This window comes from Ambystoma mexicanum, chromosome 7q (assembly GCF_040938575.1).
Source record: "Ambystoma mexicanum isolate Mex_15411 chromosome 7q, UKY_AmexF1_1, whole genome shotgun sequence".
NCBI classification, from domain to species: Eukaryota; Metazoa; Chordata; class Amphibia; order Caudata; family Ambystomatidae; genus Ambystoma; species Ambystoma mexicanum.
The window spans coordinates 463,238,024-463,310,112 of NC_090941.1; positions in this window are offsets into that span (position 1 = coordinate 463,238,024).

Genomic DNA, 72,089 nt, shown 5'->3' on the forward strand with positions numbered 1-72,089 from the left:
ATACTACTGTACGTCAGTGGTGAAGCTTTTTCTGGCAAAACATTCCTAATCAAAATCATCAGTAAATTCCTTCAACAATTGACAAACAACAAACTGTCAGCTGTTGTCACTGCCCCCACAGGTTTAGCTGCCTACAACATAGGTGGTGTCAATTTACACCGATTACTACTATTGCCAGTAGAACACCAGAACACATTAGACTATTACAAACTTTCTGCAGAAGCTGCAATGGAACTACACAGAGTATTGAAACAAATGAAAATGCTACTAATAGATGAAGTGAGCATGGTCTCCAACCTAATGTTGGCTTTCATTCACCTCAGATTACAAGAAGTACTCAAAACAAACTACGAAGAGCTCTTTGCAGGAAAACACATTATTGTTTTCGGAGATCTTCTTCAATTGACACCAGTAAAAGGTGAGCCTATTTTAAAAAAATTATGACACAAACTCTGCCATAAAACTGTTGGCAGCATTGGAAATGTCAACCTTTGGCAACATTTCCAATACAGAGAATTAACAGAAAACATGCGGCAATCTGCAGATCTCACTTATGCCAATATCTTAAAAAGTATCAGAGTTGGTATACTCTCTAAAGAAGCAGAAACAATATTGAAAACCCAGCAAATTAATGCACTTTATGGCGATAATGCATGTGCTACAGATGTTATGGAACAATTAGCCCACAAAAATGTCAATTGTATGGCCTTAATGCCAACTCTTGCAAGCTGTTTCAAATTCAGTGAAATAATGTTAAGTAAAGAAATGCAACCAATAATGGAAATTAGCGCCACAGACAAACTAGATGTACATGGTATGACACTACCTATGTGTGACCAAGCCACAACAAGACTAAATAGTTTAGAAAAATCAATCTCAAACACAGCAGGCTTAGAAAAGATATTAAAATTAACCTTAAATTGCAGAGTAATGCTTAAACGTAACCTTGACGTGGACCAAGGACTAGTCATTGGAGCACTGGGTACAGTTGTTGGCTTTCAAACATACCCACGTGACAACAAAATTCAGTTTGTCAATATACTCTTTGACAAACTTTCAGAAGTTAAAAGGATAGGACAATCAACAGCTCGATTCCTTCTCTTCAAAGACATGTATGTACGCAGAGAACAATTTTCTCTAACTCTTGCATACGCAGTCACAATTCGTAAATCACAAGGTCTTACCCTAGACAAAGCAATGATAGATATTGGTAACACAGTCTTTAACCCTTTAAGTGCCATTGTTGTCCCCCCCCCAGTGCCACAGGTTTTTTTTTTAAATCGCGGTACCCACCGCAAAACCCGCCCAACATTTCCCCGTCATTAACCCCTTAAGTGCCACCGACGAGCCGGCTTGTCGGTGGCAACCTGGAGCGGTTTTTACCGACGAGCCGACTCGTCGGTGGCATTTAAGAGGTTAAAGAAGGCATGAGCTACGTAGCACTATCACGCTTACGTACACTTGACGGTCTATTTCTAATCAACTTTGATGCAAGTAAAATAAACGCTGATATTCCTTGCATTTTAGAATACAATAGACTTCGCTCACTATACACTCCCCATCATATTCTGTTCCACAAAAAGTAAAACATTATAAAAGAAAACTAAATCAAACAGAAAAGCAACAGGATGTCACTGCAAATCCTCCAAAGAGAGTAAAAGAAAGTAATACTTCACCAAGTACCACAAGCACAAAAGATTCAATTAGGGAAAGTAAACCAGGTACTTCTTCAAAGAAGGAACACAAACTCCAAAAAAGCAGTCAGATACAGAACTACCTGGTCCATTTAAACTCTCAAATATAGTTGGTGTAAATTGCTGCGCAAATGTAGCAATGAATATTCTATTTCAATTACCACCAATTGTTGACAACATTTACTTACACAGTAAAGAACCATTATGTTTGCAAATGTTAGTACTTCACAGAAATGCAGCAAACAATCCTGACAACACGTATAGTGTTTATGGAATAAGACAACAATTGGAGTACTGTGCTGGAAAGGTGAAATTCACTATAAACTCACAGGAAGATCCACAAGAATTTCTAATGTACTTACTACAAGTACTGGAAAACAAAAACATACCTATAAATGAAATCTTCCAGATTTCATACATGTGGAAACATACATGCACTCTCTGCAACAATGTGACACAAGAAGAAATCCCCAATGAACGCTTCCTATATATATATCAATGCCTAATTGTGAATCCATTTCATTTCAGCAACTTGTATAAAATGCAAACCATGGTAGATTATGTTCTACCTGCAATTCAGATAATCGCTCCATGTTAGTAATACAAACAAATAGTAAATATGTAATACTAATGCTTCTACGTTACAATGCAGATGGTACCAAAAATAACTGCAAGCTGACTGGATTCACACATGGTCAAATATCACTTGGTAAGAAAACCTTCACAACAATAGGTATAAACTACCACGCAGGAGCCACAACCAATTCAGGGCACTACACTGCATATATAAAAAAGAAATGGGGATGGTTTCAATGTAATGATAGTACCATTAATCTAAAGCAGAGATTACCAGCACATCTTACAAATGCTTATTTAATGTTCTTAGAACCAAAATTTGATACTAAACTGTACTTAAACCTCAAGTAAACTTGTAGTAAAAAATATAAACTGTTAGAATATTCCAAAAGCTATCTAACTGCCCAAAGATTCTACAACAATTAATCACATAAATGAATACCACTAAATTAGAGCAAAAAATAGACAATTAGAATATGACAATTGGTATTTAACTGTCCCAAAATTTAACAATATCCAAACAGATAAATCAATACCACTAAAATATATTAAAAAAATAGACAGTTAGAATACACCTACTGGTATCTAACTGCTCCAAAATTTCATAATATCCAAACAAATAAATAATATGTTACTGCTCCAAAAAAATGCAACAACCCAATGTATAAAGCATTAGCCAGAAACAACAAATGAACACTGAAAACAAAGAAAAAAATAAACTGTAGCATAACAGAAAAAGGTTTTTTTTTTAATCCAACATGGATTTTTTTTTCTCCCACAGACCCAATGATTTTAGCAACGAACACAGAAACTGAGCAAATTGCACAGTACTCTGGTTTGTAATCTACTAAATATGAGGGTCCAAAAAAAAACAAATGTTGATTATACAATGTAATACGTCATTACAAAATACTAATACTAACATGCTATTTTCTTTTATCACAGAAATTAACAAGAAATAAATGTACTCCAGTTACTAAAACAAACAGTAAGTATATTATACACTCTATGCCCTGGCCACAACCACCGCAGCATATCACACCCATAGAGTAAAACATTTCAACTATGGCCTATGGAAACTTTTAATGTCCGCGGACATTACCAGTGTTCTTAGAGCACTTTCAATTTGCCAGCGAACAATACGGACAGCGTCTTCAGAACACCCCCTACGAACATTTCAGAACAACGCAAAAGTTCCTAGAACACTTTCAACTTGCCATCGAACAATACGGACAGCGTCTTCAGGACACCCCCTACGAACATTTCAGGACACCGCGAGAGTTCTTAGAACACTTTCAACTTGACAACGAACAATACAGACAGCGTCCTCAGGACACCCCCTTTGAACATTTCAGGACAATGCGTGTGTTCTTAGAACACACCCCCATTTTATTTATGTGTGAACATTTCAGGACAACGCGAGAGTTCTTAGAATACTTTCAACTTGACAATGAACAATATGGACAGCGTCCTCAGAACACCCCCTGCGAGCATTTCAGGACACCACGAGAGTTCTTAGAACACTTTCAAATCGTCAACGAACAATACGGACAGCGTCCTCAGGACACCCCCTACGAACATTTCAGGACAACACGTATGTTCTTAGAACACACCCCCATTTTGTTTGTTTGCGAACATTTCAGGACACCGAGACAGTTCTTAGAACACTTTAAACTTGCCATCGAACAATACTGACAGCGTCTTCAGGACAACCCCTACGAACATTTCAGGACAACGTGTGAGTTCTTAGAACACACCCCCATTTTGTTTATTTATGAACATTTCAGTACACCGAGACAGTTCTTAGAACACTTTTAACTTACCATCGAACAATACGGACAGCGTCTTCAGGACACCCCCTACAAACATTTCAGGACCCTCAAGAGTTCTTAGAACACTTCAGGACAGCGTGTGTGTTCTTAGAACACACCCCCATTTTGTTTATGTGCGAACATTTTCAACTTGACAACGAACAATACGGACAGCGTCCTCAGAACACCGCCATTTTGTTTATTTGTGAACATTTCAGGACACCCCGAGTATTCTTAGAACACTTTCAACTTGCCATCGAACAATACGGACAGCGTCTTCAGGACACCCCCTGCGAACATTTCAGGACAACAAGACAGTTCTTAGAACACTTTCAACTTGCCATCAAACAATACAGACAGCATCTTCAGGACACCCCCTACGAATATTTCAGGACAACGCAAGAGTTCTTAGAACACTTTCAACTTGACAACGAACAATACGGACAGCGTCTTCAGAACACCCCATTTTGTTTATTTGTGAGCATTTCAGGACACCCCGAGTATTCTTAGAACACATTCAACTTGCCACATAACAATACGGACAGCGTCCCCAGAACACCCCCATTTTGTTTATTTGCGAACATTTCAGGACACCGCAAGTGTTCTTAGAACAGTTTCAGCTTGCTTGCGAACAAAATGGACACATATTGAGTCCTCAGAACACCCCCCATTCAGTTTATTTAGAACATTTCAGAACACCCGTGATGTCCGCAGACAAATCTGCACAAATCTGCACATCACACGGTGCCCTGCCTGACCGTGTCCCTTCTGTCTGCCTGACTCTCCTATGCCGGGCACGACGCGGCACCATAGCGAGGCTGAGCCTCGATCCGGGCAATATTAGCTTCCTGCTTCCGCCGGCAGGCGGATGCGCCGGCCTGCACGAAGGCCGTACAAAGGCCCTGTTTGCCCCTGTTCGCCGCTGGACGGCGCATGATGACCATGACCACTACTGGACTACACCTTTGGACAATATTCATATTGTAAGTACCAATAAAGTAAAGTTAGACGCTCCCTCACCTATCATCATCTACAGTGCCTGTACAAGCTACCTGTAGGGACCGCAGATTCTGCACACTGTAAACGCTACCATTTCAACGTGTTAATTGCAATTCACATGCTAGCCTATAAGTTCTACATTGTCACATGGAATTAGTCAACCGCCTGCCATAGATTTGCAAAGAAGTACGTACATTTGCATGTATGATCATAACCCATTTTACCTAACAGCTACAGCTGAGTACATCCGCCTCGATTTACACTAGCAAAACGTTATTTGTTATGTTATAACTGCAACCGCTAAACTTATGTAAACTCTGCCCTAGCAAGAATGTTCAATGCTCTGATGACCTTTTACTATTGCACGCCAACAGTATTGATTGCATGCTCATTGCGCCAAATGTTAGCCATAATAACACTAGTACTGTACTGCATTATAATGCCTCTGTGTAATTTCAACGCCTTCACTGGCTCTACCAAATGGTATTCTTAAGCTGTACTCAGCCTGCCCTACCAGCCTTATCTCACCTGCACTGCACTGAATCCTCAAGCTGCACTCAGCCTACCTGATAGCTGTATTCAACCGGCCTGTCAGCTCCATCCAGCCTGCCCCTGATAGCTGTATTTAGCGACTTATACGACACCTATACCCTTGCCTGCCTGACACTCAGCCGCAACCCGATACCAGCCCTCTGACCCTGTTACTATCTGGCACTACCCTACCCTTGCCACCGATGTCCCTCAGTCGCCAATCCTTTGCACAGTGCCTTAGCCCGAGCTTCCTTATGTTGCTACTTTGTCCCACCGCAATCATGTTCCCCTTTTGTATCGTGCAAAGTGATACACCTTGCACTGGTAGTAGCTACATAGCCCATAAAAATGGTCTAGCGAGACCTGCCTGCCCAAGACACTTCCCTAGTGTCTGCCCCACACCATTCTTGCCCACTACCCTAGCCTTCCTCCCGATCACACAATCTGCCTATCCCACCCTCAGCCACGCACACCTTTCTGATAACCTAGCCAACAAGAACGCATTTAGCTCCAAGTGGAACCCTACCGACATGAGAGCATCTCGCCATACCCCGGACCACAGGCCTTGCATAGTGACCGACCCAACTGTCTCTCAAACCACCACCCTCATCCCTACCGATCGTAATAAGAGACTCGGTACCAAAACCCACCACAGAACTAGCAAACGCCTAGCCAAACTACCCGAGGAGACTAACAATCATAATGTAAGATCCATCAATTCCACCTCTCCTACATTAAAAGGAGCTCTCCTAAATGTTAGATCATTAGTTGCCCACTCCATAGAAGTTGCCGACATTATTCTGACCAACAACCTGGACTTCCTCGCTGTGACCGAAACCTGGTTGCATGATGCTGCGGGACCATCTCTTACCCTAGCTATCCCTGATAACTACACTATCCTCAGAGCAGACAGACCTAACACTCGTGGAGGTGGTGTAGCTATCATCTTTAAGTCCCCGCTTGATATTAGACTAGTCTCCTCTCCCCCACTCAAATCATGCGAGCATCTTACAGTTAAAATACAAACCTCCCCTAAGAGCACTATCACGATGCATCTAATTTACAGACCCCCGGGCCCACCTGGCTCATTTGAGGAAGATATCACCTCACTAATAGTTGAAAGTTCCAAACCCTCAGCACAAATGATCATACTTGGGGACTTCAATCTTGGGTTCAACGACCCTCTTGACACCCCAGCCATTGCCCTGGCCACGGAACTAGAGGAACATGGCCTCCTACAACTCTCTTCCAAACCCACCCACACAAAGGGTAGAATCCTTGACTGGGTAACCACCCTTAATTGCAACATCACCCTGAAGGACCCCACACAGCTTATCTGGGCGGACCACTACTTCCTCCCATTCAACATTAATATCAGCAACCTAGTCCATAATAGGCCTGTTATTGCACCGGCCTGCCTAACTAGGAAGAAGAGCAATATCACAGCGGAAGCCCTAATACCCCTGGTGACCCCTATTCTGAACACTCTACCAGCTACATCTGACTTAAACTTGCTGGTCAACGCCTACAACGATTCCATGGCTAAAGCTATTGATATCATTGCCCCACTAAAAATGCACAAAGGGAAACCAATAGCGCACCTGAATACGTGGTACACCCCGGAACTCAAAACTCTCAGACAACAAAAAAGTAAACTTGAAGCACTATGGAAATCAGTGCCTTCAGTAGATAACAGAACTAATCTCACCAATATCTCCACCCTCTACAAAAATAAGATCACACGTGCTAAGAAAGAATCCCTTAACTCCAGGATCTCTCAGGCAGGCTCTAACACAAAAGAGCTCTTTAAGATCCTAAAGGAATTAGAAAACCCCATTCCTCCCACAGATACCTGCACTAAGGACAAACCATGGTGCACAGGGATCCAGAATGCCCTTCCTAACAAAATCTCAGGGCTTCAAACTAAAATTGAAAACAAACGACAACTACTCTCTCATGGACCCACTTCCAGATCCACCCTTCCCTCACCCACCAACACTAGCTCAGGCTTCACCTTCAAAAAGGTAACTATACCTGAAGTACAAAAAATTATAGCTTCATTGAAACCTTCGAACTGTAAGGGGGAAAGCTGCCCCGCACAGATCATAAAAGATGCAGCCAGGGATCTCTCCCCCTTCATTACCAAATTAATTAATCTGTCATTCTCTAGTAGCACTGTCCCAAGTAATCTAAAACAATCTTGGGTCCTCCCACTGTTAAAAAAACAAACTCTTGACCCAGATATACCTACGAATTATAGGCCCATTACCACCTCCCATTCTTACTAAAAAACCTTGACAGAGTGGCCTATCTACAAATTCAGGACTACCTTGAGACTAACCAATTACTAAGAACTCGCCAATCTGGCTTTCATCCTCAACATGGGACGGAAACGGCCCTTGTTGACCTCAAAAGCCAGATAGATGAACTCAAAGATAAAGGTAGGGCTGCCATCCTTCTTCTCCTTGACCTTTCCGCTGCCTTTGACCTGGTTGACCACAACATCTTGTGCAACCACCTGTCATCGGCAGCACACTTCTCCCACCCTGCGGTCACATGGATCCAATCCTTCCTTGACAACAGGTCCATGCGGGTCTTCTCACCCCTAGCAGCAGCCGACCCTATCCCCATCACCTGCGGTGTCCCACAAGGATCTTGTGTTTCACCCACTTTGTATAATATATTTACAAAGCCCCTATTCGATAAGCTGGACGATCTGGGTGTCACCTACACCAATTACGCAGATGACACCCAGATACTCCTCACCTTATCCGGCAACTACAACACGGACGCCAATCGGATCAATGAAGTCTTCTCCATCATTCAGGCATGGATGGCCATACATGGCCTCTGCCTGAATGATGACAAGACCGAAGTGCTCCTTGTCGGCTCACCTAATACCATCCGGAAGCTCAGCCCTAGTTACTCCAGCTTCACCATTGACGGTAACACCATTCCCATCGCTAAGAGTGTAAAAACTCTTGGTTCCTATCTAGACACAGGGCCTCATCACGACTTGGGCGGTAACGGTAACGCTATTAGCGCGGGCGGTGTTAGCCCTACCGCCGAACTCCCTGGCACTAATAGCGCCGGATCACGTGTTCGGCGGTAAAGTAAGTCCCCATTCCCCACCGAGCCCATTCGGGAATGCCCCATTCCCCATTGGGCTCAATGGGGAATCTTTGCGCTAATACCACCGGCGGATTTCCCGCCGGCGGTAATAGCGCGGATTTTCAGTGGATTTCCCCCCAGCTCAGAGCTGGGGCGAAATCTGCCGAAGCCCTGATTCGGCGGACCCTTAAATCCAGCGGTAAAAGAGCTACCGCCGGATTTAAGGGTTACCGCCGAAGTCGTAATTTGGCCCACTAACACCAACCTCGCCAAACAAATCAATATGACAGCCTCAGCCACTGCTTACACTGGCAAACTAATCAGGGCATCCAGACCTTTAATCTCCCCCAACAACTGCCTCATTTTAGCCAGAGCTCTTATTCAATCCAAATTGGATTACTGTAATAGCCTTTATGTAGGAGCCAACAAAATGGTAATCAATAAACTGAAACTTCTACAAAACAATGCACTCTGTGCTGCCCTCAACATTCCGAGAAGAGAACATATCTTGGCCACAAGAATTTCATGCAAATGGCTCTCCATCCAACAAAAAATAGACCTAAAAACCATCTGCCTCACCTACAAAGCTCTCAACTACCTAACCCCGTCCTACTTAACCAATAAATTCACTTTACGACACCAGAACCACCAGATCCTCCAATACATTACAACTGACGGTGGCCAAATACTCCCTTAAAAGAGCAGGTGGATCCAGCTTCCCAGTTCTAGCCTCACAACTGTGGAACACCATCCCACTGGACATCAAATCTAACCCTACATTCCAACCCTTCAGAATTAAGGACATCACCTGGTTACTCAATAAATAACCAACTATGTATATATGCCTAATGTATGCTTGTATCCTCTGCTATGTCTGCTTGTTACTATCTGCTTTCTTGTAACCATACTTATGCTGCACAAATGTACAAATGCTCCTCACCTTTGCCTGTAACTTGATGTTTAAGCGCCCATATACCCCTGGGTCAGGAGCGCTATATAAATAAATAAATAAACAAACAAACAAACAAACAAATCAAACACAAAAGGAATGTCTACCACATAAAGAAGCACAACATTTAGCCTATCTCATACCCTCCCACCCTCCCCAAACACTCCTACACACCAACACACTGTACTAAATACACATTTTGAACAAACTCACCGCGCTGTCTGCGGACGTCCGCAAATCCAAGATGGTGGGCGCTACCGAAAATCTGACGTGCTTCACGCTTAACACCGTCCAATCAGCAAACACGTCACATGTCCGCGGACATCACGCAAGCCGATTGGCCAATCAGGACACTGTCCGCGGAGCGAACACAGATATCACTAATTTTTTTTTACCTACTTTTTGGTCATTTTGAAAAAAACTACTGGATGTATTTTCACCAAATTTGTAAAAGCACGCTTTCGGGACCAAGCCACTAATCCTGGTCCAAATTTGGTGAAAATCCATCCAGCAGTTTGGGCTGTAGGCGAGCAAAAAATGTTTCCCATTCAGTCTATGGGAAAAAAAAAGTTTTGGGACCCCCCCTATAACTTTGCCCCCCCTGGACGAATCCTCACCAAACTTTTCAAAAAAAATTCAGAGTGGGCCTTATACTTTTTTTTGCAAAGTTTGGTGAGGATTCGTCCAGGGGGAGTGAAGTTATAAGCCACCCAAAAAGTGCTCTTCCTATGGAAACAGCAATTTAGCCATAACTACATGACCACTACTGTGGCCATGTAATATATATATAATATATATATATATGTGTGTATATATATATATATATATTCATATTTCATATTTCTTGTCATTCATTTTGATAGATGGTGCAGGACATGTGAGCAAGAGATAGAGAGAAAGAACAGGAGGAATATAGAGAGATGAGAGGGAGAGAGAGAGAGTCATGCAAGCACATTGATATGCATTGTCCCTGTTACATCCCTCATAATTACGTTCCATCTGTATACACCATTTCAGTGGTGCTTGTTTGCTCACACTGAGGGAGTGCTGTATCGCGTGACTTCCTCAAATCTGTCCATGAAACCATGGCGAGTTCCACCGCCGAACAAAACTTCTTACTTATACATTATCTCCTGGCATTAATGGGCCACTTGGGCTGTCTGGGGCTGGGGTTACAGTGTCTGTCGCAGCATTCTCAGTAAAGGGTGGTGCAATTTGTTGTGCTATACTACGTACTGCGCACGTCAACTGGGTAAGGTATTCTTTAAATTCTTCCCCCAATACTGTGGCAGCCTGGTGCACATCTGATGCTTTTCTTATTGGGGAGAGTGGCGTATGAATACGTCTGCCAGTTACAATTTCATGGGGGCTTAAATGGTGGTCCTTACTCGGTTGAGTTCTAAGTTGGAACAGTGCTAGGGACAGGCAATACATACATTTCTTTTTGAGTGTGTTGCACAGTTTGGACAATTTACTTTTGAGCAGGCCGCTGATCTTCTCTACCATCCCGTTAGCCATAGGATGTTAAATAGAACATAGTTTGTGCTTGACTCCTAGAAGCGATGTCACTTCCTTGAAGAGGTCATTCACAAAATTTGTGCCGTTATCTGATCTTATAACATCGCAAATTCCCCATCTGGAGAACACCTCGCGCACCAAAAACTTGGCAGCACACTTTACGTCTGGGTGAGGGCATGGTCCTGCCTCCACCCACCTTGAAAAGGGGCATACCACCACAATCAAGTACCTTTCTCCATAACACCTTTCCCCCATGTCCGCACAATCTATGTGGAGCTCTCTGAAGGGCCCCACAGGACGTGGTAAAGTCCCTCGCAATGTTCTCAGAGTCATTCCTGAACTGTATGTCTGACATGTGGTGCATTTGATGATGAATTTTGACAAGTGCTCCTGAAGGTTGGGAATAAAAGCAGTGCTCCTGTATATCTGCTGCGGTATGTTGTTTTGTCACATGGGGCGGGAAATGCAACTGCTGGAATGCTATCTCTAATAATTCCACTGGCATCACTACCTTCCCAGTCACCTCCTGTCTCCAGATCAGGTCTGTAGGGGATTGCTTACATCCTCGTTTAGCCCATATTTCTTGCTCTTCTATTGGTGCTCTCCTCTGCAATTCTATTATCTGTGTTACTGGTGTGTTGCTATACCCTTCTTCTAATGGTTGTGTAGTGGGTGTCTTAACAATGCATTCAAGTGTTGAGGGTACATTGAAATACGAGGCGTCTTTTGCTGCTGTGTCTGCCGCCGCGTTTCCCAATGAGATGGCATCTGTGTTGTTAGTATGGGCCTGGCATTTCACCACTGCCACTACTGATGGTTCTACTAATACTTCTATTAGTTCATTTAATAATGTAGCATGTTGAACTGGTGACCCATTTGCCCGCCGGAACCCTCTCCATCGCCATTGTTATAATCCTGAATGTACTGTTGTTGTGGCGTAGGCTGAATCTTAGTATATGGTTACTGCACATCCTTTTGCTGCATGCAGTGCTTCAATTAATGCCACCAGTTCAGCTGCTTGTGAGGAAAAATGAGAAGGGAGGCATTTTTGGACATTCATTTCATAACTGTCTTCTTCCATTCTTACCACAGCAATCCCTACATGTTTTCCCCTGTTTCAGCATCTATGGGTGCTGACCCATCTATGAAGTATATTTCCCTTCCTGCAATACATTCTCACTTGCTTTGGGGATATCATCTTCCTCTCCCTCGTATGTTGCACAGTCATGCTCCTGCATGTCTTCTACAGTTCATGGCTCTGTAATGAACATGGCAGGATTTACTGTTTTACATCTCACTACATGCAGATTCAGACTGGAGATTATTATCTCATAAGCTGTTGCTCTCTGTGTTGTCATCGTTGATCACTCTAAGATTGCAAAGAGTGAATGTTCCACGTACAATGTTACTGAGCAGCCCATTACAATTGTGGCGCTCTTTTCAACGGTGAAGACGCTGCAGCGAGAGCTTGTTCGCACGTGAAATTACCTTGCATTACCGCATCCAGCGTTCTGCTGTAGTAGGCCAATGGCTTGTGACCTAGGGACGTTTCCTGTGTTAATACTGCAGTCGTCAGTGTGCCATTGCAGTGTGAGAATAGGTAAAACTCTCTGTCATAGTCTGGGTTCATGAGAACTGGTGCGTGTGTGATCAGGTCTTGTACCTTGTAGCTTGAAGTATTGTGTCATCATTTCATTTTATTGGGACATTATTCTTTTGGGACTCTTTCAATGCCTGTAGCAATGGGCGTGTATAAGCTGCATAATCAAGTATCCAGGGGCTGCAATAATTGTAGGTGCCGAGAAACTTCTGCATATCTTTTACCGTTTTTGGTATTATCATGTGACGTATATCATGAGAACTGGTGCGTGTGTGATCAGGTCTTGTACCTTGTAGCTTGAAGTATTGTGTCATCATTTCATTTTATTGGGACATTATTCTTTTGGGACTCTTTCAATGCCTGTAGCAATGGGCGTGTATAAGCTGCATAATCAAGTATCCAGGGGCTGCAATAATTGTAGGTGCCGAGAAACTTCTGCATATCTTTTACCGTTTTTGGTATTATCATGTGACGTATGGCCGCTGCCCTGTCGGGAAGTATTCTTTTGCCGTCTTTGGATATTAGCTGTCCTAGGTATAGGACCTCAGCTAGGCAGTATTGCAATTTTCCTTTATCTACCTTATATCCTTTCGTAGATAGTAGATTCAACAACGTTACAGAGTCTTCTCTGCACTTGTAGAATAGATCATCTACGTATTGTATTATCACGCTCTCTACATCAACATTTCCAAGATCTTCATGTAAGATCCTATTGAAAATGCTTGAGCTTTCACAATATCCCAGTGGTAATCTTCAGTATTCGTACCTGTTTCCTCCTAGCTTGAATGCTGTGAGATAACGGGAGCTTGGATCGAGTGGTATAGAAAAGAAGGCATTTTTCAAATCCAACACGGTGAAGCATGTAGCTTCCTTGGGAATGCTGCACAGTATTGATGCCGGGTTGAGGACCACTGGGAACTCCTTCTGAATGACGTCATTAAGTGGGCGGAGATCTTGCATCATTCTCCATGCCCCTCCTTTTGCTTTTTTGATCAGAAATAATTGCTGTATTACATGGGGAGTTGGATGGTACTATTATCCCTTGTTTCAACACAGCACTTATCATTTCTTTTATCCCTTCCTCTGCTTCTTTCGATAATGGGTACTGCTTAACTCTTGGGGGTATGGCACCTGGCTTCAATTTTATCTTAATGGGTGTTACAACATGCAATAACCCTACATCATGGGGACCTGTGGTCCAGACCTCTGGCAGTACCCTCTCCATATCTTCATCAAAAATTGTAGGCGGTATGTTAACGCTGGCCATGAGTGGGTTGTGTATTTCCCTGTATTGAATCATGATGTCACATGGTATACTTATTTCCATTATTATTTCCCCATCACTCTCATTATCAGTAAACAGTTCTTCATCAGTTAAATCGCGCAACATTATGTTTGGGTCTATGCATAGTACGGTTCTCCGTTCTCAGCCATGTGTGTCCAGTCCTATTACCGCGATACGTTTGCCCAAGACCTGAACCCCCTCTAAGTCAATGGACAAGATGGTTCCTGGTACAACATCTATATTCACAATTGGGCGGAAAATAAAATCTGCGGGCACCCTCCACTCCTTTCTTGTTATTTCTGGTACCAGCCGGGCCAACACTCTGATGCCGTAAATGAACCCCTCTTACTGCAACCTCATTTGTCATTGTACTGATCATTAGCATTGCTCGTACGGGGCTCGTACGGGGCACACTTCTGGAGTTGAACACACTATCCCCCGCTCAGTAAAGGAGATGGTCATATTTAATTTACTCAACAAATCTCTTCCTAGTAAGTTGATTGGCACGTCTTCATGATACAGTAAGGGTGTGCGCACTGTTTTTCCCCCCACGGTTATATCAAGATCTTTTGTGTAATGAACTTTTAAAATAGCCCCAGAGAACCCCTGCGTTTACAAATATTTTCCCAAGAGTGGAAACCGCCCTTCAATGAGACATGATTTTTCTGCTCCTGGTTCTACCATAAAGATAAACTGCTTGTTTCCTATCTCTGCTCCCACTAGTGGTTCCTCTTCTGCACGTAGGGTAGAAGATAGGACTGGACAAGTCTGCATACATCTCAGTTCCTGGCACAGAGAAAACATTATCTCCTACCATGTTTGTGCCGCGAAAGGGTGCCGGCGCACCATGAGCTGATGTTGCGAAAATGTTGTTCTTTGCATTTCCTACTGTATTCTGTCTGGCCATGGGCTGTTGTGCTCCCCTCTGCTGTGGCTGTTGTTGCGGGGGTTGCTATCTTTGCTGCATTTGGGGCTCACTATAATATTGATCACCTTGTGTGCCCCCTCCCATTGGTAACCCATAGGGGCTGCATGGATGTGGATGTCCATATTGCTGTTCATTTCCCATTGGGGGCTGCCCTTGAAAATACCCCATATATCGCATTCTACAATTTCTTGAATAATGCACCCATCTACCACAATTCCAACATTGTCCTTGCGGTCCTCCTCTCATCCCAGGCCCTCCGTAACCTCTGTTTCCCATTCCTCCGATTCCCCCTCGTGGCCCCCTGTACCCACCTCATTCTCTTGCTGGCCTTCCTTGCCAATGGGGCCCTCCGTACTGTTCTTCTCCATCCCACTGTTCTTGCCCTCTTGTAGCCCATGCTGGAGCCATCCTGACTGGTGCATTTCCTGCTCCATCATCTCCTTCGCTACTCCTATCAGTTGCATTCCTATGAATTCCTACTCCTATGCATTCAGCGCTGTGACCTTCACTAGCTTATTCTGTACTAATTCTGCTTCATCTGCCAACCTTTTCTGTGCTATCTCTTTTTCTCTTTCTTTGATCCTCCTGCAGTGGTGTACAATTATGCTTTGGATCTCAGGCCAGCCCATGGCTTCTATCCCAGCTATTTTATCCAAGGCCTTCTGTACCTCCTTCGGAAGCCCCTTTTTTATTATGAAATAAAACGGGACGGTGGATTGATCCCACGCCATACCCATTTCACTTCTCCACAGGTCTTGCACCTGGAGGATGAATTGCGTAGGCTTCTCCCATTGTGCACTGCATCACTAAGTGTAAATCTGGAATGTCTGGAAACATGCGCCGCAATGCATCTCATACTTGTGTTCTAATGTTGTTGAATGGCAATCCATCATGGCGGACTCCCGGGAACCCCACCTTCACCCACACCGCGTCTGCTTGATCACCAACAGAGGACACCAACAAACTTTTCACATCCCCTATTGCTAATGGGACTCCTGCCATGTTCTTTTCGAATGCATGTATCCATTTGCCCACCCTGCCCGAAAGTGGGGGGAGAAGTTTCAGCAAATTGTTTTTGTCCATTTTGGCCCACAGAATATAGTGCGGCCTTCCTGCCCCCTTGTGTATCAGTGGCATTTGTAATTTGTGCTTTCTCCCTATCTTACTTACCGTCCTCTTATTTTCCTTGCTCACCAGCATAATTCCTACCCGTTGTCTTAACCGGCCCTGCCATCTTGGCGGCGATCTTTCATCTAAGTCATTGAAATGGAATGGCAGTGGGGATCCCACCGACGCTACCCCTTCTTCATATTTATCGAGATCTCTCCATACCTCTTCTACTTCTTCTTCTTGCTCCCTGTTTTCTTCTTGCCTTTCCCCACACTGGCTATCTGGGGTTGTTGGGCATATTATTCTTACTGGCTTGCCATTTAGATGCAACAGGAACTCTCCCGATTGCCACTCTTGCTCTTGCCCTCTTGGTATGGGTGCCGACTGTGATGGTGCTGATTGTGACAGTGTTGGCGTTGCTGGCGCCGATTCTCCGGCAACGCTTGGTGGGGGCGTGAGATCGGCTGTTGCTAACGGTGGCACTTCCCCTCCCCCTGGCAACATCTGGCCCCTATCGCCTAATGCTCTTAAACCTGTTATTTCCATCTGTGCGTGTGCAAACTGTCTATCTAAATCCCCAGTCAACTGTGCCAAGATTATGGGTGGGGCACTACTTGGGCCGTACAGCCCCAATCTGTCATACAGAGGTGGTGCTGTGGCTGATGCCTCCACTGGGGTGGTCGGGGAGGGCATGTGGGCACATATCGAGGCTCACTGTATCCTACCGCGGGCCTTGTCAACAACGGGTATATATTAGTGGTATCACTCTCAGTTGTGGTTGTCGTACACCCACCTCTTGCTGACCCACCTACCTCTTCTGGTGCTTTCTCCTTCTCGGCCTCTTTGTCTGTACCTACCTCACCTGCATTGCATTATTTCCTCAAACATCCACACTGTGTCACTTTTTCATAAAAGGAAGTAGAAGCAGATAAAATAGATGTGTACACCATTTTTTATTTGAACTCCACTGCAAGTTTAAAATATTGGCAGTGCATTTATACTTCCTAACTTTATAACCCTTCTCTTCTGTTCTGCAACTGTTTTCCCTTATATTTTGCCAACAAATGTGTCGATACTAGGTCCAATACCCTCTTATCAAAGGATCCTCCCCCTGGCCATATGGGGGTTATGCTGTCTCCTTTAATCTCTGTCACCCACTGGTCGTGGTATTTCTGTATCTTTTCACTATACAACGGGAGATGTCGGCAGATGTGCGCTAATGGTGTTGCTCCCCCCATAGTTATACAATTTCCTGTGTGTAGTCACACAGACACTTGGTTAACACCTTTTTCACCTCGATTTCTTATGCAGCCTTCTTCTTACCTTGTTTTACTAGCACCTTTTAACAACCTTTCCCCTTACGCTGCTTACTGATACCATAAAGTATTTTGCTATCACTATCCGTTATTCACCATTACTCAAAACATTTTCACATTTATTGTATTTTCAATTCTCTTGATCAACCGTAAATATCTTTTTCGGGATAGGTTAGGTCACTCTTCTCTTACTTCTTTATCTCCACAAACCCAAAAGGCCATATAAAGGATAGATCAGAAAAGCCTCAGTATCATTCACACAGACCCTAACTTTCTTTTAGTCCATTGTTACCTGTTCACACGTGTTCAGTCGGGTGGTTCGAGAGTCACCGTTCATGGTCTATCCACAATCTGGTCCGCACCCCAACCAAGCTGTGGCCCACCTCGTTGAGCAGCTTTTACAGTTGGGTATTCATTAACCAGGAACCCTTGACCCATTCTCGTTGTGCACACAGGCTGGTCGGCCGCGGAGGTGATGGTTTTGCTGGGGGGCATCCCGGATCTCGCCGCACTGCACGGGCCTCGAGGCACCTGTCCCAAATCACGTCGCGGGGGTCACCAAAATGTAGGCGCCCTCCCCATCTTTAGACATGCAAACAGAATAAATGTGACACTCCCCAGACGGGGAATAAGGCTAAGAGGACAGGTTGCGAGAGTTAAAAAAATAGTTGATGTAATTGGCATCCAAAGAACTCTGCTGCCCGAGAGCGCTCTGACAAATATCACATATAACAACACATTATAAAGGCACAACTCGTCATAGATGACGCAATTAGTATAGGGTGTCGAGGTGGTGCAGGATTGGTCAGTCAGTATAGGGCCATATGGCAACAATGTCACGGTCCATCTGCATTGGTCGCTCCTTTGCCGGGAGGGTGGACTTCATGTGATCCTGTTGTCAGTGTCCAGGAGGGGTGAAGGTCAGGTTGCTGTGAGGAGGGGTGATCGCTAACTAATGTAACAAAATACATCTCTGTGAAGCATGCACTAAATAATTACTTTGCAATTCGTTTGAACAAATCATTGTAAACCTAAAAACGCCTTACATGTATTTACATCGTCAATAACAGTGACTTATATAGAGCATCAGGTTAAAGGGCTTTGACCATTATGATAGCATTGTTTGAAGCTAGGGTCTGAACTCGTAAAGAATCTGAGGCACGTTGGCATTTGTTAGTATTGGGAGGCGATATATTGTGACAGGGGTCTAATGTTAGTCAGGGTCTGCTTGGCGGGCATCATGGTGGGGTCACATATTTGGTACATCAAGAGTATATCTTGCAGGAACACAGGGTTACACTGGCAGTAATTTTCCACTGGCGAGGGGGCATGGACAGATTTGTGGAGATGGAAGCTTGGCTCAAGAAGGTTCACACACATGGCAGTGATCTCAGAGGAAGAGTGAGATGTTACATTTGTTCTTTGTTGCAGTTACCTCCGCCCTCAGCATGAGAATGGAGCCGAAGAGTTTTCTAGACACAGTGAGAGAAAAGGTGGGGGCCATGTGTGCTGAGTGCGCAGCGCTGCAAAGGGGAGGGAAGCCTTTTCATATTATCGCAGTGAGGCCTAGTTACCAAGATGGCGTCAAGGGGTCACAAGGATGGATGCCTTGTGTCCTGTGCGATGGTCCCATCTATGCAAGTGCCAACCAATGCTGACATTGCATAAGGGCAACACGGGCACCCCCCACCATTGCAGGCACATGTTCCAAGTTTGTACTAAGGAAAGGAGGGAAGGGGAGCCTACTGGCCCCTTACTCCCACACAATCACAACAGCAGCTTCACAGGCCATATAGAACGCTGTTGACCCTTTCCTTTCGAGGTTTAGAATGCTATATTTGTACTGTGAAGCACCAATCTGTAGGGGGGAGCAGTTTCTGAGTGCTTTCTAAGGCTGCTGTCAAGGAGCATGAGAAACACTGCCACCTACCTGATTAAGGCCCACCCAACATCTTCCTCTCTCCACCTGCCCTTTCGTCCCTGTGGTTGGTGCCCCTTCCCTCCCTTGCCTCCACTACCTTGCCTCTTTTGAAAAAGAGCCCAAATAATAACAAAATTGCAAAAAAAAGGTTCCTTTAGAAGCCACCTTTCACAGTTAAAAATAGAAGTGAGAAAAAAAAGCATAGGCCCCTGTGCAGCCTGCATAGTATGCAGACTGTGCAGTATTCCACGGTCATTTAAAACATTCCAGATGTGGGGTGCGAGAATTGAAATCATTTAAATTGTTTTGCGTTCAAAAAGGTAACTCTTAAAAGGACCTTTTTATTTGTTTTTGGCTTTTATATATATGTTTTAAATTTTTGGTCTTATAAGCTGAACTAATAAAACATTTTACGGAATGTCATTATTTCTTCTCACTTTCCCAAAAACTGCTTTAGTGCATTTTGAATGTTTTCCACAAATATCTGATTAGCCACATCAGTTAGATGGATTCCATCTCTCCGAAAAATGTTGGCAAATTAAATGTAATGTTGTCATTATGAAACAATGTCATGCCAACATCTCACTCAAAAGCACGCACAGCTTTATTGACTTTGCACCTCGCTTTTTCCATTTGCAGACACTTTGCTGACACTTTTTATTTTCTTCCTTTTTTTGCGTTTTTGTCCATTAGTACTGTACACTGTACATCTTCCCTAACAATTTTCTTACAGGAACAATTTCAATGCATTCCTAACATGGTAAAGGAAAATTGCATTTTCAACCTCTGAGAAATGAACTTCAGCTTGAAAAACAAAATTTACACCATCAGAACTTATATTGGGCCTCATTACGACCCAGGCGGTAAGTTACCGCCTGGGCCGTGACTTTACCACCATGGCGTAAATTACGTTTATGCCATGGTGGTTGGCGGACTTACCGCCCCATTCCGACCTTGGCGGGGCGGTAAGTCCCCAATCCCCATTTACCCTTCCCCATTCCCATTTTTGCCCCATAGGGCATAATGGGAGTGGGGAAGGCGTTAATTACGCCACCGTAAATTACGGTGGCGTAATTAACTCCATGGTCCCTTAGCGCCATGGATTTAAACACCTGCTAAAAGCAGGTGTTAAATCCGCCATGGCGCTAAGGGACCTCGTACTCAGGCGGTAAGGGTCGGCGCTGTTTACGCTGCCGTAAACCCCTTACCGCCTGGGTCGTAATGAGGCCCATTGTCATTCTCAAAAAATGACATTCCTGCAGCATTTACAAAAGCAGACACAGCTTTATTGACAAGCTGCCTTTATTCATCCATTTGGGGAATGAAAAAGTGTATTGGACTCACCATATTTACCTCCGATTTGTTTCAGAAAAAATAATCTTGGCAACAGGAAACAGTTCCATTGGGCTTTTAAAGAAATCCTTCAGGGCAACCTACAAATACACTGCAAATACACTGGAGTCACAAACCCCAAACTGTCCCCTCCACAATGCACAATCACAATGTCTGGACATTTGAAGTGAGCCATATTCCCACAGAAAGAAAACACCCTTGCCCAGTTTAAGCCAAAAACTGCATGTCACAAACCAATACTTCTAAAGAGTCCACGATTTTACGCATACACCTTAAGTGACTGAATTGAAGAGTCCCCAAATATCCACACTGTCTGCCTTCTCAAACAGATAGCCACAGCCATTTTCAGTGCTCGCACAACTCCTGCAAACACAACACCTGCTACACTCTCTTCCTGTACACCACACCCAGTACACCTGATTGGCTAATCCCCACAGTCCCCTTTTCATGCCAGGCATGCACAAAAGACTTGGATGTGGCATGTGCCATCCGTGGACTACCACAGTGTCCATAGACCTTGTAACACAAGGGGCAGCCCTTCTACCATTTCCACGTTCATGTTATCAACACTCCCTCATTGGCTGCTTTCAAAGAGTCACTTATCCATCCACCAATCGCATCCAAAACCTCTACACCTAACCCTGTCATCTCACTTCAACAGTTCAGATGTACACTTGAACTCTCAGAGTACAAATCTTCTGTTAACGAAAGGCATCTGCATCAAAAACTACTGTGCAACTGTCCAAGATTTATATTTCCCAATTCAATAAGATCTGCATCTAACAAGACAAAGTACAGGTATGCTTATAGTTAAAAAATGTTTTCTTCAACTCTTTCACAAACATATATATGCAGCAATCATCACCTGCTCACATGAAGCAGCAAACAATTGGAATGTTCTGAATTTCAAAATGTTTTTTTTTTACAAGCATTGTGACGAAAGTAAAAAAATGCAACATGCATGTACAGCACCGTGTCACATTTTCACGAAAGAAAGGAAAAGCAGATCAAATAGATCTGTAGACCATTTTTTAAGTGGCCAGTTTAATATGTTGGCCACACATGCATACATCCCAACATCACCCATTCCAATCTATAGGTGCTTATTAAGTTTTCCTTTCAATTCTGTCGCTTCCAAAAACCGCTCACCCATTACAAAACTCAAACTGCAAGTCACAGGATACAAAGACAAAAACACGACTGAACTTCAATATTCAAAACTATGACATGTATATCAAATAAACATTTAAAATGCTGTGCTGTGCTTGTCAAAATATTTTTGGGGGTAAGCATTTTGAAGAAAGTAAAACCATGCATTTCTGCATTTATAACAGCAGTGTGTCACTTTTTCATAAAAGGAAGTAAAAGCAGATAAAATAGATGTGTACACCATGTTTTATTTGAACTCCACTGCCAGTTTCATATATTGGCAGTGCATGTATACTTCCTAACATAAACCATTCCAATCGTCAGCTGCTTATGCAGTCCTCATGTTTTCTCTACAATCTGGGACTTGTACTCCAACTTTTATAATGGGAGAAGTGGTACTTCAATTCCCAGAACGCAAACAAAAAATCTAGGACTACATGAACACCTACAGATTAGAATGCATAATGTTGGCAACAATGCATATACTCTCAACATATTAAACTTCCACACACCAACTGCCATTTAAAGGTGTACTACAATCTTTTCCATCAATTTATATTCTCTTTTACAAAACATTCCAGAGCTTCTATAAGCGCACATGCACATTACTTAACTTTCATGAAAATGCTCCTAAAAGGAAACCATCCACCAATTTTATTAACTGTTTTACCCATCACTTTCTTTATAAATAACAACCTTACTTACCAAAAGTACTTCACCATTACAACATATCCCCACTAACCTTCTTTAACAATTACAAGAAAGAAGCACATTACCGAGTACAAGAACTGAAAAAAGAATACCCTACGAATCCAACAAAGTAAGTACATTAATGTACCATTTAAGTGCACGTAATTACAGCATCACAGTTCCACTATATATTACCCCAGACTACTCTTTTCAAACTAACTTTTCTTTCAATCTAATCCATTTTATTCCACCATTCACACTCTTCCTATTCCCGTCTAGACACCAGCATTGCAAAACCCACTATGTTCCTCAAAACAGCACGATGTCCCTACAGATTCCATCACCCCACCACTCCCTTACTCACTGACTCAACACCATCCCACCGCTGCAGACTCTTACTCTCGCAACCTTCCCCACCACACCTTATATACTACCTCAGAATCAAACAACACTCTATATATCTCTACAGTCACACCCACAACCATACATGCACATACATTGAACACATTTCCAACCCAAAATGTCTCTTTACCTAACATACACTTCAAAATGTCTACTAAAATGGAACTTTGTAGAAAAGAAACAAAATATAGAGCCGATAAGAATAAAACTACACCATATAGTCATACACCTCTAAAACAATGTATAGAAACATTAAAACAAAAGAGCTCACCTCACTCAATAAAACAAAACCAGCCACGACTAAAAAAGGAAAGGTCCCTCTTGCAAAAACTAAAAGTAAAACAATATGTACAAAGAAAAGCAGACCCTCTAACAAACCTTACACTGCATCTATCAGGGTTAATGTAGTCACAGTAAAGCAATCCAAAACATGTATGTTACAGAAAATGTTCCACTGTAGAGTTCATCACAATCTTTTAAAAACAGCTGAAAAGGCACAATCTACCCTTAAAAACTACAGCAGGAGACTAATCCTGCAAGCTCTAATTGACAGCACTTTTCTACTATAGAGAAATGGTTTATATGGATTTTAAACAGAATGAAACCACTAACTTAATTAATCAATACATTACAAAATGTACTTCCAAAGATTCACAGTGTCTATATACAGTCCCATTCAAAACTTTGAGATGGTGAATGGATTCACAGAAGCAGCATAGAACCATATTTCAATGAAGAAGCTTATAAACAAGAACAACAAAAATACAATTGCCGTAGACAATAATGATCGAGGGTATGAAGTGGTGGAAGACACCATTATGGCAAAAAAAAATCTTTATAGAAAAAAAGTCCCTGACAAACTTTGAACCAAATGCTCCTTTCATCCAAGCAAACCGTCCAATGTACAAATGGAGATACAGCTCAATGTGTAATGTATGCCAACAATCTTTTAAATCGTTATGACAATTCCTCAATCACTATGTGAAACTAAAAGACAAAAGTAGAATTAAAATGTTACAAATCATGGACTCCTGTCCAGTGCAAAGCCACATTGTTCTGTGAGGACATTCATTAGCCTGCATTTTAGGAACTGCTTGCAAAAGCACTTTCCACCACTTCAAAATGTTAGCAACACACCATTCTACTATATGGAATCTTGTGCATCGACTATACTATGCAAACAGTCCTGCTCTAGAACTTCACATTTTAAATAATATTCTCCTTCATGGAACAACCAAAGAACGGCTTCAAGAAATAGAGCACATTTAATGCAAATACTTTGGAACTGAAGTTGATTTATAAAATTCTGTACCTCAGAAAACATTACCGAAAACCTCATAAACACCAATGTTCTGATAATATACACAAAAGAAATAGCTACATTTCAAAACACATCTACTGAAATACCATACAAAATATGTGTCTGTTGTTGCAGAACGTTTCATAAAAAGAGCACACAAATAGTGGATATAGCCTAGAAAATAGAAGATAATGAAGACTGCCAATGGTTCCAATTAGCTTTATATCTAACAGCAGAAACTAAATACAAAATGAATCAACCCTCAACAGTGTGCACGTACTGCAACACACAGCTTGACAATAGCCAAATGCCATTACGTGCTATCACTAATAACAGTGCACTCATTTCAAGCTATAATATGCCTTAAATCGAAATCAGCCAAATTACCGCCATCTGAGTTACTAAAGGGTCCCCATGGCAAAGTAGTATATTTGCCATTAGATCTGAAAGAAAACATACAAACTCTAGGAGTACAATGACCAATAGATCAATCGTTGATTGTACTAGTTAGTGGTGTGCCAGCAAAAGACAAAAACCTTTGGCAACAACTAGTTGAGATAAACAGAGTTAGACAATCCCTACAATGTCTAAAAGAAAACAAAGAATACTACAAAGATGTAAACATAGAGGAAAACTTTAGAGAAACCACCCAAATAATTCATGACTCATCAGCAACTGGCCAATTTGAATGTGTAGATCCTGTTACTGCAGCCAACATTTTAGACTAGTATACAATTCACCCATTACACTCCAAAGACACCATTGACAATGAATTAGACACATATAAAATGCATCACAGATCCCCAATGAGCATATAGGAATACAGTGTTGAGCATGTTCTTTTCCTCTTCTCTTTTCCTACATGAAAAGGAGGAAGATATGATGAAAGTTCCACGCAAATTAGTGCATCAGAATATCGCTCTTTAGGAATGCATTATGAAGACCCCAGATTCAGACAAAATGCCGAATACATTTTTCACCTCCTCTTCAAAAGTTAACTATGAACTCTATGTTATAGGGTTGTACACACATTAAAAACAGGCTCTAACTTTTTAAACATATCTGCTACCCAACTGCTTCAAAAAATAAAAGGCAAAGATGATGTTTTGCAGTCATGTATCACAAATCCCTTGGCAAACACCTAACACTGATGTAGGCTCTATGCTAAGGAAACCTAGGCTACCCACATGGTTTGTTACTTTACGTTAAGCATAATATGCATGGGATGACTTGCACAACTTCTTAAGCACTGCAAACCAAAATAAAGACAGAATAGATATAAAAACACCAACTCTTTTCTCTTGATGCTGTCAATGTATCAAGGTACTTTCACCTTCGTTTCATTGCCATGCTGCACTTTATCTGCAATAAAACTATGGCTCCGATCGGGGAAGTGCAACACTTCTTTTGGAGAAAATAATATCAATCCAGAGGAGCACTACACATCCACATACTTTTGTGGATAAAATATGCTTCTAAAATGGGCCATGATAGTGATGCCGCTGTTCAACAATTTAATTGAACAATACATTACCTGCAACATCCCTCCAGAAACCACAGATAGTGAGCTACATACACAAATCTTACGCTTCCAAAAACCTAAGTGTGGTAAATACTTCCAACATATATATAAAAACAAAGGCAGCATATACTATAGCAGATGTTGCTTTGGCTTCCCTAGACCAGTTTACAAAAAAGGACTAGTAAATAGCTTGATGTCTTCTGTTAAACACAGCGTAAAAGGCAAATCCCCTAAACATACATACAACATTAAAAGGGACGAAGCATCCAACTACATCAATGATACTTGTGGAATGCAAACATAGACATACAATATATTGTAGACAATTCCACTGTATTTGCAAGATATGTCACAAACGATCTCACCAAAGGTAAGAAAACAGAGCTAAAGGACCTCTGGGATGACATATTATCTGACAGATGCTGCAGATCGTTTACCAGGTACAGCCTTTTATGGCAAATCTGAACACATTGTTTGGCTGACCTTGGACCAGCTCCATCCCGAAAAAGAGTACCAAGTAATAGAAAACATAGCCACAAATGATCCCAACAGCCAGGACATTTTACAAAACAATTTAATTGTCACATACTACCCAAACAGAAGTGTGCTTTGGTAAACATGTGTCTGTACGATATTGCCCAAAACTACGCCTACAAAAGCAATGTCATACCAAATGAGACGACTGGCAAACATTCTGTCTCAAATTGTGAAGGAAGCCAAGTGAAACTCACCAAACTCAGTCTAATTAATCAAAAGTGATAATTTAATTCTCCACAACATAGAGAACTGTGTTACACATCTGCTTCTGATGTCATGGAACAATTAACTCAACAAAATCTAAAATTCATGTCCTTAATGCCAACCATTGCAAGCTGTAGTCAATTTAACGAGATAATGGGCCTCATTACAAGTCTGGTGGTAACCCTGCCAGTGCTACCGGCGGGTTGCCGCCGGCCTTGCAAGATTTACCAGTGCCTGGCTTGCCGGTAACACCAAGGGATTATAACCCCAGCGTTCTGGAATGTCAGGCGCCGGTAAGTGTACATCATCATTCCCATTTGGTTCCCCTAGGACTCAATGGGAATGGGGACCATGGAAGCACTGGCACCGTTAAAACGGTGACAGTGCTTAAGTGAAACTCTGAGGGAAGGTGCAGCTCTGGTAACAGCGGTGCCGGTAGATTTACCGGCACTGTTGTTACCGGATGGGCACAGTTGTAATGAAGCCCAATGTTGAGAAAAGAAAAGGAAATCATACACCATATCAGCTCCAAAGAAAAACTAGAAGTGCATGGCATGATACTTCCTATGTTTCAACAAGCAACAGCATGACTAAATAGTTTAGAAAAATGCATCTCCAACACCGCTGGATTGGACAAAATATTGACTTTGTGACTAACCTGCAGATTAATTCTAAAACGGAACCTTGATGTAGAACAAGGTTAAGTCAATGTAGCAATTGGTATAGTTGTTGTCTTACAAACATATCCACATGACAACAACATTAATTTTGTCAGCATCCACTTTGACAAACTTGAAGAAGTTAAAATAAATTGGCCAGACAATAGCATGTGTTCTTCTTTTCAAACACATGTATGTACGCAGAGATCAATTTTCTCTATGTCCTGCATATGTTGTCACTATTCACAAATCACAAGGTCTAACCCTAGATCAAGCATTGATGGACATTGGCAGCATAGTCTTTAAAGAAGGTATGCATTACCTAGCACTCTCCTGTCTGTGGTCTATTCATAGTTAACGTTGATGCAAACAAAGTCAATGCTGACATTCCTTGCATCCTAGAATATAACAGGCTATAGGCACTATGCACCCTCCATCTACATCTGTAACCTGTACCTCAAAAAGAGAAACCTTTAAAAAGACAAGTAATACAAACAGAATCTATAACAGATCTGCCAACAATACCACTAAAGAAACAACAATCAATGCCTTTTGCATTAAAAAATACAACCTCAAAACTTTCTAGTACAAAGTCAATAGCACGTGCATCAGAAAAGAAAGAGACAAATGTCTCTTCTCCAAAAAGATCTGCATGCCCATCAAACGATCCATAAACAGAAATATCTGGTCCATTTAAATTCAGCAACACACCCGGAGTAAATTGTTATGCTAATTTAATTTCAATTGCCACCAATTGTTCACAGCATTTACTTAAACGGCTCAGACCAGTTGTGTTTGCAAATGCTCGTTCTTCATAGAAATGCCTCAAATAATCCTGACAACACTAACAGTGGCCCTCATTACAACCCTGGCACAAAGCGAAAAACGATGGCGGTAAAGGATTACTGCCATCGTTTTCCGCTAGGTCCGATTAAGACCCGTGACCGTTAACTACGATGCCATTAGCGGCATCGTAGTTAAAGCTGCCGCTAACTGCACCAAGGACGCGTGCACGCGACCCCCCACACCGTAATTACCGGCATGGCGGAAAGGTACGCGAATGCCGACCCAAGCGGACATGCACCTAACGCCATCACCCAGCCCGTTAAGTACCTTACCGCCATGCCGCGAACCAACCGTAAAGGGCCTTGTGCAGTGAATCCAGCTGCCACAGGTGCACAGAATCAGCACAGGTGGAGCACACCCAACCCCTTCCCAGACCCAGTCACACTCCACAATGATACCAATAGGACTAGCAATGTTGGGGCTGGAGGACCTGATAGCAATGCAAGTGCTACAACTACAACTACAACAACAACAACAACAACAACAACAACAACAACAACAACAACAGGCTGCACAGAGAAGACGTAGAAGGAGAAGGAGGGCAAGGCAGGCCCAGCAAGGCCAACCAGCACAGCCAGTACCACCACGCAGGCAGCCCACAATCCCACGCATCAGAGCCAGTCCATTCGACCTCACTGCTGAGCAGATCCACACCCTGTACCGTTTGGACCGGGACACCATCACCGCCATCGTGGACATGATGCACAACAACATCGTCAGCAAGATAGAAACACCAACTGCCATCCCACCCCTACTGAAGGTAGTGTCTGTACTCCACTTCCTGGCCACAGGCACCTACCAGCACACAGTGGGCCACTTGCATGGTATTTCACAACCATTATTCTCACGTACACTGATCCAAGTGCTCGATGCCCTCCTCAAGCACACAGACGACCACATCTCATTACCACGGTCTGCCCAGGAGATTGCAAACACCAAAGTGGGTTTCCATGCACTAGCCGGCATACCTGGTTGCATTGGTGCCATCGACTGCACCCATGTGGAATTGGTGGTCCCGCATGCCATGGAGGTACCGTACCGCAACCGTAAACTATTTCACTCAATCAACGTGCAGATGGTCTGTGACTCCAACAGGATCCTCACACATTGTTGTGCCTGATTCCCCGGATCAACCCATGATTCAATGGTCCTGAGGAACTCCACAATACCACGCTACATGGAGCGACATGCAGGCCCAAGATCCTGGCTACTCGGTGAGTCTCACGTCATGACCTTGGTATGGCAGAAATGGTGGGGGGGAATGATGCATACTGCACCTGGCAGAAAGGGGGGGGAATGATGCATACTCCACCTGGCAGAAAGGGGGGGGATGATGCATAATCCACCTGGCTGCGACTAGCAGAGACGATCATACCCTAAAGCAGCACTAACGTAATCTCACACCTGTAGACATTATGCCTGACCGAAGCAGCCCCACCATGTCAAAGAAGGTGTGTTCCAACCATGACACAACCATCTGCAAGTGCATTGTACCAATTTGGACCATTGACTCCAACGAAATGCACCTACATGCACGTCACTATACACCATCTACTGAAAGGCCTGTCCCACATAACAGCGCACAAAGGAGGCACATGACGGACAGAAACACCACAACACCACAGCACAGACAGCAAGGCCCACAAAATGTCCCTATCAACATCCGGATAGTTCACTGGGGTCATAATGATGCAGACAGCAATGTAGCAATCATGTGAGCATCGACATCAAAGGACACGTGCCAGGTCACCTAAACATACGGCATGGACGGACACAGTGGATGGGCACTCACAAGGCACTCGACCGCCCTGCATACATGGTTTGTTGGCATGCAAAACTGTCCATGAGAGCCATGGACATATACCGTGTGCATAGCGTGAATCCATCAGCGCAACTGAAAGTGGTCCAAAGTAACAGTTCAATGTGCATGTTGGCACGTCATGTTCAGAATTAGATGTAATGACTGACACATACATTGTTTCCTACATACAGGTGATGCTGGCTATCCCCTGAAGAGGTGGCTCCTTACACTAGTCCGGAACGCACAGAACCAGCATGACGCGACTTCAACCGTGCCCATGCACGTACCCGTGTGGTGATTGAGCAGGCATTTGGCCTACTGAAGGCACGGTTTCGCTGCCTCAGCAGGTCTGGCGGGGCACTCCTGTACTGCAATGAGAAGGTTGCAAAGATTGTCATGGCATGTGTAATGCTACACAATATGTGTGTCAGACGGAATGTTCCACTGCCCCCTGACGCAGAACTGCAACCACCTGACGATGAGGATGATGACGGTGGGGATGGGGCAGCACCTCAAGGAGGCAGCGATGCACAGGAGGGCCGTGAAATGCGTCAGAATATCATTGACCAATGCTTCTAGCACACACGGCTGGGGTGTGTAACATGGAGACAGCACTTGGGGCACTGTGTGTGTCTGGGACATGCACACTGTGGACTGTACACCAATAAAGCACACATATGCAAAGAACAATGTCCACACATTTGATTTGTGCAAATAAAAAAAGTGTATTATCAATGTGCATAGGTCTGAATCACCCAATCCCCCCTGCCCCTCCCCCCTGAACTCCCCAACACACCCAATCTCCCCTCCCCCTCCCCCCTGAACTCCTCAACACACCCAATGGCCCCTCCCCCTCCCCCCTGAACTCCCCAACACACCCAATCCCCCCTCCACCTCCCCCCTGAACTCCCTGCAAAGGTGTGACGGTGCCCGTGGTGAAGTGGGTAATGTTCCATTGGTGCACTGGACGGCCACTATTGGCAGCCCCCTCTCCCGGCACCTGGGCCCCCCCTGCCTGTGCTCCTCAGGTTCCTGGATGACCTGCGGACGGGGCTGGCTGGGGCAGAACTTGCTGCGGAGGAGGTACTGGCCTGCTCGCTACGCCGTGTGTCCATGATTGTCTGTATGAGTTGACTTATCATATTCCGCACCGCGGCTAGTTCTGCACAAATGTCCTTGCTTGCTGATTGGATGGCTGCCTTGATGTTCTCAGCACATCTCTCCATGCCTGCACTGGCGCCTTCACAATCAGCAACATGCTGCGTCAGTAGTGAGGACAATTGTTGTTGCCTCGTTGATATTTGGTCCAGCGATTGCTGGAAATCAGGGGCAATGGAGGTTGCAATTGCCGGCCCAATTGGACTACTCCCCTCCTCCCCTACTCCCACTGTGCTGGGAGTGGCTGGCCATGTATCTCCAGGGGATAGCCCCTGTGTGTTGTCTCCGTGCAGGCTACATGGGGACAGGTGTGGGGAGTGAAGGTGGGCGTTGGGGGAACTTTCAGTGTCATCCTCCATATTCCCCACGTCGCTGTCGGAGCATGCTGCGACGGCAGCAGTCTCCCCAATGGTACTGCTCCCCGCAGACACATTCCCCTCAGTGGGCAGTAGTTGTTGTGTGTCTTCCGTGGGTGCTATCATGGCACTTTTGTCGGGGGTCATTGCTGCCCTGGGCTGTCTTTCAACAGGGATTTTGGCCTGGTGTGGTTTGGGCATGGGTCCAGCAGAGGTAGAGGGTTGTTGTGCTCTTCCCTCTGACCTGGGCTTCTTGGCTGGGGTGGTGCCACTCTCATCCCTGCCGGTGTCCGATTGTGAGCCTGTGGTGGAGCAGAGGAGGGAATGTGTTATTGATGGTTCAGCGAACATTGAGCAGGCATGAAGATTGCCATGGTTTTGAAGGATAGATGGTGGACTTTGTAGGCTGTGACATACAGGTTGTCTCCCTTTTGGGTGGGTTGAGCATGCAGAAATGTGTGTGTCTGCTGTGGAGTGTGCATGCTGCATGTGTGCAGGGTGTGGGTCTCCTGCTGATGTGTTGTGTTTCCCGTATGGGGCGACATTGTGATTCCCATGTAAGTGTAATTCAGGGTGTTTTGCATGGCTGAATTGGAGGCAACTACCTGTGTCTCCTGATGTCGGGGCTCCTCCCTCCATTCCACCAACGCCCTCAATGCACTCTATGCCGATCGTCGAGGCACAAATCTCCTCATATGGCTGCATCTTGATTGGGGAGTCTGCTCCCCCGCCAGTTGCCAGGCCCAGGTTGCGATTGGCTGACAGTATGCTCCTTACTCTGAGCCGGAGGTCATCCCACCTTTTGCGGCACTGTTTGGAGGTACGTGGGGTGGTACCTACGGCACTGACCCATTGTGCCACAAGTTCCCATATTTCCTTTTTGCGGGCTATGGCTGCTCTTGTCATTTCTGGCGAGAAGACGATGTCCGCCTTTTCCTGCAGCGTTTCTGCCAACATCGTTAGTTCTTCCCGACTGAAGCGGTCCTGCCGCTGTCGATCGCAGGCTTTTTTCAGAACTTTGGGCATGTTTAGGTGGGGAAATGGGTGGGTAATGGGTTTTACAAGGTCTGAGGGTCAGATGTGGTGTGGTTGGGTAGGATGGCAATGGATTGTGTTTTTAAAGATGGCTGCCATGCTCTTTCCCGTTCCGCCGCAATGATGCTACTTCCGGTTCCGCTTATTTACGGTGACCGCTAATTACGGTGACCACTAATTACGGTCACTGCTAATTACGGTCACCGCAATGATGGGTGGCGGTAGTGCACATTGTGCGGTGTACGATGCCGGTAAGGGCCGTTTTGGGGTCATTTACGCCATGGCGTAGTTTACATTACCGGCATGCCGTAATGCTTGTGCGCAATGGGTCGTAATGTGCCGCACTTTACGGCATCGGACCAAGGCGTAAACGCTAATTACGCCATGCCGGTAATGTTGGATACTTACCGCCTGGGTTGTAATGAGGGCCAGTGTCTCAGATATAAGGCAATAATTGGACTACTTTGCAGGAATAGTAAAATTTACCATAAACACACTGGAAGATCACAAGAATCCCTAATGTACTTATTTCAAGTACTGGAAACCAAAAACATCCACGTGGAAACACACATGCACTCTCTGCAGCCATGTTTCACAAGACCACAACATACTTCAAACAAACATACTATCACCATTACACTCACATGTACATAAAATATGCCACCAGGTATCTAACTAATTCAAGCATACCCTTAATCCTAATATACCTCAATCAGACATACTATTACCCTTACACTCACATAATTGTAATCAGGATTTTTAAATCCAGTATGGATTTTTGTTCCCAATGACCCAATGATTATTTAATGTCAAAACAACAGCAGTGTGTCATACACTAATGTTGTACCAAACAAAGTACTTATAATGTACTGTTTATAAGGGTCTAAATAAACGTACATGTAAAATTGTCTACAACTAAAGCTTTTAAACTATTCTGTTTAACAAATTGTACAGGTTTTTTTTTCACAGAAAATAAACCAGACATTCCAGCTTCATAACGTTATGAATCTAAGCAACCATAGCAAGTAAAATCCAATACATATTCTATGAGCACTGTCGGGGGGAAATTCTGCCGGGGTCGGCCGGGCCGTCCGCAGACCTCCGGGCAGGGAGGCCCCAACTCCTCCCGTGTATATCTCGGATCGAGACAGAGTATGAGGCACACACAAGGAGCAAGGCAACTTCTGCTGTTTATTATGCAAACGGCAGGGATGGGTCAAGGAGCGTACGCGTTCGTCCTGACACACACAATCGTGGGGCTCGCAGGCCCTTTTTACTGTATTATGACGCGCTACTTGCGTCACGTCAAAAAGTTAGCAAAAAAACCTATCGCCACTCTTAATTGGTTGCTCGAGTGGTAGGGTTAGTATAGTACACATATAGAGAATGATATTAGTGGACAAGGTGTAGTCAGGTGGTATATCTGGGTTGTCCCTACAATTAGATACATAAGAATTGTTACATGAAGACTCCTGAGGATTGGCTAATGTTACTGACGTCTGAGATGAGAGCCCCATGTTCTGATTGGTGCACCCGTGAGCTTCCCAGCCTGGGACCACCGTTGTTCCCAGCTCTCGGTGTACCTGTGATTGCAACAATGTTTCAATATGGGTACGTGCAGACAATGTGAGGATTTATTCATAGGTGGAAGGCTGACCGCTCCCACTGTAGCAGATGTCCATTGAGCCTTTCAAGTGTATTGGCCTGTATCTCGTAGCGAGGGACCCAGACGCCTTTTTCCTCCTGGGCTTTGGCATCTCGTCAGGTTCGGCTTGGTCACGTGGGGAGGGACCGTGAAAGAGGCAGAATTCTGCACAATTAATATTGCTTTTTCTACTGCGCGTCTGGTTTAATTTGCCGGCGTGACTTTAACGTTGGCGCGCGGGGTGCGAGGTTGCAACATCGTGCCTTTGATGATGTGTTCTTGGACTGTGAGTTTGCAACATTACGACCTTGGCTGGTTGCTCCACTGGGTTCTTTCTGCAGGATCAGCAACCTGACTCGTGCTTTGCTAATGTCCACGGGAGCTCTTGGTTGAGGCCTACTTGGGCCTGGTGCATAATTAGTCCGTTTGGTGCATAGGTGCTTTTAGGTTATAATAGCATATATTTCCATGACCAGTATCGTGTTTCCAGTATATCTCTATGGTGGTAATGGGTTTCAAGGGAAGCGTGAGCAAGCGTTATAAATGAGTTCATGATGCGTCTTGCGTTTCTGCATTCTGAAAGCCTATATAAAAATAATAAAGATGCACGTCCGTGAATATGCCTGTCGCCTACGTCAGAGCACTGAGTATGTTCTTCGTGTAGATTGGTGTGGAAATGTTCAGTGTGTATATTTGTACAGAAGTGCTTCCCGTTGTCTAGGTCGTCATGGCATCTCTAACGACGTGTGGATTTTAGTCTAGCTGATCCGAACCACAGGTGTCGGCATGGCCAGTGCGGGCTGTTGGGCAGGCAGATGGACACATCCGTATGTTTCTGTACCAGGGTATTTGGTCGTCTGGTAAATGGACAAACTCTTCTCGTGGCGGGTGTCTGGGCCGTGACCCTCTAGGCCAAGCGCGAGAGGTGAAGGACGGGAGCCTGGTTTTCCATTCTCCCACTTCAGTCCCCCCTCTGGTCGACTTGTCGACCACAAACATATCCTTCTCGTTATCTCCTCTTACTCTCCATATCTTAGTTATCCCTCCGAGGTGTCCATAATGGTTTACATGATCTTCAAATGACCAATACATATATTCACATGTTCCTCCAGGAGTACAGTATACCCATCTTCCTATGTAGCTCCTGGGGTTCCTTGGGTTCTCGATCTTCACTGATGGTGGATCTAGATGGTTGGTGATGATTTGGGTGCGCAGCTTCTCCCTCTCTTGTATTATCACCCCTGTATGCTGGCCATCATCTGCTGGCATCAAGGGGTGCATTCCCACCATTTCCAGTAACTCGTCAGTCGTGCGTGCCTTCCGGGCTTTCCAAAATCTAATTATGATCAGAGTAGCTCCAGCCAAAATAGTACACCCCACTATTATTTTCAGTCCATCTGACAGCCAAGATGGCATCCATGACCATAATAGTGAAAACCAGCTCTTATCCTTGTTTACACCGTTACTCTCGTCCATCATTTTAGAGTGCATCTGGGCCAATTGTGAAACTGCTTCTGTCAGTGTACCATTGTCAGCATCGTTGGCAGGTATGAACGTGCAGCAAGATTATCCTATCTTTGCACAAACTCCTCCTTCCATTGCTGTGAGAAGGTCCAGTACATATCTGTTCTGTAGTGCTACCATCCTTACAGCTCGCAGCTCCTCTTTAATTGCGTTGAACCCATTTACTGTTGAATTGATGGTCATCATTAGTTCCCATCTGGTTATTTGGAGCCATTTTGCGTTTGCGTATGCCTGCAGTCCCGGATGTATTATTGAGGAGAAAAACATTGCTGCTCTGCTGAATAGTCTGTGTTCTGGCGGTATTGACGTTAGTTCCGTTTCCGACCTTCCCCACAGGTAATTTCCTGTCAGTGGCTCTCCTTGTCGTTTTCTCCTATTTAGGACAGTATCCTCGCTGTTGGTCTTGTTCTCTTGCTCCTTCTGGAGTGGTGCAGATCTCTTTCGTCTCTTATCCCCTTCATCCATTTTAGGAAATTTCGCCACATTGACATGCTTCTTAGGTACCACTAGTGATGGTACATTGACGTGTACCATTGTGCACACACCATTCCACAGGGGAGGCAGTGTATGATATGCCTTTTCTCCACAGGCCCAATAATGGTCCATTATTACTGCTGTTCCCGCACCCCCCTCAGGTAACTCCATCACACTTGCACATGGTGTTATATCCTACGTCCACCTCTCCTTTATGCTGGTAGCATACTTTGGGCGCAGTCAATGGTAATATTGTTATTGGGTCTTCATCTTCTTCTACCCACGTGAGCATTGGTACGTACTTGATCCACGTCGTCCAACATCGATGATTGTGTGTCTCGATGGTTGAGATAGTTTCTTTTGTTACCATGTTGCTGCCAATTACTCCTATCTCCCAGCTGTTGTCCAGATACACCTTTCCTGTTATCGTCAGTAGCGGCCTTTCCCAGCATCCTTGTTTACCCGGAACTTCAGTGGCGTACCAATCACATGGTAGATACTGCAGTGTTACCTTCTTTGTTTCTCCTTTTGCAGGGCCACTTGTTATGTATTTGAATGCTTCAGCATGTAAACTGGTCTTGTGGTAACTCAGATAGGTCTTAAGGAAGTTGTTTTCATATGGGTATGAATCTCGTGTTTTCCAAGTCATGTGCACTACTGTTCCTTGAAATCTTCCTTTCGTTTGGAACAGGGCCAAATATATTATGCACTGTGCTGTCTTTTCATCTATTTCAGTGGCAACAAATGTTCGTGAAGCGCTCATGGCGTATGGTATTAATGAGCAAATGTAACAGCTATCCTCAGTTGTCTGCTTACCAATGCGGGTCATGTGCTGGTACCATATGTTGTTTGTGACGTGTGCTGAATCTTGTACATAATTATCAATACCTTTATTGTCAGAGTATGTGCTGCGTTTAACTCTATTTTGCTTGGGTGCAATGTTACTATTACCACCTGACGTAACACCTGTTGCAGCAGGGAACGGGGGTATATTAGGTTTGGGTGCAGCAATAAAATGGATAGCATAGCTGTACTGCCAGACAGAGGCAGCCAAGAACCCGGTGATCATAAAAATCCCTATTAGTTTTATTACATATGCTAATTTCACCGGCATTTTGCTCTTACCTTGCTGCAGTCCTGGCAGCGTATTCTTGTGATGTTAAAGTTGCCCGCCTAAAAATTCTCAAAAGTGCTCGTTATTAAATGTTAGTTTTGTTTCTTTAAGCTCTCCCTATCAAGTAGTCATTCAGTGCCCAGGTGAAGAGCTGCTCCCACGCTACCCTAAGTGATCGGTCTCTTAGGACCGGCAAGTATGGGCGGAGGTGTGGCATGTAATTTTCTATGGCCAGGAGGAAGGCTGTGTAGTAGACACGTACCCTTCTCCTTTTTAAGTATGTTGGCCTTTTTATTTCGTATACAAATTGGTGTGACAATTCTTCTGGGTAGTTATCGTCTGGCAGCACCATCTACGCCTGCACACTGAATTCGTTTAATTAGCTTTTCTTACAATACAATATTACGCAGTTCCTGTATGTGCGAGAGAAAAAAGAGAACATTCACGTGTTTACATGTATATTGGTGCAAGCAATGTCCTTCAGTTTTAATTACAATTGTACTTAGCAGTCAATGGGGGGGGGGGTTTTCTCAAATGGCGGAAGTGTTTTTACTCTTTGAGCGTGTGACCATAGGATGGGCAGTATGGGGATCACCCTTTTCTTCGTCAGTTATTGTCTCCAAGGGAACAATTGGGTCGTTGTCTGTGATGGAACTTTCTTCCGCTGTCGGGGATGTTGTTACTGTCCTTCCAATGGACCTGTCGTTGGCGCTGGGGCGGGTCTGCAGTTTGTAGATCTTTACGTCATGTAGGTGGTTCCAGACACGCTTATCCTTTAGTTTTACTGCTCTTGTTGATACGTCCTCTACCAGATGGGGGCCAGTGAACCTCTTCTGGTTCCACTTCCTATTGAAATTGCGAAGTAGTACGTGGTCACCTTTGGCAAGTTTGCACAAGTTCTCCTTTCCCGATTCTGTATTTTCGTTTTTTTCTTGGTTGCTGGTAGACCCGCCCCGTGTGCGCTCGAGCTGTTGAGACACAAACACGACACTAGTAATCAAAGAAGACACATATTGATACATTTCATCACCTAACACATTCGCTGAACTTTCGTGGTCGGTGAATGCCCTTGACGTTGGTGTTAGGGGAAGGCGCATTTGGCGTCCAGTAACCACTTCGTGAGGGGTGAGGTGGTGGTCGGACCCTGGCCTGTTTCTAAGTTCAAACAATGCTAACGGAAGGCAATACAACCAACTTTTCTTTGTTGTTTGTTGTATTTTAGCAATTGCCTCCTTCAATAAGCCATTCAGGCGTTCACATACACCATTAGCCTGTGGGTGGTATGCACATGCAAATTTGTGTTTAATGTTCAACAGGGATGTGATATGCTGGAACATTTCGTTTGCGAAATGGGGGCCATTGTCTGATCTTAACACCTCGCACACTCCCCACCTGGGGAAGACCTCCCTTACTATGAATTTGGCTGCTCTAAACGCATCAGGGTGTGAACAGGGCCCTGCTTCAATCCACCTAGAAAATGGGCATACTACTACAATCATATACCTATTACCTTGACATATGTTGATCATATCAACATAGTCAATGTGAAGGTGCCGAAAAGGTCCTTCTGGCCGGGGTATGGTACCTCTTATCACTTTTAAAGTATGACCGGCCGTAAACTGTTGACATGTGAGGCAATTGCTGATAAAATTTGACACATGAGAGGTTAACTCGGGACAAAACCAATCTTCTCTAATTCGTGCTGCAATTATTTCCTTGCCTGTATGGGCAGGGTGATGTAATTGGCTCAGGGCGGTATTTAACAGTGCCAACGGTATTACAACTTTCCCAGTGCCACCCTGGCGCCATAGTGCGTCAGTTGGTGACATTGTGCATCCTCTTTTCACCCATACTTCTTTTTCGGCCATTGGTGCAGCCGCTTGTAGTTCCATAATCTGTGTGGCTGGGAGATGGGTGTACCCTTCTTTTATTAACATCTCCCTAGCTATTCCCCTCCCTCTCCCTCTCTATGAGTCTGTGGGGTTCCATATCTCACCAAAATATGCAGCATATTTCGCATGTGCGTCTGCTGCTGCATTTCCTTTTGAGATGTAGTCTTCTCCATTTGTGTGTGCGGTGCATTTTACCAGGGCTAGTTCTTGGGGGTCGTTTATTACTTCAATTAGTTCAGCCAACAAGAGGGCATGTTGTACTGGAGTGCCATCAGCTCTCCTAAACCCTCTCCTTCTCCATTTTGATAGCCCTGAGTGGACAGTTGATGTAACATATGCACTGTCAGAATATATAGTTACTCTTTTATTAAAACTTTCCTTTAATGCCAATATTAGTGCAACCAGTTCCGCGGCTTGAGCAGAGTAATGCTGTGGTAATTGTACACACTTCATAGCCACACACACCGGCGCCTCCATCATTTTTACTACTGCTGCCCCAGTCCTTCGTATCCCATCTCCTTGATCAATAGTTGATGACCCATCAATAAACAAAAGCTCACCTCCCTCTAGTGCGTTTTCTTCAACTTTCCTAGTACATGAGTACATCTCAGTTACTTGGGTGCAGTCGTGGGCGTAATCTCCCTCTTCAATTACTTCTGCTAGGAACCTTGCAGGGTTAACCGTGCTACATCTAACAATTGCTAGTTCAGCTTTAGACAAAATAATCTCATAACCTGATGCCCTCTGTGTCGTTAGTGTGGACTTAGGTTTATTCAATATCGCAAATAGTGCATGTTCCACAAATAGTGTAGTTGGACACCCCATAGTTATTGCTGATGCTTTTTCTACTGCAAAAGCAGCTGCAGCAAGACCTTGTTCACAAGAGAAGTGGCCTAACATTATAGGGTCTAAGTGACCGCTGTAAAATGCTACTGGTTTATAGCCCATGCTAGTTTTTTGGGCCAACACTGCTTTCATCACTGCTGAGTCGCAATGTGAAAATATGAAAAAGTGCCGCTCATAGTCTGGGGATGCCAGTACTGGAGCAGTTGATATCGCGTCTTTTAATTCGTCAAATGCCTCCCTCATTTCCATAGTCCACCCCAACTTTTTCTCCCCTTTATTTGCTTCCTTCAAACCCTCAAGCAGGGGTCCTATGTATGAGCTGTAATCAAATACCCATGCTCTACAGTAGTTGCACAGCCCCAGAAATTGCTGCAGTTCTCTCACAGTCTGTGGCACGGGAGTGCTTGAGATGGCCTGTGCTCTTTGTGGTGCAATCCTTCTTCCATGTTGAGATATCAGTTGGCCAATGTAAAGTACCTGTTCCTGACAGTATTGTATCTTTTCCATGTCTACCTTATACCCCTTTTCAGCCAATATTGTCAACATTTTTAAGGAGTCCTCTCTACATTTACTTTCGTTTGTACTGCAAATTATTATGTCATCCACATACTGTAACACTGTGCTTTCCATCTCAACGTTACCCAAATCCATCTGTATTACTCTATTGAAAATTGAGGGTGATTCACAATACCCCTGTGGTAATCTGGTATGTTTCCACTTTGTATTTCGGTAAGTAAAGCTTGTCAAATCTTGTGAGTCTGGGTGTAATGGTATTGAGAAAAAAGCATTTTTAAGGTCAATCACTGTAAATCGTGATGCTTCTGCTGGAATGCCACACAATATTGTGGCCGGGTTTGCTGTTACTGGATACTCTGCTTCTACTATGTTGTTCAAGGGTCTGAGGTCCTGTATGAAGCGCCAAGACCCCCCTTTAGCCTTGCGCACCGGGTACACAGCTGTGTTACATGGTGATTCTGAGGGGACCAATATGCCATTGTTTATAAGGGCCGTTATGGTTTCATATATGCCCTCATCTGCCTCTTTTGACAATGGGTACTGTTTCACTCTTGGTAGTATGGCACCCTTTTTCAATTTTATCCTTACACCCCCTATGCTTTTTATGCATCCCACGTCATAAGGGCTAATAGTCCATAATGATTTGGGCACCTTTGACATATCTTCCTTAAAAAATGGGACTGGGGTGCCTGCGGGTGCCTCAAGTGCCATTGCAATTTTCTGTGCTACTTGTTTGTGAGCCACTCTTAGCCATATTTCTACACTCATCATGAACACCATTTCACCTTCCTCCTTTTCTTCTGAAAACAGCTCTTCATCTGACACCTGGGTCAGCCTACATCCTTCTGCTAGTGCTATCACTGCCCTCCAGGCTCTCCCTTCTTTATCTTGGGCGTGCACAGCAACATAATCAGCTGTTGCAATAATGCTCTCAATGTCCACTGCAAACACCTTCCCTTCCAGTTCATTAGCTGGTGTTTCTGGTCGGAATAGATAGGCTGCTGGCCTCCTCCATATTTTCCCTCCTATCCCTGGCATCCATGCAAATGCCATGTCTGTTCCATACTGGAATAGCTCGCCATCTACTGGCTCTGCCCTAATCGCTATCTGTCCACAGTATGCTTGCAAAATCTGTCGTGCTGTGAGCATGTTAATCCCTGGAGTAGAGCAAATTATGCCATCCTCTGTAAAGGAGATCGTCATATTCAACCTGTTCATTATGTCTCTCCCCAGTATATTTACTGGTGAGGCACTATAATACAAAAGTGGGACTGACAGATCATAATCTCCAATAGATAAGGGAACGTTATCAGTAAATGGAACCAACCCTTTAGCCCCAGAAAATCCTTGGGTGTTCATGGCTTCGCCTGACATCTTAAATTTACCTTCCCTTATGCAAGACCGGGTTGCCCCGGTGTCAACAAGAAATGATAATTTTTTGTCACCTATCGTTACCTCTATGCGTGGCTCCTCCGCACTATTAGGTGTTATTGACAGGATGGGACACACCAAGGCCGTCTGTGGGCTGACCTATTGGGGGTATAATGATTGGCCATTCCCTGTGTAAGGGTTGTGTCCCAACACCGTCACCCCACCCAATTGTGTTCGTTCAGTTTGGGGTGGTGGTTGTATTAACGCCACTTGTTGTTGTTGCGGCGTCAGTTGCTGTGTTATTTGTTGTTGTGGCAGTGAATAGGTTTGTGGCTGTCGTGTTTGTTGTTGTTGGTCACTCCCTTGTTGTGACATCTGCTGTTGGTGTATGCCCTGCTGTTCTTGTGAGGACCTAGGTTGTGCTTGTTCATTCCATGCTGGTGTTCCTGGCCTGACCCTACATGTACGTGACATGTGTCCTAATAGTCCGCAGCTCCAACACACGGGTGGTTCCCTGTTTTGCCATGGGAAGCTCCCTGTGTTGTCCTGGTATACGGGTTGCCCTGTGGGGTAGTAATTTCTGATTCCCCCAGCCTGTTGCTGGGTATTATATCCATATCCTCTCCCCCTCATAAACCCTCCTCTCCCTCTGTTATAATTATAATACCCAGTTCCTTGCATTGGGTACCCTCCTCCCATGTTTGGTGCGTGTAATTGCGGAGGCGGCACTTGCTGTATTACACCTTGTGGAGGCGCTATTTGAGCTGGATCTTGTGCAGCCACTACTTGCGTTGGGCTTTGGGCCATTGGTGTGGGCGTAGTTATTAGTGCCCCTTCCATTGTATATTTAGTAAGTTTTTTCTGTACTAATTTGGCCTCTTCTGTTTTCCTGTCCTCCTCCTTTTGTTTCATTTTTCCTTGCCATGTCCTGCAGTGATGTACTATAGTCAGTTGTATTTCTGGCCATGGTTTTGCTTCCATTCCCACTACTTTCTTTAGTTGTTTCTGAACTCCTTCTGGGAGCCCTTGTACTAGTATATGATAAAATATGGCTGGTGTTTTGTCCCATTGTTCTCTAGTTTCCATGCGCCACTTCTCTTGAATATCCTGGATATAATCAACAGGATCCTCATTTTCACCCATCTTACGGGAAGTAATGGCTCCTATGTCTGATGTGTCTGGGTACTGTACTCTCAGTGCCTGCCATAGCGCATGTCTGCAGTTTGCAAATGGTGCGCCATCATGCGATGTGTTTGTTATTGTTACCCCATGGAATCCCGCTCTTTTCCAAATGTCATCCGCTCTATCCCCTAATATTGATATTAACAGGCCCTTCACATCTCCTACTGCTAGCTTCTGTCCTGCGGTGTGTTTTTCCATTTCATATATCCACTTACCCGCACCTCCACTTAGTGATGGGAGCCTACATTTTATATTTTCCTTATCCGTATGTTTCCAAGGTACATACTGTGGTCTAACCCCTCCTCTCTCCAGCAGTGGCATTACATTCTGTCTTGTGTCACCCTTTACGCTCCATGATATTGAGTCTTCACACCCCTCCTCTTCCCCCATTTCTTTTACTACCTCAAATTCTTCCTTACTACCTCTGCCCCTACCTCCCTCTTCTTCCTTTCCCCTTCTTTCATCATTCCCTGTGTTCAATATGGGTATGTTTATTTGTCTGTCTTGCCTGCGACTAGGGAGGTCCCTAAGCCGACATGCATAAGGTGTAAGTTCGTTCATGAAGGGCGCGAGCTTTATTCTGTGCAGAGAGCGTGCGGTGGTTGAACATGTAGGTAGTGACGTGGGAGGGCGGCGTGATGGGGATGTGGGTGGCGTGGTTTCATTGGTTTGTGTTTCCCCTATTCTTTTCGTTTCCTCCTTACTTCTCTCCAGCTCCTCCCATCTTCTACTTATCCAGGGCGAATCTATGTTTGTTCTAGTGAGGTACAGTTTATCTAAGCTTTCCCTTTCACTCTTTCTCCCATCCTTCTCCACTCCTTCTTCCTCCTCACTGCAAAAATCATTCATAAATGGCACCCCCCACTCTGCCTTTTTTCCTTTTATTGTTACTGTTTTCAAATCTATTAGGTCTCTTTCTCCCCTTTCGTTGTTACCAACTATCCCCCCTAGTGCTGATGTCGTTGCTACCTCCCTACTTTTATATACATCTCCCCATCTTTCACTCTCCCTACCCCTCCCTTCTCTTCCTTCTTCACTTCTCTCCTCCATTTCCCTACTATTTTCCTCCCTTTTCCTTTTTAATTCCTCCATTACTTCGTTGCTCATCTGTTCCAATATCCTTTCATCCTCCCTCTTCCTTTCCCATTTCACCCTTTCTCTTTCTACTATACTCTCTATTACCTTCCCCTCTTCATATTTTTTAGCTGTCTCAGATATTATCCTCCTCCTCCATATTTCCATTTCTTTTTCCTTTTCTTCTTCTTCCTTCTTCTTCTCTCTCAGCACTACTCTTGATACCCTATCTGCTGCTGCTTTTACCCTTTCAGCTTCTCTCTTTTGCTCCTCACTTCGTTCCCTTAATCTTTCCAATTCGTCCTTACCTTCTTTCCTTTTCCTCACTCTCTCTCTTTCCTCCCTCTCAAGTTGTTTGATCAGTTCATTCTGTTTATCCCTTAGTTTTGCTAATCTTTCCTCCAAAATCTCTTCCTTCTGCCGTAGTAGCTCCTCTCCCCTCATTTCACTCTCTCTGGCACTATCCTCGTTTGTTCTCCTTACCGCCTCCCTTTCTTCTCCAGTTAGTGAGCCTCGTAATTTCAACAATATCTGTGCAGCTACCCACTCATCGTTTCCTATCTCTACAGTCTGCTCTTCTCTAATCCTCCCTTCCCCCATTGGTATCTTCCCATGAGCCACATATGGTGGAGGGCTGTATGCCGGGTTTGAGTATCCTTCAGCCGCCCTTAACTGTCCTTCTATTTCTCCTAATTCTCTTAAAGGGTACAACCCTCCTCCCTCTGTTTTCACTCCCGGTGTTATGGGTATCTCATTGCTCGGTTCCTTTTTTATGTCGCCTGATTTATCAACCTTTTCTCCTCCCTGTCTTTCGTTCCCCGTATTCTTTGTGCTTTCGCACTCCTTTTCCCCACCCGTTCCTTCTTTCTTAATCTCCTTTTCTTCCGGTGTTTCCCCCATAGTGAACATTCCATTTGGTCCTGGTCGAGACCCCTGGAACATCCTCCATAAGTTAAACACCTCCACGTGGTTTGCCAACTTCTTCCCCTTGTATGTATTGTGCAGATGGTTCAGTAGTGAATGTTGGGCATATGGATCGAAACTACCATTAGGCGGCCATGGTGTTAACATTTTGTTGTCTGTCCCCTGGGTCCACTCTATGCTGTACTTAATTAACTTCTCCCTGTGTGGTGGCAGTGTGGTGCATATGTGCTGTAGTGGGGTAGTGAGGGTGTTCCCCCACCCTCCCGACCCTCTCCCGTATGACATGGTTGCACTCCCCTTGTTACCCTTCCCCTTACTAGCAGTTTACAATATACAACCTTGTATTGCTTACCTCGCCCCGCAAGTGTGGGGACTTACGACAATCCTTTGACAAATTATGCAATAATAATAAATATGATGTTATATTATATTCCTTCCCCTACGGCCCCCTGCGGCCGAAGCGCACGCAGCCCCCTGCGGCTGCGTACCCCTTACGACGATCTTATACAGTCGTCCTGTTTCTCCGTTCTCCTCCCCCTTTTACACTTGCCGTGGCCGGCGTTCTCCGTGCGCAGCCACGCCCCTTTCCCCTTCTTCTTTCGATCCACTGGTTTATAGTTTATCTCCGTATCAGCTCCTTTATCATGCTTCTCTTCCCCACCACTCTCAAACCCAAGGTTCCTTGTGCTCGCGATATCCTATTAAATCCCTACTGGTGACGTCACCGATTTCTTCGAGCTACTGGTATATTCGTGTTATGTTCTTTAAATTCAAAATACACTTGCAATCTACCCCGCTAACCCTACAGCTGTCTTCCTGTCTCTCCTGGAACAAGGTAATCTCATCAATACTATAACCGGACTGCGCACGCTGCGTCGCCTCGCGTGTGATACGCCCCTCAACAGGAGGGCTTAACCAGCCAATTATCTTCCGTTTTGGGCAACTACGTAACTAGCCACCGCCCACAGGGAAACGTCATCTACCTATCGAGTTTCTTGCTCGAATAATAGGGAACCTCATCTACTCATTGAATAATAAATGTCAAATCGTAGGAAACCACACACCCACCCTCACACGTAGTCGCGATTTAGGCCAATCAGTGTCTTACGAGCGGCTGCACGTGATGTTTTCGTGCCCCGCCCCCCTCTTTCGCGTAACGTTAGCTCACTGTTACGAGCGGCTGCACGTGATGTTTTCGTGCCCCGCCCCCCTCTTTCGCGTAACGTTAGCCGCCTGCTCTCGCACTCGTTTCGCTACCATTCATTCCATTAGCAACACTCAGTTAAACCTTCGCCGCTTTACAATACCTCCCTCCTCCCTTATTTACTTCCTCCCCCTCCCTCACAATTTCGCATTGCTTGTTGTGCGTGTCATGCTCACCAAGTTCTCTCGATGCAGGGCCGCTCGACTGCGTGCACCCCTCCAAGCGGCTCGCCACCTCCCCTCGTCTGGACCACGTCTGGACACTCGCCGACCGCGGGCGGGATACTTCTCAACCGGCTCCCGAGGGCCAATATCCGGATTGCGCTGTCCGGTCCTCTCGCAGCTCCGCGATGGTCCTGTAGTCCTCAGAAGGGGGCAACGGCAGAGGGGGCCGCGCCGCCGGGCCTCCTCGCAACGGGAGTGCCTGGAAAAATTAAAAATAAAAGTCGATCTTAAACAGATCTCAGCAGTGCCTCCAACTTGTCGGGGGGAAATTCTGCCGGGGTCGGCCGGGCCGTCCGCAGACCTCCGGGCAGGGAGGCCCCAACTCCTCCCGTGTATATCTCGGATCGAGACAGAGTATGAGGCACACACAAGGAGCAAGGCAACTTCTGCTGTTTATTATGCAAACGGCAGGGATGGGTCAAGGAGCGTACGCGTTCGTCCTGACACACACAATCGTGGGGCTCGCAGGCCCTTTTTACTGTATTATGACGCGCTACTTGCGTCACGTCAAAAAGTTAGCAAAAAAACCTATCGCCACTCTTAATTGGTTGCTCGAGTGGTAGGGTTAGTATAGTACACATATAGAGAATGATATTAGTGGACAAGGTGTAGTCAGGTGGTATATCTGGGTTGTCCCTACAATTAGATACATAAGAATTGTTACATGAAGACTCCTGAGGATTGGCTAATGTTACTGACGTCTGAGATGAGAGCCCCATGTTCTGATTGGTGCACCCGTGAGCTTCCCAGCCTGGGACCACCGTTGTTCCCAGCTCTCGGTGTACCTGTGATTGCAACAATGTTTCAATATGGGTACGTGCAGACAATGTGAGGATTTATTCATAGGTGGAAGGCTGACCGCTCCCACTGTAGCAGATGTCCATTGAGCCTTTCAAGTGTATTGGCCTGTATCTCGTAGCGAGGGACCCAGATGCCTTTTTCCTCCTGGGCTTTGGCATCTCGTCAGGTTCGGCTTGGTCACGTGGGGAGGGACCGTGAAAGAGGCAGAATTCTGCACAATTAATATTGCTTTTTCTACTGCGCGTCTGGTTTAATTTGCCGGCGTGACTTTAACGTTGGCGCGCGGGGTGCGAGGTTGCAACATCGTGCCTTTGATGATGTGTTCTTGGACTGTGAGTTTGCAACATTACGACCTTGGCTGGTTGCTCCACTGGGTTCTTTCTGCAGGATCAGCAACCTGACTCGTGCTTTGCTAATGTCCACGGGAGCTCTTGGTTGAGGCCTACTTGGGCCTGGTGCATAATTAGTCCGTTTGGTGCATAGGTGCTTTTAGGTTATAATAGCATATATTTCCATGACCAGTATCGTGTTTCCAGTATATCTCTATGGTGGTAATGGGTTTCAAGGGAAGCGTGAGCAAGCGTTATAAATGAGTTCATGATGCGTCTTGCGTTTCTGCATTCTGAAAGCCTATATAAAAATAATAAAGATGCACGTCCGTGAATATGCCTGTCGCCTACGTCAGAGCACTGAGTATGTTCTTCGTGTAGATTGGTGTGGAAATGTTCAGTGTGTATATTTGTACAGAAGTGCTTCCCGTTGTCTAGGTCGTCATGGCATCTCTAACGACGTGTGGATTTTAGTCTAGCTGATCCGAACCGCAGGTGTCGGCATGGCCAGTGCGGGCTGTTGGGCAGGCAGATGGACACATCCGTATGTTTCTGTACCAGGGTATTTGGTCGTCTGGTAAATGGACAAACTCTTCTCGTGGCGGGTGTCTGGGCCGTGACCCTCTAGGCCAAGCGCGAGAGGTGAAGGACGGGAGCCTGGTTTTCCATTCTCCCACTTCAGCACCATCTTCAATTGTACTACAATCATAAGTACCATATACAGTTCAATTACATCATTCCTCAATATTACAAACACTTTGTACTCCCATGACATTACCTACAACTACAATAAACATATTACTACTGTAGCGAGGTTGGCCATACACCTACCACATTAACTATAATTACTATACACAATCACCACAATACAATTAAGTATAGATTAAACGTACCATAGACCACAACCACCACAATACAATTAACCAAATAAGAAGTACTAATAAAACTAACCATGACCCCCCTGCAATCATAATGATGTCCGTGGACACCTAAATTGAAAGTGGACTCGGCAGCATTTTCAAACCCATTGTTTGCCCCAGTAAATAAAGATCCACATTACTTTCATTCCACTTCCCTTCCATTTTCACACCCTCTTTTAGCCATCAAATAACCCCAAATGTTTTTTCCAAGCTGTCCATTCATGGTGCTGTCTGTGGACTACCGTGGTGTCCGTGGACCACTATGACACTGCCTTGCCGTTTTCCACCTTCAAAAATATTCCCATATCATTTTGTTTCCACTCCCCCACTCTCTCCAGCCCCTCTTTCCACCATCAAATGAGCCAACATGTGATTTACAGACTTTCCCCCAGCGCGCTGTCCACAGACACTGCGGCTGTCAGCGGATACAACATGGTGGGTGTATCCGAAAATCTGATGTGGCTCAAGCTTTTCTATTTCCTTTCAGCAAGCGTTTCTGATGTCTGTGGTATTCACAATGCCCTCGGGACCAATCGGAGGCCCCTCCGTGGACCGAACAGGGAAGTGAGTTAGTGGACCAAACCCAAACCCAGATATCACACTTTTTTTACCAACATTTTGGCAGTAAAAAAAAAATACTGGATGGTTTTAGATTTCCAAAATCACTCTTCTGGGACCGAGCCACTGCTCATGCCACAAATTTGGTGAAAATCTGTGAAGATGCGATGTCATCTTTCATGTACTGGGTGTTTGTCTTAGCAGTGCACGGTGGTGGCACAAGTTATGGTTGTTTAACCTACCATAACTTGTGAATTTCTGAGGTTTTTTGGTTTTACTTGTAACAATAACGTCCCTTTAACAAAGTTTTTTCATTGAATTTAATAGGTTTTTATTAGTGTAACTTAACCATAACATCCGTTCAACCGTTCATCAGTGAATTTCATGGGTTTTTACAAGTGCAGTGTAATTCGCTACTTTATCATACATACCCCAAAAAAGCAACATTTTTCTCCAATTTAGTAAAAGCTTCACCTTAAAACTCTGCCATTCTCTACCTTCTACCATCATTTTTCACACTTCAATACATTTTTTGCAACTTTTTCCACTCTAATTGTGTTTGCCGATGTTCACGAACATCCGACGTCATCGCAGACTTTTCGCATAGTGTCAGGTGACCACTCGCTCATTCGCGGCATGTGTCTATGAACGCCTCCGCAGTTTGGAACTGCATTTTCATCTCATCTAGGTACTTTGAAGCCCAAAATCTACCCTTGCACAGCTCCTACACCTATTCTTACTCATTATCCATTAACAATCTAGCACACAGCACATACTTGGAAGAAGATTAGCAAAACGGTTATTTATCTTAAAAATTGAATCAGCTATTGCCACCCCCCCGCCCCAACAGCCGCCAGCACCTCTAGCACCCAGTGGGAATCATGGGTGTGGCAGTTCTTTACCACTCCTCGGAATGTACCAAAGGCTGAAGCTACCAAAGTGAAATGCACTGAGTGCAGCGTTGTACACAGTCATGCACTACCTGGACATTACTCCTATGGAACCACCTCCACGTGTCACCACACCAAATCCAACCACTGCAATGCTCTCAGGAAGGTTGTTCCTTTCTTAGGAAGTAGTATGCTGTCTTCCTCATCCTCATCTTCATCAACCAATACTGTAACCACACAGACTACTTCTGTGGGACACAAAATCCCATTAGCTACCTTGCAAGCAATAAAAGAGGCTGTTGAGCCATATATTTCGAAGACAACAGTACTCTGTATATACTGCAACACACCACTCTGCAGGGGGGAGCAATTTCAAAGTGCTTTTGTATCTGTAATCAATAAGCATGAGAAACACTGCATCCTACCTTAGATGTAACACACACGCAACATCTTCCCTCCTCCCGCGAAGCACAGACCCATTCGTGAAGTGCAGACGCATTCGTGAACACATCATCATGCTGCATGCGAACATGCAGTCACATGAGACTGTACGGAAAGTCCACGATGACATCAGACGTTCGCAAACGTCGACGAACACAAAAACAGTGGAATCATTTGCAAAAAGTTTTTTGAAGTGTTCAAAATGATGCTAGGAGGTGGGGAATGGCAGGGTTTTAAGGTACATTGGACAACAATGTTGCTATACTGGGGAAAGTATGATATTAGTAAGTTGTAGGAAATTGGTGTGCACTGGTAAAAAACCATGTAATTCACTGAAAAAACTTGTTGAAAGGGTCGTTATGGTTAAGTTGCACTAATAAAAACCTATTTGGCCTCAATATTTGTATTTGTATTTTATTTATTTATATAGCACTCCCAGCCCGAAGGAATCTGGACGCATTTCTTGCATGAGCATAGGTTACATACTGTGCATAAAGCATATCAGAATCAGAGTTACATATTTATATAGTTACATATTTACAAATGAAGGTGACAATGTTACACAATTGCAGACATTCAAGTGGAACACAACAGGATTTGGCTTGTAGAATCTAAGTCTCTTGCGCAAGGAGCCACATCTTTGCATTTCTCCAGTTGTGATGCTAGCATGGGAAAGCTACTCCTCCTGCCTTCTGTAGTTTGAACCTGGGGATTTTGAGGCAATGTGCCTGTGAGAATCTGGTAGGATGGTTGGAAGTGTTCCTTGAGAATTTGAGGGCCAAAAATCTAGGCTCTAGATTAGCTAGACATTTATGCATGAGAGATAGGGATTTGAATGCAATCCTTTGCTTGAACGATAGCCAGTTCAAGTTATGTCTGTATTCTGAGATGTGTTGTAGTCTGGGGATATTCACTGCTGACCTGATGGCGTTGTTTTGAATAACTTGCATCTTTTTTTAAGTTTTGTTGATTGGTTCCAAGGTAGAGAGCATTACACTAGTCAAGTTTTGACAGCACTAGTGCTCTGGCTATCGTGATGCAGTTTGGAGTGGTGAGGAACGGTCTGCAGGCTGTAATTAATTTACACGTGTAAGCCGTGGAGGAGGCTATTGCATTGATTTGTCTGGATAAGGTTAACGTTGAGTCAATATATATGCCAGGTGTTTTCACATCTTTGGAAAGCTTGATGGTTTTAGTCTAAGTTGAAGGAGTCAAACTGTTTGTCAATTCTGTTGAGTTTAGGTTGGGAGCCTAAGAGAAGTAACTCTGTCTTATCATCATTCAGACAGAGTCCGTGCTTGCCATCCAGGCCTGTATAATAAGGTAGATGTCATTGAGAGCTTTTGTGTCAGTTTCTTAGTCTCCAGAGATAGGGATGAGTAGCTGGGTGTCATCCGCTTAATTGGTGTAGCTGACACCCAGATAGTCAAGGTCATCGAATAGAGGCTTTGTGGGACTCCGCATGTGACTGGAGCGGGCTTGGCAGTGCCTTAGGGTGCAAAGACTCTTATTGATCTATTGTTGAGGAAAGACTAGATCCATGCATTGGCTTTATCAGAAAAGTGTGCTGCTGAGGTTAGATGCTTGCAGAGGATTTTGTGGTTAACTAAGTCGAATGCAGCAGACAGATCTAATAGCAGGAGGAGGGCAAGTTTGTCTTTGGGCCTCATTACGACTATGGTGGTAGCCGTGCCAGTAATTACCGGCACGGCTGCCGCGGGAGTCGTGTTTTTTCTCTGGCACCCGGCAATGGGCAATTACTGGGGCATTCCGGCCCCACTGGACACGGTAATTGCCCATTGCCGGGTGCCAGTATTTATTACTCCCCATTCCCATTTGAGCCCTATAGGGCTCAAATGGGAATGGGGAGGCCGGTAGCGCCGGCACTGTCAATAATGTTGCCGGTGCTACCAGGTAGGTCTACTCACAGGTGCCGTTCCGCACGGCAGGTTGGACCTGCTGGGCTGACAGGCACCCGCGGGCAAACCTCGTACTTTGCCGGTCCAGTAACTACGGTACCAGCAAGCTTACCGGTACTGTAATTACCAGAGCGGCAAACATATAATGAGGCCCTTTGTCTTTTAATTCTTCAGTTTGTGTTTTGATGTCGATCAAGGCGGTTTCTGTACCGTGTCTTGGTGTAAAGCCAGATTGCCTGAGGCCAAGAAGCTTGTTTGTTTCTAGATGCTCTTGAATCTGCAGATAAGCTGCTCTATCAAGAATGTTCAATAAAAATGGAACTGTGGTGATAGGTCTGTAATTGGTGGGGATAGTGGGGACTAGAGCTGGTTTCTCTAGTAGTGGGAGGACCCACATGTCTTTTAAGTTGTTGGGGATAATGCTTGTTTCAAATGAGGCATTGATAATGGAAGTGATGAAAGGAGCCAATTCCTTGGCTGCCTCTTTAATGATGGGTGCAGGGCAGATGTCTCCCATATAATTTCCGAACCTTTGTGGGTGGCCTCAATCTGCTCACTAGACCTTTGAAAGTGGACATACTGTGCTAATTGAGCGTAATGAAATGTTTGCTTGCTGTGGTAACTGGTCATAAGTAAAACTTAGCTCACTGTGGAGTAGAAGAATTTAGTTTTACTATTAAAAGTGTGACTATGGAATCTGGATATCCAGTGCTGACTGAGCATACTTGAATCTGGCATAGTCTTACTGTTTTAAGTGGCCATATTATAATTTGCCTTTACTGTGTGAACTAGGAACAGTTGAATATGGCCATACTGTGATAACTGGTCATAATGGAATTTGGCCTTAGAATGTTGAAGTAGACTATAACTTGGAAAAACAGAAACAGGGCAATTTAACAGGGATTTTGCCCATCTGTTTCAATCATTGTACCTGAGACTAGTGAAAATTGATATTTTGTGTTTCCAAGAATCATGCCTTTGTTAACCCCCAATGTTGGACGGCTACTCCGGATACCTAAATAAAGCGACCAAAGGGTTAAGAGGTAGACCTAGTTCTGGCTTGCTAACGCTGGTGAACAATAAATCATTGTCGAGGGTCTTGAGAGTTATACACCCTAACTCCCTTATGCAGATTATAATATTAAAATTTCAGGATTTTCAAAACCCAAGGGAGGACATGATGGTCCTTTTGAATCTGTATACTAAGGACTCAAATTATTTTATTTCGATGGCAATGAAGTGGATTGACGATTTAAGATCTCAATTAATAGATCCATGGCTGGTCATTTGCAGTGACTTGAATATTGATTGTCTGACAAAAAGAAAGGGAGAAGAAGGAAACCGGCAACCAAAAAAAGCAACACAAAGTTAACAATGGACGGAGGAAATCTGTATACGGGATCTTCACATGGTAAACGGTCAAGTTCGGGGAGATCTGGAAGGAGGTAAAACCTGGAGCTCAGCTCTTGTAATTGTGATGTTAAATTATTTCTTTGTGGCAGGGTCTATGTTTGCAAGGGTGATTTCTTTGAGGATCTTCGATATAAAGTAACCATAACCCATTGATTCTAATTTGTTCAAGACCAACCTGAAATACTTAAAATAGAAGAATGTCAAAAATGCTGGAAGCACAAAGTGTCAATGGAACCAAGCAGAAATAGGCTCTGGATCGTCCCTAGAACTATTCTGGCGCTAACGGAGGCCGTGAGGAGGTGGAACCAAAAGCTGGAAGGATGAGTAGAATACAAAACTTGCCTGGTGTCCTTTAGGGAAGAATCTGGGTGAGGTGGCAAAAACTGTTTCATGAGGAAACATGTTTATGATGAAACAATTGCAACAAACAAACGGCAGCTGTCACAGGACCTCAGATGTCTAAGATCTCTTCCTTTAGTAACAATAAGGAAGGAAAGTAAGAACAGGAAACAACAATACAAGAATTGGATCATCTCTTATAGAGCTATTCTTTACCAAAAAGATGCTTAATGCATGATGATGGCCTTGAACAAGAAGAATCCGAAGTATTTTTGGTCAATGTTAAATGGAAAGGAAAAAGATAATGGTTCAGTACAACTAAACCCAATACACAAATCTGGATGGGTCAAGCATTTTGAAACCCTCTACGGTCAAACAATTGGTGAAAAGATCACCTGTTTACCGGCCCAACAACAATGGTGGTCCATCAACTTCAATAGAGACGAAATCAGAAATATCATTGCGAAGGCCAGTACCTCTCGTGCGCCAAGTCCAGATGGCATGGCGAACGCCATGCTAAAAGAAGCCCCAGACCTGTGGACAGATTACTGCATGGAACTGTTTCAAAGAATCACCCAACTTGGTAGAATACCAACATCCTGGAAAAAGTTGGGTGTGGTTCCGATTTTCAAGAAAGGTGACAGGTTAAATCCCAAAAATTACTGGCCAATTTCTCTCTTGTACGTTTTAGGAAAATGTTTTGCAGGTATACTCCTGAGGAGACTAAAGGAGTGGATAACGAAGTCAGACAATTATGATCCGAGGCAAACCAGCTTCATTAATAATGGAGATTGTGGTTTGAACCTTTGACTTATTAGCCTTCTCATAACAGAGATGCTGAAAAAGCGCAAAAGCCTATATATGGCTTGTATAGATATGGAGGCGTCCAAAATGACTGCTAAAGGCTGCACTAAGAATTTAGTGGCAGCTATTAAAGATCTGTATATTGGGCCTACCTTGCAAATAAGACTGGACCAGGAGGGGAACCTAAAAAGGAGATCAAAACTTTCAGGGGCGTGAAGCAAGGATTTCCCCTGGCCCCCATACTTTATAATTTCTTCATCAGTGATATGAACGAGGTTTTGGAAGCCCCAGATCATGCCCCCCAAAGAGCAATGGAATATCTGTGGGCAGGTTGTTGTATGCTGACTACCTGGTCTTTTTGGAAAGAACGTCAATAAGCCTTAAAAAAATCTGGGACTCCCTCCAGGAATTCATCGACTTGAATGGCCAGAAATTTAACAATGGAAAATCTGAGATTCTGGAGATCAAAAATTTAAGAGGGAAGAGAAAAAGAATCCTGTGCTGGAAGTTGGGACCTAATCAACTAAGTCCGACTGTAGCAATGAAATATCTGGGCATAATGATTAGTGCAAGCTGGGGGAGTCTGCCTGGATCGCAAGTCTGCTCCTTAAAACAAAACAGCTAACAACACAAGGCCTGGCAATAGAGAGGAAATATGGTAAATGTTCCCTTCTCCCAAACATTAACTTCTACAACCAGAAGGTGGTTCCAAAGTTGACCTATGCAGGAGAAGATGGTTTGGGGTTGCCATGGGAAACCTGGGAGAAAATGGAAAGCATATTCTGGAACATGATATTAAGACTCCCAAGGGAAATCCCGATGGCCATTATAAGAAATTAACTGGGCCTCCTTTCTTTACATGTGAGAATTGTTTGGAGAGCCATGTCTACTTTCGGCAAATTTAATTTGCCAAACTGCCCTCCGCAGTATCAGATCATGAAAATGAGGCAAGCAGGCATGAACTACTGGCCCCTGAATCAATGGAGTGATACATGTCCACAAATCTTGGTGAACCAGGGTCTCTCTGTTGACACTTTGAGTCAAAACGGCAGATTGGTCAGGACCAGAAACCAAAAGATCTGCCTCTAGGATTCATACATTATCAAGATCCCTTAACGTCCTTCTGAACATTGTACTGGAGTATGTAAAGGAAATCACGCAACTCAAGACCAGATATCTACTGTTGAGATTTTGATTGAATGTGTTACACACAAAGACATCTTTACTCAGATACAGAGCGGTTTAAAATGATAAGTGTTATCTATGCAAAATCTAGGGGGAAACACTGCAGCATCTGATGTTATTTTGTCCGCAACTAAGAACAGGCATGGTGGGAATCCCTATATGGGGGCTCAAATACATCAGTGTCGAGGATCTTGGTGTCGTTCCTTGAGCTGGTCTTCTTGAAGAAATTTTATGGAATCAAATTCGAATAATACTTGTCCACACGTGTTGAGAACCATAATAAAAGCCAAGAGTAGACTCTCTCATGGGATGATGGGGAATTGAGGACTCGAATGACCCTGGGACTGGAGGGGTGGTTTAGGATGGCCGATTGATGCAGTGAACTCACACAATGTTTGAGGTGGCTCCGTGGAGAGGGTCCTCCACGCTTGTACGGGAGGGAAAGTTACACCTTACTTCCTCCATTGTAACGTGTTTTAAGAGCTCTCTTGGCTATGGAAGAGAATGGAATGAATAGATAGCATAAGTTTCTTTTTTTAAACGGAATGCTTGAATTTTTTTTTTTTTTAATTATGTTTTGATGGGGTTGCTCTGTTGTTGCATGCTCTTGGGCTTGTAAGTTCAGTGATGATGTTGAACATCTCTTTCTGGGTGTTTCCTGAGTTTGTGATCCGTTTGTTGTATTTTTTTTTTTTTTGCTTTGAGTATTTCAGTTTTGTAAACTCATATCTCTTTGGCATGTGATTTTTTTTCTGTTGATCATAGTTTTTCCTCCATTCTTCTTCCAGTTTCCTGTTATCTTTTTTCATTGCTCTGAGGTGGGGTGTAAACCATCTTGCCATTGTTTTCTTCGGTGAGGGGGTGAATGGCTTTTTCTGGTGCAACAGTGTTTTATATACCTCCTGGTATAAAACAGAACACAGTGCCCTCTATCCTGTGCTCTCTATCGTTTATGGATTGGAGGCCATCCAAATAACAATTATGATCTAGTTAAATAGACTAGAGTGGAAGGTATGCAAGACCCTAATGGTCTTGCCACAGTGCGTACCTGAGGATAGAGTTAGGTTTGACATGTATGATGGACTTATTGCTGCTGGGGAAGGGTTTATTGTATATACGGCCCATAAAGGCACCCATGTGCCCTTTATTGAACTTAGTTGGACAACAAATGCTGGTGAGTGATAGAGGAAATCTACAACAGATTGAAAGTCTCTTCAGGAAAGTCAGATAGAGACTGTGCTGGGAGTATGACATAAATACTGAGATAAATACTAAGATAAGAGAATTTGAAAAAGCTCAAAATATGGTATAAGGGCCTTAATTTTGAACACCTGTGTGCACTTAGGTCCTATCATGAATATACAAATATCCACTGCAACTTTCTATGCCCACACAAGTATCTGACTTGGGCCCCATTGCCCGGTTTGAGGAGATTTATTCTCCTATTGTGATTTAACCAACCTCCTAGCTGGTCAGTTACCTGCCCTCGAACCCTAAGAGTGGTAGATAATGCTGACTTTGTGGACGCAAAGAAATCATGGAAACAAAATAGACATGTCCGCACTCAATGTAATTCGCAGGGAGAAGTTTATATTATGTATCTGGGGGAATTCAGGCATCAGCTGAATAGAATAGAATCATACTCCTTCTGGACTATCTGTAAACTAGCAAGCAATAGCCATAGGAATATGGCCTATTTTAAATTGTGGAGTAGAGAATGCAGTGTTGAAATGTATAATTGTATATATGTTTTTACATGGGACATGAAAATCAAAGTATGACTTTTCTTTTCTTTTTTTATAGTGTTATATTATTATACTGAAGATGGAATTATAATTTATGTAATGTTGATACCTGCCACAGAAATAAAAAAACAAAAACAAAAAAAATACAGGGTTTTCGTGATCCATTTCTATGCTGGTCGAATCTAAAATGATGATTGAAGGTTTTTGCGTCTCCCAATCTGGTGTTTAGCTCCGAGATGTTTATGGGTTTCCAGTTTCTTTTATGATATGGAGGATTGAGGGGGTTTTGTGGTGGTTAGCTTGTATCCTTATTGGAAATGTGTTTATCTGTAGACCCACCATCTTTCTCTTTTTGCTTTTCCCGCTCCTTCTTATGGGACACTCTACTAAAAACCCAAAGATCAGGAGTGATGGCCAGCTTCTTAGGATCTAACACCTTAGACCATGCCAAATGATGTTTATGTTTAGGGGAACAAGAGGCAAAAATGTGTTTGAACATGACCAGATGCCTTCTAAAGTGGTTACTCTAAGGCATTGTACCCACCCTCTCAACATTTTTCAAGGAATCTATAACAAATGTTTTAGGGAGTTTTACACAAGTTGCTATCTGTGACAGAATTTGGAAACCCCACCATAGGTGACATGGTTGTACCCCTTAGGTTTAGCCTGAACTACCCAAAGTGTTGGTAGCAATGGCTGAGCAGCCAGGCTTGGTCTGGAAGCGAGAGGGGCTGTGGTGAGGCACACAGTGCTTAGATTATAAAACTGGTTGAAGGAAACACTGGCACACTTGTAGTTACATCAAAATTGTGATTTATTTTATATACACTAAGATTTTAGAAGTAAATCAGGTAAGTACTGTTCACATAGTAATAAAACAGTAGAATAAAAGGTAGCACACTTTGTATTGATGCAAAGAAACAGTGAGAGAAACTACTGACACCACTAAGCAAACTATAGATCAACTATGGCAACTTCAACTAACCCCTGCTTAACAAATCTTTAAAAGTTCAACCCTATACCAGGTGAGTCGTCAAGGGGGGCACTGCAGGTCCAGTGACCAAGTACTGACAAGGAAATAGGCAGCTAAGCAGCAGACAAAGCAGAAACTATGAAAGTTTCTTCAGGCTTGTAGGTAATTAACAATTTGTTTTGGCAGTTTGGAGCCAAATTGGTTGTTCACCCCAATGGGACTCAGGGTGCCCTGGAGGATGGTGCAAGAACAGCTCAGCTGCAGCCATCTAAGAACACAAGAACGATGCAGTGAGACTGAGGTGAATGAATAACCTGGTGTAGCAGGACAGTCCCCTAGGTGAGGCAACATTTGAACACAGTTTGGATTTCTTGCCCTGGGCGGCTGAACAAGGAAACAGATGGATGTACTCAAGCAGTGGTATGACCAGCAGTGCATCTTCACTGCACTGGTTCATTGGAGCCCTTCAAAGGCTTTGGGTCAGCGACGGTTGTTGACCAGTGGACTTCTCTTTGATTCTCGGTCTACGACTCCACGGAGCGGTGAATTAGGAGCAGGCCCAGAAGGATGCCACAAGGTTTCAGGCCAAATCACACACACAAGACATTGTACAGTGCAATGGCACAGGTCCGAGGGTATTGGGAGTTTGCAGCCCGGAAGTCCAGGGGAGGAATTAATCTTCAAGAGATCTTCCCAGTCACTCTGAATTTGGGGTCGGATCTGCAGCAGTCATTCAACGGCTTTGGCAGTCACTTGGAAGTTACTGGGACATCCTTCTATGAAGTCCTCTTTGGATCTTCAGTCCGGTGGTTGACTCTGAGGTTCAGCTTCAGGAACCTCGCCTTTTATACAAGAAAACTGGCTGAGCCCACCAATCACCAGCCAAGCTTTTCATGCAAATCTGGGCTGTAAAAGGGGAATTCTATGAAAATGCAAATGTCCTTGAGTTGCAGGTCCCTGATTTGGGCACGCTCACCTGTGCTTTAAGTTCTTAGGAGTTCCCTGGATTATTTTGTCCTCAGTTATAAGGACAGGTGACTAACACATATTTGAATGAAGAGAGCTTTAAAATGGGTACACCTTTGTCACTCTTGCTGAAAATCAATCTAAGGCACTGTTTGCAGCCATTCGAAATTGTACTTGTCCCACGTGTACTATCCCTAGATAACCAATGTCACTCAAACTTGCTAATGAATTCAATATCTATTTCTTGCAAAAAATAAATATGATCAGCACTAATATTGAGCAGCATATTCTTCAACAGGTGTCTTCTGTAAATATGGAAATAATCCCTGTGCCAGACTTAATCCTCCCTACCATCACATTCTCTTTGGTAGACTCGGATATAATAGCCAATCTTATCTGTAAACTCAAGCCAACTAATCTTGTGTATGATCCCATACCATAATTTCTGGCTAAACAACATGCATCAGCCTTGAAGGAGATTTTCGATCCTTTGTAAATGCCTCACTAGTTCAAGGCTGTATTTCACCAGATTTGAAAAAGTGTTATCTCTCTCTGCTTTTGGAAAAACGTACACTGGACTATACATTGTTGTTGAATTATCATCTAATTGCTGTCCTGCCATAATCCTAGAGACAATTATCACTCTGCAGTTCCAGAGCGTTCTGGAAAATCATTATATACTGGATACATTCCAGTGTGGATTCAGAGTGGGCCACGGCACTGGGGGGGCTCTTGTAGCTGTCTGTGAGAACCTGCTGGGGGCTGCCGATGAAGGAGATGTCAGCATGCTTATGATGCTGGTCTTGTCAGCAGCATTCAACAAGGTTTTAATTTGACATCCTCATCTCTAGATATTCAGTACCCCATGCGCCTGATGACGCTCTGAAATGGTTTATTTCTTTCCTAACTGCCCACTCTCAGCAGGTAAAGTTAGGTTTGTGTATATCTGATCCATTACCAGTTAGGTGTCGGGTGCCACAGGGTTCTTCCCTATCTCCACTTTTGTTTAATGTTTATATTTATCAACTTTTAAGTATTGTTAACCATTTTGATCTCAAATAGCACTCAAACGCCAACCACACTTAAATTTACATCTGGCTAAAACAACCAGTGGAAGCAAAAGATCAAGTCCTGTCTTGTGCAGGTAGAATTAAACACTGAATGTTGGATAGTATCAATTGAATCCTTCTAAAACTGAAGTGATTGTACTGGCTTCAAAGAAAAAGCTTTCAGATCTTGCACACATTGTTTCATGCCCTGCCCTTTTTGGGGTACTCACAAAGTTCCCTCTGATGGTAAAGAACCTGGGATGTATTTGGCAATGAGAATTTAATTATAATTTGCATGTTAATCAAATTGTCACATCAGTGTATGGTAAACTTAAGCTGTTGAAGCCCTTACTAGCCCTTATATTGGAAAATGATCACTGAATGGTTGTTGGAACACTTGCTAACTCAAGGTTAGATTACTGTAATGCTCTACTTTTGGGCATTGCAAAATACCAACTACAGTGACTTCAGGTCGCCCGAAATTCGGCGGTCAGGTTAGTTTGCTCACTCCCCAGGAAATCATATGTCTAGCCGTTTTGAAAGGCTCTTCTCTGGCTTACAGCACAGCAGAGGGTCCTGTTCAAGACCCTCTGCTTGGTCTTTAAGTGTATCCACGGCCTAGCTACGGATTACCTATCCTCCAAAATTGCTGATACTGTCCCAATCGTTCTCTCCGCTCTACTGGGAAATGTCTGCTGGTGATTCCCTCATACAGGTCAGCTACTTGGGGTGAAAGATGTTTTTCTTATTTAGGGCCACTGTCCTGAAATTCATTATCATTTGAACTGCTACCTTTTGAGTCCTTATCACTTTTTAAGGAAACAACTAAAAACGTATCTCTTTGTATAAAAGCCTGTACCAATTGCTATGATTATCTAATTGCCATCTGTGCCCAGATGCAGAATCTGTTTGAATCCATGTGATTTGCACGATATACATTTAAATATCAAGTTAAAATCAAATCATCACAATTACCCATTGATTATCTGATATGCAAAACTGAAGTGGGATTTAGAGCTATCATGATTGCATGTGCCCCGCTCAGCACTACATTTTTTCCAGTCTTGGAATTGCCAGGCAGATGTAAACATCTCTCTTCTACTGCTATGTTGTTTACCTGTGGACCAGGCCACATTGTATGGCAATCAATTTGGTTTCCTTTTGCACATTGCAATCAAAGAGGAAGAGATGGACTATTTCATCAGGGCATAGGATTTTTTTTTTCAAATGGCAGATAAACCTCCTTTGACATTCGATGTTGGCCGTTTGATGTGGGTTGGCATGGACCTACAGACAGAACTTAACTCTTGACTATTTGAAAAATGGGAATAATAAGTAAATGTACCAATCCCTGAGATGTTTTTCATTGCTAGAGAATGAGCGAGCAGCTGCTGCAGTAGATTGAAATTTTGCAAGGAAGAGTTTATCGCAATTGTAAATTACAAGATATGACGGCAGTAGTATTTTCAGTTTTAGCTTGGAACAATGAAGAATGAACAATTGTGTTTCTCCTTTACAATGCTAGTACCGTAATTGTAAGTAACTGTTTTAAACAATGTTTAAATCTGTAACATATATGGTCAACAATCTGTAAACCAATATATGAATACTACTACCAATATCCTGGTGATGATGCAAGCTTGCAGGCGGACCCCTGAAGTTTCCTCAGGAAATGGGTGATATGGTGGTATTTCCAAAATTCTTTATTGATACTGGTGTCTGCATGCAGTGTAATTTGTAGGTGGACCGCAATGGTGGTGGGACACTGGCTAGTATGACATTGTCACCATCCAGTTGACAGATGGCTATTTCTTAGATGATGGTATTCAAGTTTACTTCAGGAATCTAGGGCTTGATTCGTCTGTGGGGGATTGGTACTTATGTGGTTTTACTCTGCATGTTTAATGAAGATTCCTTGTAATTTGATGTGGCTGTTAAGGTGGGGGGTGGATCCATTGAGTTTCATATAATCAAGTAAGGTTTGGAGTTGTAATTGGTGCACATGGCTGCTGAAGAGGAAGCATTCTATCTTTATTATGTTCAGTTATGGACATACTGTGGACATCCAGTCATTGATGAGGAGGGGCAGTGCCTGAATCAATGTATTTCGGTGGTCAAAATTATTTTCAGATGTAGTTCAGTATGGCCAATTAATTCATGGATCTTGATATTTTGGTTGGCAGAGTTCTCTGTTTGGCTCCATGAGGAGATGCCAGGGGAGAACCTGGAACCCTGGGGGATGCACATGTCACTGGTTGGTTTTGTGATCTTCTGATAATGAGCTGGTGATCAGGTTTGGATATTGGCGATGTATGATGTGGACCAGTCCAGGGCAGTATGGTTGAAGCACATATGTTGATTTGGAATTGTTATCACTGTCTTGTGGTTCATGCTATGAAATGCTGCTGAGAGGTAAATTAAGATTGGCAGGCAGGGCTATCCACTGGCCAAGACAAGGAGAGCATCATTAATGATTGGAATGGTGCTGTCTCTGTGCTTCATCATGATCTAATTACAGATTAATAGTCATTCAGGTGCTCGTGTTTGTTGATTCTGTAAAGCAGTTGTATGACACATGTATATTTTAAGATCCTTCCTTTAAAGGGCATGTTATGTCAGTTGAACACTGCAATACCATATTCAATTATTATCAGCAGGGTAAGTCCAAATTCTGAAATGTCTTTTAGTTCGCTAGGTAATAATTAAGGTTTGGCCAGTAAGCACAGTAATGATGCATTCCATATGACCAGGCAGCATAGCAAGTCTAAAATCCATTATGCAGGATTGGCACTGCAAGGCACAAAGCTAATAAGGCCAATGTGCACATTAAGAGTCTAGTTACAACAATACAGTGAGAATCCTTTTACCCAAATTACCACAGGACGTCCAGAATCCATAGGTCCTGTAAGCACTGTGTTTCCAGCCTGAATTATGCCCAAGAAACATTTGTAAGACAGTTAGCTAAGAAAACACATAGGAGTATCACCGCACTCACCTGGGGCCACCTCAACTCCATGTCTTGCTGCCATTCACACTAGGGCGTAGCGGTTTGATGGACCTACGAGAACAGAAAAGATCTAGAAGGGTGTCTCTGTCCTCCCCCAGGCTAAAACTGTTCTCTGGCTTCACTGCAATTAGCAGTGGAGCTGGGAAGGTGGGCAGGCCTGGAATTGTAGTGACACTGAGAGCACCACTCTAGTGATTCTCATACTCAGCCAACTACACAAGGCCAGCTCTTTTTGACAGCAAAGCCTGGGAAGCAGGCATCCATGGGGGTGACAAAGAGGGCAAGGCGGTAGGCAGAGGAACTGTCATGGAAAATGAGCCCTTCTCCCACTGCTTTGAGAGCGAGGCTGTCATGGCACCTGCACACGTCTGCTGCCTCACTATCAGAATCTACACTGCCAGACTCTACCTTGCTGCCTTCGACAGTTAGCTGGGGAGGCTGGTAGGATGAACCAGAAAAAAGGACACTTAAAACATTGTTTCCAGACACAAATGCACACAACTCACTCACTTAGAGCATTATATCAAACCTGCATTGAGCATACAGAACATTGGAGTGAAGAGGATAGTAGCTTGAGAGTGAGTTCTCTTCCATGGATCATCCTCATGTGTGTTTCCTGCTGCCCCAGCTCTTGATATTGAATGTGCTCTACTTGCATAGGAAAACATAGCTTCATAATCAGTGACAGCCACCTATCCAAAAGGAGCTCAGTGGAAAGTCTGAGCACTCCTTGGCCCATTGTGATATAAGATAAATCTGGTTTCCCTTGGCCCTGAATGTCTCGACTGACCATGCCCATTATGTCATGCAAGGCCCGGTGTGTTTTGCATCCTCAGCTTTGCAGGCCCAACAGTGTGTCTTCAACATGTGCAGAGCTGATCATCATGAGTGGAGGTGTGTGCATGCAGGAGTGAAGAGCTGAGGCAGAGATGTGAAGGAGCAGGTAAGAGGAAATAAACATTGTATGTGAGTATATATGCATCGATGAATTAATGCAGAGGTCATATGTCTCTTTGAGTTCACTCGTGAATATGTGCATGGTGAAATGTGTGCATGGGTAATACTGTTTGTGGATGAATCTGGGAGTCTATGGGACTCATTAGGAGGTTACCGGCAACCTCGCCTTATTGTTTCTGCTGCCTGACATAGCGCAGGGATATATCAGGTGCCTGCAGTAAGGTAGGTTCCCATTCCCATGGAGTCCCTTTGAACTAAGTGGGAATGAGAACACTGAAGCACTGGCACCAGAGGGGTTGCTAGGGGATGTCTGAGGGGGCTATAGCCCCGGGTTTTTTGGTTGTAGCCCCTGATAGAAGCTCAGGGGCTACAACCAAAAGGCTAGCTAGCCCTGAGTCCGGACATTCCTGACATTAGTGTAGCCCCGGATCTTTTCCAGACCTAGCAACACCCCTGACTGGCACCGTTCCTAACAGTGCTGTGCTCATTGAAAAACCCATCGGTAGAGGCCTGAACTACCAGCAGATCAGGCCTGCCGGTTGTTTAGTGCCCCTACCGGCAGAGTCAGAGTGACCCAGTCCAGAAAAAAAGGTGCTGGTGTTGTATTTGCGGACCGGGTCACTCGTAATGAGGCCCATATGTGTCAAGTGAGAGAGCTTGGACAGAGATTGTGAAGGAGGGGGTTTGCTCTGTGGAAGTGTAGTCGAGAACCGTAGGCGGCAGTAATATGTTACCAAGCAATGCTTGAATACATTTTAAATCGGAATAGGCACCATGTACAAGTTTACCGGAGTTGCATGAGGCGCAATGCAAATATGAAGTTGTTCTAACGGGGGAATATTGGTATTGCCTGAATGAACATATGTTCACACTGCACACTTAATGGAATTAAATGCAAAGCATACAGATGCGTGGCCTTAGATGGAGATGCTGGCATATATAGGTGCAGACAACATGGACCCATTTTCATAAAGTATCACTGCTTGCATTTTGGGCAACACACACTGGAGTGTGATCGTATGTAGGGATGCTGGCCATATATTAGCACTGCTACCATGGATGTCTCATCATACTATGCCATAACTGGTATTTTTAGTTTACGAAAGTGATGACGTTGGTACAGGTCAGTGGACTGTGAGCTGCAGCACTGTGAACTTCAGTTCATAGTCCACTGAATTATGCTAACTTGGCAATGTTTGTAAAATGTGCAAGCAAAATGCTTGCATTATACATTCTTGGCATTATGTTTAAAATAAAGAGGAGTTTGTCCTTATGTGGTGATACTGACATATCTAGAATCAGCCAATATGTTGGTATAGGGTGTCATTGCTGACATTATGGGAGAAAACAGCAGTGTGTTCTTATGTGTGGATATTTCCCGGTATTAGGTCAAAAGACATTTTTTTTTAAACGAAAAAAAAAATGATTTAGAAAGACTGCTTAGAGCGGTCTTTCTAAATCAAACTGTCATGCCCCTGCTGCACACGAGTTCGCGCAGGGGCTGATAGGCTCGCCAGTACCTAGAAGCGCCATCGGGGGAGAAATGGTAAGTGTGTGTTTGTTTTTGTGCGTGTCTGTATTTTTTTTTTGGTCAAGGGAATTCTTGTATGGAGAGGGAGGCGGTGGGGACGGAGGAAGAGTGCTTTGGTGGCTTGGGGGGGTGACAACCACCTGGGACGGAGGAAGAGGGCTTTGGGGGTAACCACCCCCCCCCCCCCGATTTCTTGCTCATCCGGCCCAAGAGGGTGGGGGTGGGAGCCAAAGCTATGCCATGTTTTTGCTTTTTTTGTGGCCCGCCTAAAATCAGCCGTAACCTGCAAGGCGACCTGCAAAATGCGAAAATATGACATAGAACCGTTTAAGGGTATACTGTGATGACATACATTGTGGATCAATAATCCACTGGCGTATGTCACCTTGAATATGGTTTGCGAGTTACAATGCCAAAGGGCTTGAGGAAAGTAACACAAGTACTTCCGATCGTCAGACAGGGGCCGCATCATACTGATTAATCAAAGACGGATAAGTGAACATGTGAATAGAAAGAGTCTTTAGATAGTGAACAATGGGCCATGAAACTGGAAAAAGTAACGTGTTGACACTTATACATGGCTTATGAAAATATATTCATCCAATGAGAATTTGACTGAAGTGTTTTGGATGAAGGAAATACAGAGGAATCAAGTAGCATGATTTGCTGGGTAAGAGTTGTGTCTTTCTAAATGACCAGATAGATGTCAATAGTTATGGTCAATACACGATAGGCTATCCTAAACACGGTTGGAAATAGAGGATAACGTTTAAGGATAACGTTTAAGGACACTTATCAAAGTATTTTTTTTTAAAAAGCCAGAGATGCATTGACTACAACTGCCATTTACCGAGGCAGCATAGTCCATGTGGTAGGGATCATGGGAGTTGTAGTCAGAAGTATATATCAACCAAATAGAGACGTTGAGCCATTTAGCGACGTGTGGACCTGACTCCTTACGAAAAAATGCTGGACAATACCTTAACAAAAAGTCAATCACGTCTTCTTGTCACCTTTCTTGATCTCTCCCAGGTCTCTATTTTTTAGTACTTTGAACAAATAGGTACTAAGTGTCAAAAAACACCTTGACAAAACTAAACCCAAGTGTAGTGATGAATAATTTTATTTCATTTACTTCACACAATATATAAGACATATAAAATTGTAAAACATTTTTTCTAAAATCTTATACAAATCTAAAATGCAATTACAAAATCGTACAATACAAAGCTTAATGGTGTGTAGTGCTCATAAGAACATGACCTTTCCTAAAGAAAGCACAATGGTCTGTAGCCCATAGGTTCCCTTTTCGCTCCTGGATACCTGATGTTAGCAACTCTGTATATTGATACCCGTCCTAGTGCTACTCCAGGGTTCTACTACAACTGAATTTTCAAAGTTATTTGTGTATTGTCATAAACTCACAATACTACTATATTGCCCAACATGTTTCGTTCAACAATTCAGTTCTATATAGTGTTCAAGAACTTCATCAGGGGGACCATCTGTACCCTTTAGCACTCTTAATGTCTGTAAGGTTATTACGTCACTTTTCAACATTTCACCATCCGTGACACTTAAAGAAATTTCACAAAATCTGAATATTATTAAACACAGTTCTTGACCGTGTCGTTCACAAAGTGTCGATTGGTCACGGTACCATAGGGGAAGGTCACTGCAAATATGCTGGACCACTCTAATCCTAATGTCCACGAAAATTTTGTTTCACGTAGGTGGGTCTTACTGCGTACATTCGCAGCTCTTTGGGACTTCAAATGTTGCCTCCACCTCTAGTCGTAGTGCGTCCTTTTTCACGGCAAATATATGGCCGAATTGATTTGTCTGTGTCTCTTCCGCAGACTGCTAGAACCTCGTCTGTCGCCTCTTTCCGCCATGTACTGCTCTGTAGTCAGAAGACCTGGAGAGCCACATATTGAAGACCCCTGGACTATCAGCAGTGTTCATATGTAGTTTGTATGCAAAGTATGGTGAGCAATCACTGCTTGTGTGTAGCTGAATAATATGGTGAAAAGAACATGAGTCATGAGGTGCATGAAAGTGAGCAAAAATGCAATAAATGCACAAGGTTTTGTGTGTGGGTAGACACATGGTATGCACAACGAGGTGTATGACGTTATTGGGAGGAAACATGAGCAAGCTGGTGCATGAAGGTCGGCACAAATTGCAGACATGCACAAGGAGGTTCAAAAAGTCAATATTAGAAAACATGCACAAGGTGTTACGTGTGTGCAGGCACATACTACAGGTATGCACAGGGAGGTACACCCAAGCTAGCACACAGGTTAGCATCCACGAGTTGATGCATACATGTTCTGAAGCTGTATTTGCAAGGTGACACCTTGTGATTAACTGGTAGTAACGATGTCTATGCAGAAGGTGGTGCTATACCACAGCACCTCGCACTATACAACATGCACACGTTTGATGCTTGGCTACAGTCAGCTTTAATGTTATATTTTATGCTTACTCTAAGTGGGAAGCTTGGATGTTCCCGCTTATATGTTTTGGCTCGCAGTGGTTGTAGTGTGGTAGTGAGAGGGTGTCCCGTATAACACTATACATCAAGCGGGCCTGTGCAGCCTTCTTTCTTCCTGCCTTTGTGTATGCTGTTGCCCCTCGTAGTATGTGGCGGCAGTCTGTTACTACTGTAGCGTTTACTAAACTTGTGTGCCTACATTCTGAACCTAATTGTTCTGGGAGACGATGAACGCCTCTGAGGTTTCTAATACATCTGGAGAGCCCCTCTAAGGTTGCCCTCTCACCTCTGGTTCTGGTTTGAGGAGACATTTGTCTACAGGGTTCCTTAGGGATCTAACAGAGTTTTTCGTGTGAAGAGTCAAGGCTTTATGAAGGGGAACAGTGTCGATGTTATCCCAGTGTGTTCAGTTTTCCGTGTCCGCTCTGCTATCGCTGTCTGATTAGTGAGTGCAGGTAGCTCTGTGGCTGATAGCCTTCTTTGACTGTTTGCTATCATCCTGAAGAGAGGCGTTGGCATCTTGCTCTCCCTGGTCTGCCCCTGCCCCAATTCCTAGCCGGAATGCACACAGTTGTGATGTCAATATGTGTGATCTCTTCTTTAGATAATCCTCCCTGGAGGGCTTCAACTTTGTCAGTTGGAGAGGAGCTGCCTGGGTAGAGGTACCCGGTGAGTCCTGATCTAATACTTGCAAGAATCAACATAAATAAGGGAAGTCACAACACATGGCTACTGCCCTTTGTGTAAATCCATGGACAGTACTTTGACTTTGATCAACATGACATCTCTAATATTTTGTCCTCTTCCCAGGCAAAATTGGTTGATGTTAGGAGTAAGATTGAATCTCCATTTGGGTTCGAGGCTTAATTCAAGAATGATGACCAGGACAGGCAGCAAGGGAAACAGAAAAACAATTAGCAAAATAATGTCGATCTTGGGCACAGTTGATGTGTGGAGGCCCGTAATCGCCACTGAATGAGACTACATATACTTCTCGGCCAGTCCTGTCAGCCATCCTAGGATAGACTATTTCTTTTATCATAACATAAGATGTAGTTAGTGGGGCACATACGGGATCAACACCGACCAATCAGGCAATGCTCGGGAGGAACCTGGTGTGAATGTGGTCCAGTTAATGCACAAGGATTTGCACTGGAGCAAATCAGAAGATGCAGTGCGTATCTTAGGTTATCTCCTAGTACCTTATACCTAATTCACAAAGACTACAATTGGCTATAAGTTGCGCTGCCCGGGGCATCTTTGAGATAGTCGGTGGCAACTGCAATTCACAAAAATTTACTAAAGGGTACTTCAGAGATGCTCCAGATAGCTCTGAATTCCCTCTATTTTTGGGCTTTGTAAATCAAGAAGTTGGTGGCAATTGTCTCTGCCTGTACCTTGCCTGTAACCAAGTGACGCGCCCGGTTGCCTTGGGGCCTTGTGAGCTTTATAAATAAAATAAATACAAATGCAAGAAGACATATACATTTGCATCCTGGATGTTTTCATGTTTGTGAAAAAAGCTCAGCCATCCTTGTCTCATGGAACACACAGTGATGCGCTGAGCAGTGTGTTTGTGTCTTGCTAGAATGCTAATTTGCTTGAGATAAATTATGAATAGTAATCCTTTGCTTTCCACTTGCCTTTAAGCTGAAAGCCTTTGCTTGCCGACAATTCCGCTGTATCCGGATTAGACTGCTCAGATCGAAAGAGGGTCTGCCACGTTGAGGAGTTTGCTTTGGTTCATCACCTTGCAGTCACTTTTGTTCGAGGCAGCTGGAGGTGGTATTTACACAAAAATAGCTGTCAGGAGTACAAGAATATTAAACTCACACTGTGTTGTAAGAAGATTCAATTCAACACTACAGCTAAATCAATGCCTAGTCTGGGATACTGAATGGAAACCCTTACTGATAAATCTTTATGTCCAGTTCATGAGTTCTGGATGACTACCCCTATATAACACCCCTCTCTTAGAATCCCCCTGACCCCACTGAGCCAAGAAGTAGTTCTGTTTTGCAGAAGTAGTTTAAAAGGTGTATTTGAGAAATAAGACAAAATATAGATACCACGCTTTTATAATAAATTAATAATCGATATCGCCCTTATAAATATAATGTTAATCAACAATGTGTAATCTGACACTAGCACACTTCTTTATAATCAATGAGGAGTTAGTATAGAATGGATCAAGTAGCAAAAATACTTTTATGATTTCAAGGGAAAAGCAATGAGGAATAAAAGTCAGTACAGAAATACTTGAGATGATTTTAGCAAAAGATAATATAATCACTTTTTCTCTGGCAATTCACTCCCCTCCCCTATGCAATGTAAGACATGGAAGTAGATGGAAAGAGGAGCACACAGTTCTCAGGAATGCAATCAAATACAATACGAAATTCAGTTCCCCCCCAGCAAGCTTAGAGAAAACCGGTATGAGTTTTAAAACACAGGCCCAAGTGCTTTGAATGTGGTGGCAATGAAGTGAGAAATATGCTGAAAATGCTTTTAATTCCCTTTAGGAGGTTCAGGGTGAGTGAGAGATACTTGGGATGAGTTCAGGCTCACTTTAGCAATGATTCAGAGATGATGATTAAGAGGCAAACAAATTTTTAGCAAGGAAAGAAATGACTGCTGATGGTTACAGGTGGCTGGATTTTTAACCAAATCGCAAATCGCGGTATAATTCGCGAGTGCGTGAATCGTGATTGCGGAAAAAGTATAAGTAGTAGGAAGGAGTACGAAGTCGGTTCTAGGCTTGTTGGAAAGCTTAGATTCTAAGCTTTCAGAGGAAAGTTAAACCAAGTTCGTAGCCCAAACGGTTCCAGAGATATGAACGATTTTGTAAAGGTCGTTTTTCGGATTTAAAGTAAACTCAAAATGACAGGTGACAGCTTTGCAGCTGCAGAATTGACAAATGACAGTGGTGCAGCTTTACAAATGACAGGTGACAGTTAGGAGGCAGTTCTACTTAGGTTAAATAGATTGAATTATATTACTTTAAACTAAGAGATTTGGTTTTGCCCCGTCCTAGATGTACTCACAATATATTTGGAAGGACTGGGTATCATCACGGATCTGATCAATCAGGCTAGCGGCACTTCACAGCGATCTGGTCTCTGGGTCTGCGGTTCTGCATGGTCTGGTCTGGTCGGGTCTGGCACTGGTCTGGTCTGTCCGGATACAGCGGTCTCTGCACGGCTCCTGGATCTCTGCACTGGTCCTGGCAAAAGTTCTTGTTTCTGGAGTATGTAGCTGGAGTCAGTCTGGAACTGGTATCTTCTGGATGTTGTGTGGTCCGGCAAAACGCTCTGCAGCAACTGGATTTGAATGTCTCTACCTGTCCCAGCAGTCTCTTTTTATGTGTTTTGAAAATGGGTGTGTGCCTGGGCCTAGCTAAGCCTGCCCCTCTCT